General features: G+C 40.2%; 1 protein-coding gene across 1 annotated transcript; it reads right to left on the bottom strand.

Moving 5' to 3' along the window:
- Nucleotides 1-9,366: 9,366 nt before the first annotated feature.
- Eif2s3y (eukaryotic translation initiation factor 2, subunit 3, structural gene Y-linked) lies at nucleotides 9,367-29,017 on the bottom strand. The gene is made up of 12 exons (NM_001167666.1): nucleotides 28,944-29,017; nucleotides 28,294-28,357; nucleotides 27,650-27,777; nucleotides 27,441-27,562; nucleotides 26,483-26,577; nucleotides 25,567-25,725; nucleotides 24,170-24,304; nucleotides 23,936-24,030; nucleotides 23,106-23,250; nucleotides 20,460-20,629; nucleotides 12,824-12,996; nucleotides 9,367-9,738 (listed from the first exon to the last, which is right to left on the bottom strand). The coding sequence occupies exons 1-12, from the start codon at nucleotides 29,010-29,012 to the stop codon at nucleotides 9,675-9,677; spliced, it is 1,419 nt and encodes a 472-aa protein (NP_001161138.1). The 5' UTR covers nucleotides 29,013-29,017; the 3' UTR covers nucleotides 9,367-9,674.
- Nucleotides 29,018-60,948: the final 31,931 nt, after the last annotated feature.

Here is a 60,948-nt window from a genome sequence, read left to right as displayed (position 1 = left end):
GCATGAGTGTGGGAGTTTGAGAAAAGAAAAGCACAATGGAGAAAAGCAGAGTGTGCAAGAGAACGCAGAGTGTGTGCAGCCTCAAGCTACGAGAGAGAGAGGAGAGGAGAGGAGAGGAGAGAAGAGGAGAGGAGGGGAGGGGAGGGGAGAGGGGAGGGGAGGGGGGAGGGGAGGAGAGGAGAGGAGAGGAGAGGAGAGGAGAGGAGAGGAGAGGAGAGGAGGGGGGAGGGGAGGAGAGGAGAGGAGAGGAGAGGAGAGGAGAGGAGAGGAGAGAGAAACTTTAAGTCTTGAAATTTCCTGTCAGTTTGTACCCAAAGAGTAGTCTGTGTATATTTATTATGCGCCTTCCAGATATCCCTGCTTTCAGAACTCCAATCCTGTGTTGAGGCTGGACCGGGGAAAGACTTGATGCCTCATAAGGGAATATCCAGGGATCCCATCCACTCAGAGGAGAAAGGAAAAGGTTGTGGTTGAGAGTGACAGGAAGGGGCCAGTAAACAAGATGTAAAGTGACTAAGTAAAATCATACAAAAAGAAATTAGAAAAAATTAAATTTAGAAAAAAGTTTATATATAATATATACTGTATATGATACAGTGTATACATCACATATATACATAAAAATCTTACTGTTTAATTTTATTGTTATATTTATTTTTCTTTTGTTGCTTTTTACTCACAAATTCTTTGCATATGTATTTTGGCATCCAACTTAGTGTTTTTGTAAGATTCCTGCATGTATGAACATGTGGGCCTTGGTTTCCTGTGCCTTCTCTTGAGCTCTTTTCAGTCTGTTCATTTTGTCCACTCCAATATGTTAGCTTTTGTTTTATGTTGCTATATTCTCTTTTATTATTATACCTTAGAAGCCAGTTCTTTGCTAATGAGACATAGAAAGGGTTTGTGAATTTATCAGGCTCTAAGATCAACGAGAGGCAAGGGAGAAGGGAGAAACTGTGAGGAGTAGAAGGAGGGGAAAGTGTACTGAGGGTATACTACATGAGAAAAAATATTTTTGGGTTTTTTTTTAAACATTTATTTATTTATTATGTATACATCATACAGCTTTCTGCCTGCATGTATGCACCTGCAGGCCAGAAGAGGGCACCAGACCTGATTATAGATGGTTGTAAGCCACCATGTGGTTGCTGGAAATTGAACTCAGGATCTCTGGAAGAGTAGACAGTGCTCTTAACCTCTGAGCCATCTCTCCAGCCCATATTTTTGGTTTTTAAAAAAGTAAAAAGAATGAAAGAATATGAGCATGTAGCCTGCTGTTTCCTGGGTTTCTATTGTCCAGCTACCACTCTGCCCACCTTCATCATACCTGCTGATTCAGAACCATACAGGTTAGATTCCCTCCCTCTGTCCACATTCCCTAAGTCCTCTAGGGTCATACCCAACTGCCCAGAGTGGCTTAGTGTCCCCATGAGCTCCATTGTATCACAACACGTCTGACCATGTTGACCCACCAGTCCCCTACCTTCCTGCCCCCAGGGGCACACCCAACTTCTGGGAGACTTGCACAGCCCCCTAAGATCCATAGTCCAGCCAAAGGATATCTAAAAAAGGTCTGCCACACTGGAACATCAAGATTAGTTCCATTAGGGGGGAGGGGCAGAGCTGAGAATGCAGATACCTGAGGATTGGAGAGGTTTTGGATTCCCTGGAGCTGGAGCTATTTCAGGAAGTTACAGGGAGTTTGTAAAGCAGTTCACCTGGGTGTTAGGAACTTAACTGTTGTCCTCGGCCAGAGCAGTACATGTTCTGAGTCACTTCTCCTGAGTATTCCCCCTTTAAGATAGAAAGCTAAGCCAGGAAGGACAGATTACCTAACTTTGCATATTACAGTGTCAGACCTGAGACTAAAGGCTGCATCCTCTAATTACAAATCTGGAGCTTTATTCAGCTTACTACTGACCCCAACAGCAGAACTGAGCATTGTAGGAAGACTGAGAAGATTAGACTGGTCCAGCCTGGGCTTCAGAAATGAGCCTCTGTACTTCCAGTGAGAAAACAGCATTCACAGCTTACTGAAATTAATCATGCAGCCTACTATTAGCAATCAAGAGTTCTCTATATTAAAAATAAATATACTCGTATAGAGAAACACTTTCCTATTTGGGACATAGTTGTCACTTCAAGATGAACTTATCAATCAGAAGTACTGGACTGAGTTTAGGGCTATTTAGAAGTAGATAAACTTTCCAAGAGTTCATGCCGTCATTTGGTTTAGCCAGGAAATTTAAAACAGGAAAAGGCCAAGAAAAAAATATGTTAACAGTAAATGAATAAATAAAATAAAATTGAAACTTACCATAAAATCAATTTGACTATTTTAAGTAGATTGGTAATCGACAAATATCAAGATCATAGTCTAGTCTTTGTGGGCTAGTAATTGTTTAATAAATGAATTAAAATAAAACTGGAGATTCACTTGAATCCACCAATCAAGTCCCTGTAACCATGCATCTGCTTATGTCTGCTTCTGCTCCCCAGAACCCTATAAAAACCCGTCCCTGGTTCTGCTGGGCACGCCAGTCCTTCCAAGCTGACTGAGATGCCCACAGGTACCTGTGTATCCGGACAATAAACCCTCTTGCTGATTGCAATAAACAAACAAACAAACAAACAAATAAATAAAACTGGAATAGGAAGAAATTGTCCTTTTTTAAAATAGAAACTTATTTTAAATCATTAAATTTAAGTCATTATTATCTTTACTGTGTGATTCCCTGAATTACATCACAAGTCAGAACTGGACTGTGGGGGCTGGAAAGATGGCTTTAAAAAATCTTGTTTTAAACCTGGCCTGCTTTTCAGTTGTATATCCCAATCTTTTTACTCATGCTGTACCATCCCTTTTTCTAAGCAATGTAGACCCTACCCCCACCCCGCCCCGCCTCTTAGAATAAGAGGGAGACAGGGATGCATAGGTTGAGAATCCCTGAATTCACCCGGGCCACTTCAGATCAAATACTAAACTTCTCCATGGCTCAATTTCACCTAGAAAATGAAAATATCTACTAATCCCAATTCTGTCTTTTTACTAGTTTTGTGAACTTAGGAAAATTATTTCACATATCTGAGCCCAAGTTTCCCATAGAAGATATAAACTATTTAAAATAAGGTAATATGTAAAAAAGCAGCTGACAATTAGGAAGCCCTCAAGACACATAGGAATGCTTTCCTCTTTCCTCACACTCTACAGGCCCTTTAAGGATTGTTCTAGTTCTATCCCTGAACCTTCCTCTGCTAGGTCAACTCCTGCCCAGAGTTCACTTGCCCAGATATGCTGAATGGGTTCTCAAAATATTGTGGGTCAGCTTTATATTTGGGAACTTGTTACAACTGTAACCAGTTAGTCCTCTCCTTTCCCCAGGTTTTGGATGGGTTCTAAGTATCTGCATTTTTTCCTCTTCACATTTCCTAATGCTTGCTAAGAGTTCTGGTTTCCCACTTATCTGATAATAAATATATGTTCTTAATGTTAAAAACAATGCCCAAGGCCAGATCATTTTAGCACAGATTTCTTTTCTACCAGACCTTCAAAGAAGAGCTAATTCCAATAGTATTCAAAGTTTTCCACAAGATAGAAACAAAAAGAACACTGCTAAATTTGTGCTATGAGGCTATAGTCACCCTAACATCTAAGGCATACTAAAACTCAACAAAGAAAAGGAATTTCAGACCAATTTCTCTTATGGACACTGAGAAAAAAAAATCTCAATAAAATTCTGGCAAACCAAATCCAAGAGCACATCAAAACAATCATCCATCATGATCAAGTAGGATTCATCCCAGGCATGCAGGGATGGCTCAGTATATGAAAATCCATCAATGTAATCTACCATACAAACAAATTGAAAGAAAAATAACACATGATCATCTCATTAGATGCCTAGAAGGTCTTTGACAAAATCTATCACCACTCCATGGTAAAAGTTTCAAGAGATTACTGACATACATAATCAAAGCAACATGCAGCAAGCCAATAGCAAATATCAAATTAAATGGAAAGAAATTTGAAGCAATCCCACTAAAATCAGGGAGAAGACAAGGCTACCAACTTTCCCCTATATAGTACTTAAAAGTTCTCCATAGAGAAAGTAAACAACTAAAGGAAATTAAGGAAATACAAATTGGAAAGGAAGAAGTACAAGTATTGCTATTTGCAGATAATACTATTATATCGAAATTTGTGTGTGTGTCCCCAAAAATTCTAACAGGGAATCCTACAGCTGATAAACACCTTCAGTACAGTGGCTGGATATAAAATTAACCCAAAGAAATCATTAGCTCTCCTTAAAACAAATAATAAACTGGCAGAAAAGAAATTAAGAAAACAAATCCCTTCAAAATAGCCACAACAATATAAAATATCTTGGTGTAACTCTAATCAAGCAAGTGAAAGATCTGTATAAGAACTCAAAGACCCTGAAGAAATTGAAGAACATATCAGAAGATTCAAAAATCTCCCTTGGGCTGGAGAGATGGCTCAGTGGTTAAGAGCACCCGACTGCTCTTCCAGAGGTCATGAGTTCAATTCCCAGCAACCACATGGTGGCTCACAACCATCTGTAAAGAGATCCAATTCCCTCTTCTGGTGTATCTGAAGACAGCTACAGTGTACTTATATATAATAAATGAATAAATCTTTAAAAAAAAAAAATCTCCCATGCTCTTGGATCACTAGAATTAACATAATGGAAATCATCTTACCAGAAGCAATCTACAGATTCAATGCATCCCTGTCAAAATTCCTACTCAATTCTTTATAGAGATAGAAAAAGCAATTTGCGAATTCATTTGGAATAAATAACCCAGGATAGGAAACTATCTTCAACAATAAAAGAACTTCTGGGAGAATCACCACCATCCCTGACCTCAAGCAGGGCAATACAGAGCAATAGTGATAAAAGCTGTATGGTATTCGTACAGAGACAGACACAGATCTAAGTATGGAACAGTTATTGGTACAGAAACAGACAAATGGAATAGAATCACAGACCCAGAAATAAACCCACGTACCATGGACACTCGATTTTCAACAAGAAAGCCAAAACCATTCAATGGGAACAATGAAAGAAAGCATCTTCAACAAATGGTACTCATCTAACTGCATGTCAGCATGTAGAAGAATACAAATAGATTCATATCTACCACCCTGCACAAAACTCAAGTCAAAGTAGATCAAGGACCTCAAGATAAAACCTGATACACTAAATTACTTAGAAGAGAAACTGGAAAAGAGACTCGAACTCATTGGCACAGGAGAAATTTTCCTGAACAGAATAAAAATGGCTCAGGCTCTAAGATCATCAAGTGGTAAATGGGATCTATGAAACTGATAAGCTTCTGTAAGGCAAAGAACACTGTCAATAGGACAAAATGGCAGCCTGCAGATTGGGAAAAGATCTTCATTATCCCTACATCTGATGGATGAATAACATCCAAAATATACAAAGAACACAAGAAGTTAGATACCAACAACCCAAATAACACAATTAAAATGTTGGGTACAGAGCTAACGAGAATTCCTAACAGAGGAATCTTGAATGGCTGAACAGTTAAGGAAATGTTTAACATCCTTAGTCATTGTACTGGCTAGTTTTGTGTGTCAACTTGACACAAGCTGGGGTTATCACAGAAAAAGGAGCCTCATTTGTGGAGATGCCTTCATATGAAATCCAGCTATTAGGCATTTTCTCAATTAGTGATCAAGGGGGGGAGGACCCTCCCCATTGTAGGTGGTCCTGGATTCTATAAGAAAGCAAGCTGAGCCTAGGAAGCGCAAGGCCCTGGGTTCGGTCCCCAGCTTCGAAAAAAAGAACCAAAAAAAAAAAAAAAAAAGCAAGCTGAACAAGCCAGGGGAAGCAAGGCAGTAACATCCTCCATGGCCTCTGCATCAGATCCTGCTTCCTGACCTTCTTGAGTTGCAGCCCTTACCTCCTTTGGTGATGAACAGCAACATGGAATTAAGCTGAATAAACCCTTTCCTCGCCAACTTGCTGCTTGGTCATGTTTGTGCAGAAATATGAAGCCTGACTAAGACAAGTCATCAAGAATATGCAAATCAAGTGGGCACTGAGCTTCCACCTTATATCAATCAGAGTGGCTAAGATAAAAAAAACTCGAGTGGTAGCACATACTAGTAAGGATTTGGAGCTTTGGCAACATTCTTCCATTGCTGGTTAAAGTGCAAACTTGTACAACTACTTTGGAAAACAATTTTGCCATTTCTCAAAAAACTGGGAATAGTTCTACTCATGGGCAAATACCCAAAAGTTGCTCCACCAGCCCACAGGGATACTTGCTACACTATGATCATAGCAGCTTTATTCATAACCAAAAGGAAACAACCTAGCTCTTCCTCAACTGGAGAAACAGATAAATAAAATGTTTATCTACACAGTGGAATGCTATTCAGCTATTAAAAAAAAAAAACAAAAAACAAAAAAAAAAACAAGGACATAATGAACTTTGCAGGCAAATGAATGGATTTTGGGAATATCATGCAGAGTGAGGTAAATCAGAGTCAGAAAGTCTACATGGTATGTACTCACATATAAGGGGACATAAAGTACAGAATAACCATGCTACAATTCACAGGCCTAAACAAACCTAAAGAAATCCCTAGGGAGGATATAAGCATCTCAGAAGGGGAAACTAAATAGTCGGTGGAGGTGAATGGAGAGAAGGAACTTGGCAGAAGGGGTGAGGAGAAAAACAGGGATGTGGGTGTGCACAGGTGTGGAGCAGGAGATGACTAGAATTGAGAATGGATATCGGTGGGAGCCATCTCTGGTGACTAGTTAGAGACCTGGAGGTATGGTGGGTAGGAAAGATATGGGGAATCTATCGATGTGACCCTAGCTGAGATTCCTACCAGAGGTAGATATAGACTTAAGTGGCCAACTCCTGTAGCCAAGTGGGACATCAAGAGGGAGGGTAACACTAACTCACCCACAAAACCTTCAAACCAAAATTCTTCTACTTACAAGATGCACAGAGCTAAAGACAGAGCACGGACTGAGGGAATAGCCAACCAATAACTGTCTCAATGTCAGACAATTGGGACAATTATCTGACACTATTAATGATACTGTGCCATACCTGAGAAGCTTCATCCAGCAGTTAATGGAGGCAGATACAGAGACCCACAGTCAAACATCAGGCAAATCCTGGGAGAATCTTGTGGAAGAGTGGGGGATAGAAGAGAGCAAGTCAGAGGGGTCAACAATATTCTAAATTGACCTACAGTCAACTAACCCCCATTGGGTCTCACAGAGCATGGGCCACCAATCAGGGAGCATGTAGGGGCTGGAACCAGACTCCCTATACATTTATAGCAATATGCACCTTGGTTTTCATGTGATTCTTTTAACAAGTGGATTGGGGGGCGGGGTCTGTGTTCCCTGCCACTGTATTCCTTCCCTCTAACAGTACTGCCTGTTGGGACTTAGTGGGAGAGGATGTGCCTAATCCTACTGAAACTAGATGTTCCACCCTGGGGTGGTATCCCAGGGAGGGTTTCCCTTCTCTGAGGAAAGGAGATGGGGCAATGAGAGGAAGGATTTGTAAGGTTGGAACTGTGAAAGGTAGTGGCAATGTCGTGATGTGAATAAAAAAATAATAAAATTATTGGGGGGAAACATAATGTTTTGGATTTTGGGGCCTTAAAATTATGTATTGACAGGTTAAACCCCATGCTTCTAAGTAACATTTTGATATGTCTATTATGAAATAACTAAATTATATGGGAGGACTTATAGTCACATGTGCTGATACTAAAGTAACACTGCTTTAACGAACTTATCTGGCAAGAAAAGCATTTTTCTTAAATGTGATGCAAAAGCCTAAATATTAACACTATTCATGCTTGTACAAACTGTGATAACATTGCAAAATATTTTTTTTACATATTTATTTGTGACAGAGCCTATGTATCCATCCATAGATAGCCTAGAACTAGGTGAACACAACTGGCTTCAAAGTCATACAGATCAGTCTGCCTCTGCTTCCCCAATGTTAGGATTAAATGTATGTGTCAGTTTCTCAAGTCTTCTAAGATTTAATGATTTGATGATGTATGTGTTCATGCCTTAGCTGTAGAAGCCTGAAAGGGCCATGGATCTGGATCCTATGAAACTAAAGTCACAGAAGGTTAGTTGTTAGAAATCATATGAATGTTGAGAACTGAAGTTTCTCCATTAGAAGAGCATTTAGTGTTGTTATTTCTTCCGCATGACATTACCCAGAATTTAAATATAAGTTACAATGTTGTTCTTAACCAACTAGCCAACTTTGAGTTGCTGCCAGAATACATGTAAGTCAATAAATGATGAGAGCCAGTCTAATCCTAGTTCTTTGAAGAGCTCTAATAAAAGGACAATGAGAACCTAGTATGTACCCTTTCTAGGACTTCAAAGCAATTTAGGATTTGGTTCTTGGAAACTAGAGTTTTGCCCCACAAATAGTCTGGAATTATCAGTCCCAAGGCTACTATGTATGATCCTAGATGCCCTTGAGGTATTATATTCCTCTTGCACAACACTGCATTAAGCAATTAGTTTTATACTGACTCCATTCATTTCTTCCTTAAACTGTGAGACACAGAAACTTCTTAAACAAAATCAAAAAAACAAACAAAACCCAAAAAACCTAAAACTGATTCCAGCTTTTCTACCTTTATGTTCTTTCTATCCTATCCTCACCCTTAAGACCCTGTCACTAAAAGCATTAGTCCAGGTCAAATAAATACCTTACCATACTTAAGATAATGCTGACAGCAGTCTTTTTTATGGCTGCTTTTACTGTGCCTTTATTGTTTTTATTTATTTCTTGTTATAATTCACATTTGGAAAAAACCTAATTAGAGTCTTTGTTTTAAGTATATCAACAAACTAAATCTTTTATTACAGCCTTCTTTAATTTTGTGTGAGTGTACATGCACACATGTCACTGAAGAACAACTTAAGAGACTGAGCATTCTACTGCATGCAGCCTGGGAATTTAATTCAGGTTTGTAAAGCTTGGAAGCAAATTAATTTACTTGCTGAATCATCGTACCAGTCATCTTATCCATATTTTATGTTGATATAAATAGTAAAATAAGATCTGAAAGGATTTCTGAACATATTTATTTTAAAGCATTTTATAACGGCATGTTCAAGAATTGTTAGTTTTTAGAAATAACCAAAGACAAAATATAGAACTGCCTTGAGCGTCCTTAGGAACAGAGGAGGAAAAATTAAAGACATTTTCCGTGTAAATGAGCTCTCATGCTCAAAAAGACAATTTCTGAACCAATTATTTTGTGTTATCTTAAGTTGAAAGCACTGTAAAAAATAAGGCACAACTGAATCCAGCCTTCAAGTTTTTATTAGGGTAACAATCCTTCAAGCATTAAAAAAAAGTTCTTTACTGTAAGTTCAATGGTACACAGCAATAGTTGTTAACTATCAAGCTACAATGATAATACTATTTGTTGAACTGTAGATCAAGTAGATTAAGAAGTTTGTCATTTTTACATCAATTTTTTTCTACTGAAAATGAAAATAACCTGATAGATCTTACTGATAAGCTGTGAAATTAATTTCCTACTTTTGACATGAAAATATCTCTTAAGATTGTTAAGCAAAGCATTTCTGGTTTCACCTAAATGTATCATTTCATTCATCATCTATTGTTGGCTTGATAGTCACTCCTCTTCTTATCTGGCCCCAACCAATTAAACTGCAAAATTAAAATAGAAGAAACCATGTATTTAAATCCATTTTACCAACATTATCATATAATCACTTTACAACAGTTTTACTTACTAATTATAAGTACAAGCGTGCTGTCATACTAACTTTTCTATAAAGGAACACATCATTTCCTTTGATACCTTATAGTCTCAGAGTTCCAGGCAACATGACCAATTTATTTACTTTTATTTATATTGTATGCATGTTTGGCCACCAGGTTTGGGTAATGCCTTTGGAGGCCAGAAGGTGGTACTGGACACCCTGAAACTAGTTATAGACAATTATCAGTCACTAAGTAAGTTCTGGGAATGGACTAAAGCAGCCAGTGTTTTTAATCACTGAGCCAACTTTTCCCTACCCTCTTTTTTAAGTGAAAGAAGACAAACTATACTGTTGAGTAACAGAGCAGTTATATAGCCCTGGGTTCAACTCTTCAGCAACAGAAGAAAGAACAAAAAGAAAAAAAGCAATACAGTTATAGAACTTAGATGTAAATATTCTTCCAGAACAACATATGCCTACCTATCCAAAATAGTTTGTAGGGATAATCTAAATTCTCTGAGAATTAGAATTCTCTGAATATTGTTATTCTAACAAATAAAAACATGGTAGGTTTTGTTTTATATTATTTTTTAATTTGAGACAGAGACCCATTATGTATTCCTGTCTGTCTTGGAACTTACAGAGTTCCTGCCAATGCCTCCCCAGTAGATTCCTTTAGTTCAGTAGACTAAAAAAATACATAAAATAAAACCCTGATTTTTTTTCTGAAAGCAAGTGCTTCACAAATTTGTTTGCATCTCAGCAGACACATGATAATGGTTTTAAATAAAAATAAGTAAATTTCATAGCCCCTCCAAAAAAAAAAAAAAAAAAAAAAAAAAACACAACTGGCTTTTCTTTTGTGTCCCCCCCACCCCCCTGCTTTTCCTTCCTTCCTGTATATGTTTTCAGTGCTGATGATCAAACATGAAAAAGGTTTTCTTAACATGCCAGGGCATCACAGCTTTGTCTTTTAAAACTTGCTCTTTTTGATGCTGGGCTTGTCATTTAGCCAAGAGTTAAGTAGTTTTCAAATCTCCAATTGCAAGACAATTGAAGGAGAAAATCAACAATATAAAAGCTTCAGGAGGAATTAGTTGCCCTATATAAATACCAAATACCTAAAAGCATACTGACTAAACTAGTATAGTAGAAAACTAAGGGGTTGGGGATTTAGCTCAGTGGTAGAGCGCTTGCCTAGGAAGCTCAAGGCCCTGGGTTCGGTCCCCAGCTCCGAAAAAAAGAACCAAAAAAAAAAAAAAAAGAAGAAGAAGAAAAAAGAAAACTAAAGCTATAAATGATTTATTTTCAAAGTTTTATCTTATAAGTTACCTGAAGGACTAATTTCTATCTTGCCTGACCTAGGAGTTGTGTCAGAGGCTGTGTGATAAAATATAAATAAATAAATGAATGAATGAATGAATGAATGAATGAATGAATGAATGAATGAATGAATGGAATTCTATATCTGAGGCATTGATTACAGGTTTTGGCTAGGTTCAAAAAAGCAAAGTAAGGATCTTGGGAAAATAAAAATATTTTAAAAAGCTAAGTAGGGAAGACTATATCCATAGACATTATCCTTTATTCTTGTTTGAAGCCAGTCTGAAAACCAGAAGGAAGTAGGGTAAAATAATTAAAGTAAGTACTGAAAGAAAAAGAAAATCCTACCAAACTGAATTCACTATCTGATAAAACTATCTTTCAAAAGTCAAAATTTGGGGTTGGAAAGAAGGCACAACAACTGGATTCTCTTGGAGAGGACCAAAGTTCTATTTCCCACACTTGCATAATTAAACAGAACTTTCTGTAACTCCAGCCCTAGGGGATCTAATAAATTTTCCTGAGGGCACTGCATACAATACAATGCATAGACATACATTCAGATAAAACACCCATTCACAAAATAAAAATAAATTTATTCTTGCATATAAAATTAAAAAGGAGAGACTTCAAAGTTTCCCAATAAATGAAAGTAATAGAAGCCCATTATGCCTGGACCTACTTAACTAAAAATACTAAAAGAGGGGCTTGAGCAGTCTCTCAGTGATTATTTCTTGCAGTGGAGCTACATTTGGTTCCCAAAATTACCTACCACCTTTAAGTTTGGTTCTAGAAAATCAGATCCTATCTTCTGCCCTCTGCTCATGCATGTGGTGTACAACCATACAGGCAGACAACTCACACAAATAGAATAAAAATAATTAAAGCCAGCACTCCTATAGTAAGAGTCAGAAATATAGGTTAGGTGTTCACGGGTCAACTAATGTATTAAGTAAACAACACAGCAGCAAAATGAGAGAAACCCTGCCTCAACAAGGTAAAAGAATAGGCTAATTTTCAAAAGAATTGTGATAAAACTACACCCTCTGCTCCTAAAAAGCTTTCATTTTAATATAGGCTTTGCAATTTAAAGATGTTGTATACAAAAACTATAATTAGATATCTGTAAAGTAAACACAGAAATATAAGCAAATCACAACTAGCTACAGAAAAGTTAAAGCTCTTGTTACACAAACCTAATGACCTGAATTCAACCCCTGAATCCTATGCTAGGGCTGAGCACAATCCAAAGGGTTGTCTACTAAACAATCAGTAATTTTTTAAAAATTTAAAATAAGCACTCCCAAAGCAATCATAAGGGGAAAATTGTATACATACAGAATACTAGTTTAGTAACAATACCAAAGCAGTATTTACGACACCAAAAGCAATATTAACACCAGTATTTCTTCTTGTTTAATTTTTTTCCTTCCTAAGAGACTAATTTAGATCTGAAAATACAATTTTAAGTTACATACATACATAAAATTAATGTATGTGTGTATTTCTAGAGCTGCAATATTGATCTTTATCACAGATTACAAAGTTAGTGAACACCTATGTCAAAACAAAAAGTAAAAGATGGCTATATGTTGCTGAGTCATGCAGTACTTAGACAAAATGTGAGATCAGAGGTTTAGAGTCCCACATGAAAACATATATGCTGATTTTTCTTGATTGAACATTATCAAAATTGAAGAACTTACCGCCAGTGCTTTTCAACTCGTCGACTAAGAGCAATTTTTTCTCCTACTTCTGTGCACACAGGATTGGTGAGAACAATTTTACCCAAATCTGCCTTGACTGCACTAACTCTGCCTCCTGTAGATAAGGATCCTATGTTTACCATGAGTACTTCATTCTTGGATAGTTTTTGAACCTAGAAATATTATTTAAAAAATTAAAATCAACTTAAAAAAAGCTTTCCAAAATAAACTAGAAACTTACTGAACATTGGCAGAAGGACAATTTATTGACAAGACCTGTATAATGAAAAGAACTAAATTCTGAAAATTTTCATTATCGTAAGATTAGCTTTTAAGTTGTACACTATCAAAGATCTATATAATATTCCATGACTATATGAGAGACCCATCTCAGCTTGGTGTCTCAGACTGTATTTAAGCTGATACACAAAGACTGACAATATCTGAAGACCAGTTTGCACTACAGTATGTAGTCTATTCTGGCTGATATAGACCCTAGCTTTAAATCTAAGATACAAATTTAGTCTACCTCTAAAAATAGGTTACTAATTATAACACTAACCAAAAAATTGAAAATTCTAAAAAGGGTAACACATTTTTCTTAAGGGCATAAAGGCATAAAAATATCTAAGAAGATTCTAGTAGTGTAATTCCATATATATAATTTAAACTGTTTAGTCCCTATGTAATTTGTGAACAATTATGAGCTAGATGAAATATTAACTGCTATTCTCAGAGCTATGTTGACAACAGTTTAATCCATAAGTTCAGATCACGATTTTTAAGGTCTTTGTTTCATAAAATGTCAGGGGGTGGATAGATAATATGCCTAGCTCTGGATTCAATCCTGGGCAACAACGTCAACAAAGTGGCACAGTAAGAAGTCTGTATTAAAGGTACTTAGCTCAAGTCCTAGTACCCACAAAAGGTTATTCACAACCACCTATTACCCCAACTCAAAAGATCTTAACCATCTTTTGGGTTCAGCTCTCAAAATGCTAAGTCAACAGAATGTTGAAAATCTGAAACTACCTGAAAATAAGGTAGTGGGGCTCCAGTTCTGCCTGAAATCTGGAGGTAGCACTGTCTATAAATCAGTGAATAAATGGATGAATAGATGGATGAAATAATAAAAGCCTTGGGGGACAGATAAAAATGTAGCTCAATGATTATGGTAATTTGGATGAGATATATTCAATAGTATATCCATTTAAACACTTGGTTGCCAGATCATAATCTGTGTTATTTGGAAAGGGCAATATGTGGTATTGCTGAAAGGTTTCAATGTAACATGACATTCCGAGTTAGGTGTTTCATACCTGCAGCTCAAGGTCTGAACACTCAGTTTCTGTTCTTACCATCATTCCTTGACTTCACCATCATAGACTACGTCACTACAATTAAAAACAAACCTTCTACAACTTCTCTTCATCATGGTGTTCTACTACAGCAATAGAAAAGTAACTAATACAGTACTTACTTGCTTAACAAGGCTTTAATCATCATCACCCCAAAACAAATAAAAACTTAATATTAGAAATTCAGAATTTTAACTGATTTTTATCCTTTAGATTACTGAATCTTTGACAAAATAAATAAATAAATAAAAATTAAAAAAGATCTAGGGCTGAAGAGATGGCTCAGCAGTTAAAACCATCATCTGCTCTTCCAGAAAACAGATTTAATTTCCAGCACCACAAAGTAGTTAGTAACAGTGCCTCTTCTAGGCTGTTCAGGAACATGTACTATACAAACATAAATATAGGAAAAACATCCATACACATTAAATTTAAAAAGTGCTTTCTAAAAGAAGTATCTATAGTTTAAAAAGTGTTAATTCACTTTTACATATTTTGGTTTACTTTTATGTAGGTATGTGCACTACATACGTACATGAGGCCATGGAAACCAAATGAAGGTACTGGATTCCCTTGAAATAGTGACAGGTAGTTGTGAGCCACAATGTGGTTGCTGGGAACAAAACTAAGGTTCTCCCCAAGAACAGTAAGCATTCTAAACCATTCTTCTGGCTCCACTTTTGTCTTGTAAACACTTTAAATGTTAGGGTGTCACTTTTTAAAAACATTTAAATGTTTGTGTCCACACATGTGCAAGTGTATGTATGTAGGTAAAGAACCATAATTCTTCTGTGGAAAGTTAGAAAACAACTTGTAAAAGTTGGTTCTCTCTTTCCTCCTGTGTTCTAGGACTGAACTCAGGTTAAAAGCAATGGTTTTGGGGTTGGGGATTTAGCTCAGTGGTAGAGCGCTTGCCTAACAAGTGCAAGGCCTTGGGTTCAGTCCCCAGCTCCGAAAAAAAGAAAAAGAAAAAAAAAAAAAAAAAAAGCAATGGTTTTTATCCACTCAGCCATTTTGCTAGTCTACTGCAGTTTTCTTTAAACAAAGCAAAGAACTAAGCTGAATTGTCGGGGATAATATCTTTCCACCAATAAGTTTTTGGTAATTACTACCATTCCTAACTTTAAAATTCTAAGTGTTTAATTCTTCTAAAAAAGTATCTCAGGACAATCCTGAGACTGCAGGATAGGACACACTGCCACTTCTGCCGCCTTTGCCCACATCCCAAGAAGAAATTGCATAGTACCTATGAACACAGGAATATAAGAGCAGTCAGCTGCAGGAACTGGCAGTCCAGGTCTATGCCCAGAACTGAACTGAACCAGTCAAACAGCTCCCTGCACCCAAATGCCACAGGGAGGAGACCTGGACACTCGGAACTGTGGACACTCCTGATTAATCAGAGGAAACAACTCTCAGCCCACATCCCCGACCCAAGAGGAAAACACCTAGTGCCATTTGTGCCCTCTGCACACAGGGGCCTAGGACCCTTCCAGTTCCCGCCCTTGCTGAGAGTTGAAAACCAGCTACCAGGAATGACTCCACATCTGAAAACAGAACACTCTGTTATCAGAATTGGCTGAAAGAAAACAGGAAAAAAAGGTCTACCGGAGTCCTGGAACACAGGCCCACACAGGAGGGTCAAGCCACTGTCAGAAACAGCACGGTCATCTAAGACCAGAGACAACCTGATGGTGAGAGGCAAGGGCGGGAACCTAAGAAATGGAAACCAAGACCACTTGGCATCATCAGAACCCAGTTCTCTCACCAAAGAAAATACTGGATATCCAAACACATGAGAAATTACATTTAAAAACACATTTTATCATGATGATGGAGTACTTTTAAAAGGTCATAAATAACTCCCTTAAGGAAATGCAGGACAACACAAGTAAACAAGAAGAAGCCCTTAAAGAGAAAACACAAAAATCCCTGAAAGAATTACAGGTAGACACAACTAAACAGGAGAAGGAATTGAACAAAACCATCCAGGAGTTAAAAATGTAAATAGAAACAATAAAGAAAGCATAAAGGGAGACAACCTGGAGATAGGAAACCCAGATGCAAGCATCACCAACAAAATACAAGAGATAGAAGAGAGAATCTCAGGAGCAGAAGATTCCATAGAAATCATCAACACAACTGTCAAAGACAATGTAAAGCGGAAAAAGCTTCTGGTCCAAACATACAGGAAATCCAGGACTCAATGAGAAGATCAAACCTAAGGATAATAGGTGTAGAAGAGAGTGAAGACTCCCAGCTCAAAGGACCAGTAAATATCTTCAACAAAATCATAGAAGAAAACTTCCCTAACCTAAAAAAAGAGATGCCCATAAACATACAAGAAGTCTACAGAACTCCAAATAGATTGGACCAGAAAAGAAACACCTCCTGACACATAATAGTCAAAACACCAAATGCACAAAACAAAGAAAGAATATTAAAAGCAATAAGGGAAAAAGGTCAAGTGACATACAAATGCAGACCCATCAGAATTACACCAGACTTCTCACCAGAGACTATGAAAGCCAGAAGATCCTGGACAGATGTCATACAGACACAAAGAGAACACAAATGCCAGTGCTGGCTACTATATACAGCAAGACTCTCAATTAACATAGATGAAGAAACCAAGATATTCTATGACAAAACCAAATTTAGACAATATCTTTCCACAATCCAGCCCTACAAAAGATAATAGATGGAAAAACTCAACAAGGAGGGAAACTACACCCTAGAAAAAGGCAGAAAGTTATTTCCTTGCAACAAAACCAAAGAAGAGAGTCATACAAACATAATTCCACCTCTAACAATGAAAATATCAGGAAGCAACAATCACTATTCTTTAATATCTCTCAACACCAATGGACTCAATTCCCCAATAAAGACACAGACTAACAGACTGGATATATAAAGAAGACCCTGCATTTTGCTGCCTACAGGAAATACACCTCAGACACTACCTCAGAGTAAAAGGCTAGGAAACAACTTTCCAAACAAATGGTTTGAAGCAGCAAACACGAGTAGCCTTTCTTTTTTTTTTCTTCTTCTTCTTCTTTTTTCTTTTTTTCGGAGCTGGGGACTGAACCCAGGGCCTTGTGCTTGCTAGGCAAGCACTCTACCACTGACCTAAATCCCCAACCCCACCAGTAGTCATTCTAATATCGAATAAATCAACTTTCAACCAAAAGTCCTCAAAAAAGATAAGGACACTTCATATTCATCAAAGGAAAAAAATCCACCAAGATGAACTCTCAATCCTAAATATCTAAGCTCCAAATGCAAGGGCACCTACATTCAAAAAAGAAACCTTACTAAAGCTCAAAGCACACGTTGCACCTCACACAATAATAGATTTCAATACCCCACTCATCAACGGACAGATCATGGAAACATAAATTAAACAGAGACATAGAGAAACAAACAGAAGTTATGAACCAAATGGACTTAAGATATTTATAGAACATTCCATCCTAAAATTCTCAGCACCTCATGGTACCTTCTCCAAAACTGACATATATAATCAGTCACAAAACAGGCCTCAACAGAAACAGGAAGATAGAAATAATTCCATGCATCCTATCAGATCACCACAGACTAAGGCTAGTCTTCAAGAACAACAATAATGAAAGAATGCCACATACACATGGAAGTTGAACAACACTCTACTCAATAAATTGGTCAAGGAAGAAATGAAAAAATTAAACTTACAATTTAGGGGTTGGGGATTTAGCTCAGTAGTAGAGCGCTTGCCTAGGAAGCGCAAGACCCTGGGTTCGGTCCCCAGCTCCGAAAAAAAGAACCAAAAAAAAAAAAAACAAAACAAAACAAAACAAAAAAAAACAAAAACAAAAAAACTTACAATTTAATGAAAATGAAGGTACAACATACCCAAACTTATGGGACACAATGAAAGCTGTGCTAAGAGGAAAACTCATAGCTCTGAGTGCCTGCAAAAAGAAACAGGAGACAGCATACATCAGCAGCTTGACAGCACACCTAAAAGCTCTAGAACAAAAAGAAGCAAGTACACCCAAGAGGAGTAGAGGGCAGGAAATAGGTTCAGGGCTGATATCAACCAGTAGAAAGAATCAACAAAACCAGCAGCTGGTTCTTTTGAGAAAATCAACAAGATAGATAAACCCTTAGGCAGACTAACCAGAGGTCACAGAGTGAGTATCCAAATTAGCAAAATCAGAAATGAAAAGGGAGACATAACTACAGAACCTGAGGAAAACAAAACAAAACAAAACAAAAAAAACCAACCAAACAAACAAACAAAAAAAACCCCAAACCATTAGATCCTACTACAAATGCCTATATTCAACAAAACTTAAAAATCTCAAGAAGTTAGACTCCAGAGAGCCAAATAATCCTATTAAAAAAATGGGGTAGGGTTGGGGATTTAGCTCAGTGGTAGAGCGCTTGCCGGTCCCCAGCTCCGAAAAAAAGAAAAAAAACATGGGGTAAACAAAACACTCTTAGCTGAGGAATATCCAATGGCTGAGAAGTACCTAAAGAAATGAACAACATCTTTAGTCATCAGGGAAATCCAAATAAAAACAACCCTGAGTTTCTATCTCACACCAGTCAGAATGGCTACGATAAAAAACTCAGGCAACAGCAAATGCTGATGAGGATGTGGAGAAAGAGGAACACTTCTCCATTGTTGGTGGGATTGTAAGCTGCCAGAAGCTGGAAAGATCCTAGATGCCCTTCAACAGAGGAATGGATACAGAAAATGTGGTACACCTACACATTGGAATATTACTCAGCTTTCAAAAACAGTGACTTTATGAAATTCATAGGCAAATGGATGAGTAACCCAATCTCAGAAAAACACACATGGTATGCACTCACTGATAAGTGAATATTAGCCAAAATGCTCAAATTACCCAAGATACAAGCCACAGACCACATGAAACTCAAGAAGGATGACCAAAATGCAGATGGTTCACTTCTTTAAGAAGGGGAACAAGAATACCCTTGGGAGGGGATATGGAGGCAAAGTTTAGAACAGAGGCAGAAGGAACACCCATTCAGAGCCTGCCCCACATGTGGCCCATACATATACAGCCACCAGACTAGACAAGATGGATGAAGCAAAGAAATGCAGGCCAACAGAAATCGGATGCAGATCTCTCCTGAGAGACACATCCAGAGCATATCAAATACAGAGGTCAATGCTAGCAGCAAACCACTGAACTGAGAACAGGACCCCCTTGAGGGCGGGGGCGGGGGGATTAGAGGAAGGGTTGAAAGAGTTGAAGGAGCTTGCAATCCCATAAAAACAACGCCAACCAACCAGAACATCCAAGGACTAAACCACTACCAAAAGACTATACATAGACTGACCCAGGACTCAAACTGCATATGTAGCAGAGAATTGTCATGTTGGGGCACCAGTGGAAGGGGAAGCCCTTGGTCCTGCCAAGGTTGGACCCCCAGTGTAGGCAAATTGTGGGGGGTGGGAGGGGCAACACGATAAAGGGGGGTGGATAGGGAGGGGAACACCTTTATAAGAGGGGAGGGGGAGGGATTAGGAGACTCATGGACAGGAAACCAGAAAGGGAATAACTTTGAAATGTAAATAAGAAATACCGAAAAGTAACCCACAATTTGACTTTGAGTCATTTGTTTCACTCTCCCAGACACCCCCTTCTGGAAGTTAACCTATATCTCTTTGCACTTGTCAAATAAGTTTTTTAACTCAGTCAAGTAAATTCCTGGATAAGTAAAATACTCAAATACCTTTCTCTCTCTCATTTTGTTTTTTTAAAAGTGTGTGTGTATGTTATGGGTTCACACATGAATTCATATGTGACATAAGGGGGACAAAGGATGATATCGATGTCTTTTTTGTTTGGCTTTTACATAGGTCCTAGGGATCTAAAGTCTAGCTCCTAATATTGCATGAAAAGTACTTTTAGTTCTTGTACATCACTTCAGTTCTAGGACACTACCTCAGAACCTCTTCTATTTTGTAATTTGGGACAAATGAGGTGATTCAATGGGTAAGGGTTCTTTGCTGTGGCACTTTAATTTTTAGAACCTATCTAAACAGCATGACAAAGTTGATTTATGAATTTCACAAATCTACCACAACAATACATGTAAGATACATGTACACCATAATAAAATTTTTAAAAACTTAAAACTTAAAAAATTATGTAAAAAGTTACTTTTCTATTGCTATAGAACATGCCAATTTATTTACTTTTATAATCCCATTTTAACTATTTCATAGCTTTGAAACAGTTACTACAAAATGAACTTACCTTTGCAGCTTTTTTGTCTCCTTCTGTACGAACACCTAGGAGTCGTCTCAGTAAGAAGTAGGAAATTTCTAATTCTGTGAATATCTCAGGTAATGCTCCAACAGCACCAAGGACCTGCCCAACCATTCTATCTGCTCGGCATAATGTTGGGTCAATTTTTGTTCCAACTCCTAATAAAATGTAGGTGTACATAGCTTTATATTTTATTTGTTTAAAACTCATGAATAGCATAAATCACACATAGTAGTAGATAAATTTGTTATGGCACTTTTACCTAAATAAAACTAAATAAATATGTCCAAAGATCTCTAAAACTGACTCCTCTGGTACCTCCTATACTTCAAACTCACTTCCTACCAGTGGATCCACAGCTACCACATGTGGTGCTGACCCAAGTAGACTGTCTGCACTCTTCCATCCTCCCCCACTCTGATTATTGAGTTCTTCTAGTTCTGTCACCATACACCTCAGCACACTCCGTCAAACCAGCTCATTTCCTTTCCTAAGGACTCAAAGCAGTCTGCTACCCAGCTTCCTACCCGAGACCCTATAGTCAAAACATATGCACAGACAGGATAACTGCACTCTCTTACTGTTCCCACTATACTCTAGTTGCCAATGTCATTACAACCTCCAGGCCTTGTCTAGAACCCACACCTTGTACCCTCTGCATCCTATTTCATAATCTACTTGTATCTTCTTCCAGTGTTTATAATTCAAGTTGTACCCTCTCCTTAGAGTTCCAATCTGACCAATCTCCACTTCACTATTCCTATACCCTACATTCCTATGTGATGTAGGTCCCATCCTGTTTAACAGCCTAGCCTGATGACCCTGACTATCCCTTTGGCCATTATAAATCCTCTTGATCTAAACAAAAATCAAAGAAAAAATAAGCAAAGAATATGGCAAGAAAAATTAAAGCACAAGAACATCTATAAGTGTAGGACACTAGAAAAAGAACAAACCAGGGGAGAAAAATCCCAGGTCAGCAGCATTACATTTTCAAGGAGACCACAAATGAAAACTTCCTCAAACTTTAAAGCCACATCCATACAAATATAAGGAACACATAGAACACTACATAGATAAAACTTGAAAGACAATTCTGGCAAATCAGAGTTAAAACACTAAAAACTTATATCCAAGAAAAACCTATCAGAATATTAGTTATTTCTCAAAGGAAACTATGAAACCTTGGAGCAATGTTTTCCAAGTCCTAAAGGACACCTAAAAGTCACCTAAAGTAATATTTCCAGCAAAACGAGTAGAAAGGAGAAAAAAAAAACTTTCAACAACTCAAACAGATTTTAAAAACTTTTATTCAACAGACCAACCCTGAACAGAATATGAAAGCCATAGTTAGGACTGATGTGGAGTAAATATAGAAAAGACAGTGTAGAAGAAACACAAATGAGGCTATAACTGAAACATAAAACAAACCAAAAACTTGCAACCTACACATTCTTTTCAATAACAATTATAATACTGCAAACCAATAGATATAAGCTGAATAAATAGATTAAAACATAAATTGCATCTTTGTTGTCTATAAAAAATTTTGTTTTATTAACTTTAAAGGTACCACTTTAAAGTGAAAAGATAGTGATTCAAAGCCCTCTACTTATTGGCCTCTGAAGATAACAAGCAGATATGTGGTATATATAAATACATGGAGGGCTGCAGAGATGGCTCAGTGCTTAAGAGCATTGACTGCTCTTCCAGAAGTCCTGAGTTCAATTCCCAGCAACCACATGGTGGCTCACAACCATCTGTAATGGAATCTGATGCCCTCTTCTGGTGTGTCTGAAGATAGCTATAATATACTTATATAAAATAAATAAATAAATCTTAAAAAAATAAATATATGCAAAGAAATACTCATATATGTAGACATTTTAAAAAATATCCTTATGAAACCCTGATTCTATATGATGAACCAATTCAAAAAGAAATAAAAGTATAGCAATACATTTTCATTGCTAAGCCATTACATTTGTTACTGATGAAAAACGGCAGAGGAGATGCTGTGCAAACTTAAGAATGCCAAAACATGTCATATCTGTCATTACAGTACTCCTATTTCAAGATGAAAGTCAGAGATAGAATTCCCAGAAACTTTTGGACCAACTGGCCTAGAGTGTAGAGCACTAAAGAGATTTCTTGTCTCCAACAAGATGAAAATTAAAGACCAACACCCAAGACTATCTGATTTCCATATGCATGCCATAGCACACCTAACACTTTTGTTCATACCACAAACACATTATTTATACACACATATCCTAAGATTAGAAAAGCCAATCCAGGGGCTGGGGATTTAGCTCAGTGGTAGAGTGCTTACCTAGGAAGCGCAAGGCCCTGGGTTCGGTCCCCAGCTCCGAAAAAAAGAACCAAAAAAAAAAAAAAAGAAAAGCCAATCCATACATAAGCAGAATGCCTTTTGTTTTATAAATATATTCATATTCGTAAATCACACATTATAAAACCAAAAACTTAACCAACTATTTACCTGTCATACTTTTTCTTATTTAATTAGATTATCTAATTATACGGACAGACAGCCTTTTGAACACAATCCCACTCTCCATGAAAGTAATAAAAAAGCCAAGAAAAAGTATTTATCAATAAGAGTAAAATTCTTACCAATAAGACCACCTGGTGCAGCATACTGAAGATCATTGTGTTCTGCAAAAAGTGACACAATCTTGGAAAAGATTGGTTTACACATAAGCTTCCCTTCACTGTCTTTAGAAACAATACCAGGTCTCACTTCTATCTCTTGGCCCACCTAAAACAAAGAAACAAATCAATGACATTCTTGAGATGGTGATGGTCTTTTAATGTAAAATGTACCAAAAGAAAGATTACTAAACTATTATCTATTCCATTTGCATTTTGTACATTCTAAAAATAAAATAAAATAAACGTTAACAGATTTTTAAAATGACAACTCAATTTACACAATTACCTCTTACAAATCTATCAAAATATAGACTGCAATATTTAAAAGACAATACATGACACCACACAGATGTCTTAGTGGTTAAAAGTGCTCACTGCTTGCCTAGTGGTAGTATTAGTGGTACAAGCCTTTAATTCCAAAAATTGAGAGGCAGTGATAGGCAGGTCTCTGTGAGTTCCAAGACAACCAGGGCTACACAGAGTTCCTGTCTCAGAAAACAGAAGTTTTTACTGTTATTACAGATGACTAGATTTGGTTCCCACAATTTACATGCCAGCTCATAATAGACTAACTCAAATTCCAGAGGGATCCAACACTTCTCTTCTGGCATCAAGTACATGTATGGTATACATATATTCATATTCATACACTCAAATACAAAAGTATCCTTTAAAAATTATTAAAAATAAAAACCACAATACACAATAAAATTTTCCTTTAAAAAACTATAGATTTTAACCTACTTTATGGGAAATAGGAGTTACAATAAAAAGTTTAGAATACAATTTACCTTTAATACTCCTTTTAAAATACTACCACCAGCTACACCCCCTTTAAGATCATCAACTTCACAGCCAGGTTTGTTAACATCAAAAGATCGAATAACTGGCAAAGCAAGAGGAGAATTAGTCCTCAAACAACAAATACCAATGAAGAAAAATGAATGTAGTAAGAAAAACAAAACAAAACAACAACAACAAAACAATAAAAAACATAATCAAGGGCCAAAAGGTGAAGTCCTTACCAATAAGTCGGGGTTCTGAAGTAAAGTCTCTTAGAGGTACTGGTATTTTCTTTACTATATACTCACAAACAACTTCAATATTGTATTTTAACTGAGCAGAAATTGGAATAATAGGAGCTCCTTCAGCTACTGTACCTACATGGCAAAATTCACACATGTTTAGGTGCTTCATAAAACAAGTAAATAAGGTAGGAGAGATGACTGGAAGGAGAATGGCTCAGGGGTTAAGCTCACTGACTGAGCTGCCAGAGAACCTGGGTTTAATTCCCAGCATCTACATGGGGCTCATAACTGTCTTTAACTCCAATATTTGATACCTTCACACAGAAATGGATGCAGGCAAAACACCAATATACATAAAATAAAAATTTTTTTAAAAACTTAAATATACTAACCCACACACCTTAACTAACAAATAGAAATGATTACTCTTTATGATATTTTCATCTTTAATAATAAATCCTTTTAGGAGAAAATGTTATTAAGATATGTTAGTATTTACTACCAACAAAAGTGATTATATATACCCATTGCAAGCAAAGAAACACTGGTAATTGTAAAAGCTTTCAATAATCACAATTTATCTATTTAGTAAATGTCAAGATAAAAGTCACAAGCATTACTTATCAAGGACTATTAGCAGTATTTACTTCTTATTAATTAAACATTAAGTTGACTGATAAATGGCCTGCAGTAAACATATAAACAGTGAGATTTGAGAACCATAATTTATTCTTTTATTTACCAGGAATAGGATTTGCAGCCAACCTCCCACTAAGTAACAAAAAAAGAGAAAGAAATCATATTTCACGTATAAAAGTGCAACATTTTTCTCCCCGAAATGTAATCCCTGTTATAAAGACAAAAACATTGTTGGGTGCTACGTTGATAAGTATTTAAGGAATGAAAAAGAATAGAAACTTCCAAAACATAGAAGAAAAATACTGACAATATTTTTTCATTCACTGTATTCTTGGTGGTAGTTTAGACAGATATTCTGGCTTTTATGCAGTCAATAGGCTCAGTGGGTATGAGCACTAGCTGCCAAACCTGATGATTTGCATTCAATCCTTGGACAGCCCCATGGAGAGAAAAAGAATCAGTTTGTTTCACATGTATTTTGTGGTACATACCACCTCTCCACATTTAAAATCAAAACTAAAATCTTTTAAAACTGATGATTCTAGAATATAATGTTTTGACTAAATATTTGTATAATGTATCTAATTCAGAAACACTTAATACTTTATATAAGTCTACAAATAACAGTTTTAGTTAGTATGAAAAGATAGTAGACTGACAATAAATTCAGTGTTTAGATGATCTGCTACATTAAGATATTAGATTAAATGTCTATCAAAGTGACTCAAACATTCTTAAGTATTATGGGTTCTTACCCTGTACAAATGCAAGTATCTGCTCATACTGTTCTTTAGCCTGACTTTCTTTCACCAAATCAATTTTATTTTGCAGAATCAAAATATGTTTTAGCTTCATAATTTCAATGGCAGCCAGGTGTTCAGAAGTCTGAGGTTGAGGACAAGATTCATTACCAGCTAAAATGATTTAAAAGAAAAATTAAAATCAGGTATTAAGACTTAATTTCCTAATAAAAATTAACTTTAAATTGTTTTACTCATGATGTTGGATATAATGCCTCAAGACAGAAGCACTAGACACTAAATTTACTAGAAGCAGAGGTGATACCAAAAACCAAAAGGTCTTAAAAACTTACCCTGAGGCACATAAATCTTAGGATAACTGCAACTTTGGTAGCATATTTAAATTATATCTACTGTCTATCAAAGTGATTCAAACATTCTTAAGTATTAAGGGTTCTTAGCCTGTACAAAAATTTAAGTTTGTGTTCATACTGTTCTTTAGCCTGAAAAAGACAAGGCAAAGATGCCAAATTCCTGAACAAAAGAAACTTTATATTTATAGTCTCAATTAATAAATTTTGATTTGAAGTACTTTCTTAAACATAGCAACAGACAAAAAAATTAACTATTAACAAAACAAAAAAATATCACATTCAAAGATTTAAAAAAAAAAGCAAAAATGTAACAATGTACTATAAAGAAGTATTTGTTTTACACAATTAGGATCATACTCCCTAAGCTATGATATTAATTTGGCTATTCGAATAACCAAGTTCCATGCTTCTGGAAAAATGGATGAGTATTCATGATTAGTATCAGTATTTTTGGTTAAGTCGTTGGAAATTTTCCATTTATATCATCCTATAGTCTTTAAGAGCTTTAAAAGTTCTTAGACTTTACACTGACTTAACCAAATCAATTCTGACTTTACCTATCAACAGAAGAGCTGCATCCATCACTGCTGCACCATTCAGCATAGTTGCCATCAAAATATCATGACCAGGACAATCAACAAAGGAAACATGTCTATTGGAGAAATAATCATCAGTCTTCAAAGAAACCAATAAACAGATCATATACATACACACAAAGATTTAGGTCATACTGGGAGTAATTCTGCTGCAAGGTGGTAATCTAAGATGCCTACAAAGGTCTTAAACTTATGGTCCTCCTAGTAGACTCCCCCAAAATGGAAATTACAGGCTCAGGTACCAGGGCCAGCCAAATTAATATAATAATTACAGGTCTAACATATTATTTTTTTTCATATTGTATAGTCTTCGGCAGTTTTAGTTTCCTGAAGAATAGATGTATTATTTTTACTAATTGTATAATGCTGGTCAGAGAGGCCCTAATTCTCTATTTCTTTCTATTTGATAAAAGGTATGTTGATCAGGCTGGCCTGAAACTCAGAGAGGCTACCTTCCACTATCTCCCAAGTACCAGGATTAAAGCATTCAACCACACAATGGCCCCAATTTTCACTTTCATTCTTGACTTTGTGATTTGTTTTGTTGTCTACTGTTAAGTCTATCAATTTTGAGGGAAAACATAAGATATCTCAAAAAAAGAAAAGTTTACCTAATTACTTCATTCTTATATAGCAAATCTTAAGATTTGTACAAACTAGTTTTGGAATTTGAATAAACTGTTATTAAATTATATTTAGCGAAGAGTAATTTTTTTTTACTTTGAGGTGGTTTGTAGACAACACATCTCCAGCCCTTAAAAATTTATAGGCTAATAAGCAACTGTCACATCTGCTAGAGAAAAAGATAGTCAAATCTTTTTTTAACCCACAATTTACTAAAATATAAACTTGCATCAAGCTGAACTTTCATTAGTTACTTAATAATTCTAATTATTTCATTAAGCACTGAAATAATTACCTGACTAGTCTGAAGTTTCCTTTGATCCCTGGGATATCTGAAGGAAACTCATCAGGTGTACTACTCCCACAAGATCTGTAACATTCTGGTCGAGGACAACTTGAGTCATCAAGCTTATAAATCTGAAAATTTCAAAGAAAAGACTGAATTTTTCAGTTGCTATAATCACTAATTAGAATAGTTCCTACTTCCACAGTATATTACATTACCTTGGCATTAGCATATCCAAGTTTTATGGTAATATTCCTTTCCAGTTCATTTTTGAATCGGACAGTATGAACACCAGAAATGGCTTTTACAACTGTAGATTTCCCATGAGCAACATGACCAATTGTGCCTTCAAAAAACAAAAAAATTATTATGCACACAATTACACCAATTACTTTGAGACTTTATATTAAGCATTTATATAAATATAATGTACAATGTTATCAATTTCACCTTTTCACAAATTCTGTTCTGAAATGTAACTGAAAAGTACTTTTTATATTATTGGTTAAAATTAAATGCAACCATTTAATCCGAGCTTCGGAGGCACAAGCAAGCAGATCTCGATGAGCCTGAGAAACTCATCTAAACTACAAAGGAAACCCCAGGAACAAGACTACAAAGTGAGATCCTATCCTATCCTCTAAAAGTTCCCTTTAAAAACACCCACGTTTGTAGGATGTCGGTTTCCTATGGTTTTTGGAATATCTGATAGGAACTCTTTATGTAACTACTTTTACAATCGGTAGCATTCTGATTGGAGAAATTTGAGTCTGATAACTTCAAAGAAGATTCAGAATTATCTGTTGTCATAATCAAAATTAGAACAGAACAGTTCCTACTACTAATTAACAGTTGTTCTTACCTATATTAATTGTGGCTTGTCTGCTGATAATTTCATGTGATAGCGGAGTCAACTTGGTAACATCCTGCAATGAAACATTTTTAAGTCCATTGCCTTTCAAGGCAAACCAACGCTTTCCAAAGATCCATGTATTTACAATACACAACTCTGCATCATCTCCTTTCTGCTCCTATTTTAAGAAAAGGAGTTTTCCCTGTCTGTATCTTCCTTTTAAACGTATTTTTAGAATAGTACGGGGAGAAATAGATGTATATTTTCATAGCAATTTTTAAAGGCTTTTAGCGGTCAAGAAAACTAAAAATAGAACGTTATTCTCCGTACAAAAGCAATTGTTTCACTACATCAGTCCTTGCGCACTTCGGCGAAGGTAAAAACTGTTTTTTGCCTATTTATGAAAAGATTAACGTTTAACCTGTTTATCATATGATCACCTCTCAAACCGTCAGAGGTTAAAAAAAAAAAAAAATAGAGCCACATTAATAAAGCCTCAAAGCCAGGCTCTAAATTGCAGGATTTTGGCCACGGACTGTCTAAAATACTGTCGGTATCACTCGTATCCCTTCTCGAGCTCCAAAACTGCCAAGACAACCTAATCCCAACGCTTTCCCCACTATGGGCTTTACTTAAAAGTTCAGGAAGCAAAATCTCACCAAAGTGGCAAGATCCTGACGAGAAAGGTGCGGCTGCCCGAGAGTCACTCCGGCTTCTCCGCCCGCCATCTTGCTCACGAAAGAAGGAAGTGTCTGTGGCCTGCGCGGTCGCGTCACAGAACGCACAATACTATGGGCGGGGCTGTAGAATGGCGGATAGCAGGCTGACTAAGGATCTGGCCTGGAAAAACGGACAGTAAACAAAGTTGTAGCCTCAGTACGAGGATGTTACTCAGGGTGACTTTGTACATTGAGTTGTAAGAAACTTACTAATAAAACAATATACAAAGTTTCAGCAGCTATTTGCAATGGATTTCATAGCTATTAGTTCAGGCAATATCAAAGGCAGCCCCAGTATAAGCCCCACCCCATCCCAGCCTCCACCCCCCCCCACCAGGCTGTAGTAAAGGTATCCTGTTGTCTTAGAGTCCTTAGTCACTTAGGCACTTGAATTTTAACTGATATGAGAAATCAAAAAGGAAGTTTTTACCTTACTGATTTATTAGCTCAACTGATAATTTATTTTAATAAATTTTGTGGTCTTTCTGGACTCAAGAAGGCCCATGGATTTTTGGGGAAGACTTAGGTTCCTGCGGAGGAGGGAAAAAACCCAATTGGAGAACTTCCAGTTAATATGCAACACTGTAGAAGTTGTTTACAGCATTTAAGACAAACAACTATAACAAAAAGAACTAGTGAAAACAAGTCCAAAACCAGCTAGCGGTGTGTTGCATCCTTAATTCCTGCAACACTACGTAGTAAGAAACAAATTTAGTCACTGAAGATAGTTGTAGGATGGCCAGGGATACAGAGAAACCCTGTCTTGAAAAACAAAAAGAGAGGAAAAGAGAGGGGGGGGGAGGTAGGAGTCAAGGCGGGGAGTGGCACAAACTACAAATAAAGAAACCCCACTTTAATGGAAATATATATATTTGATATATCTATATTTGATACTTTAATTTTGGTGAGATAATTTAGGAGGCAATTTTCTGTTTAAAAGTAAAGATGGCTGTAATCCTAATACAGTGTCCTGGAAATCTATCTATTCATTGCATATCTGATTTACATAGCAAGTTTCAGGCCAACATGAACTTCATAGACATGCTTTCAAAAAACAAAACAACAAAAAACAAGCAAACAAAAACCAAGGCAAACATATACTTAAGATTCTTAGAACTAAAAGTGTAACTCGGTTATTAAAGTGCTTTGCTCTGTATGCAGTCAAACAGTGCTGTTACACCAAGAAACTGGAGGCAGAAGAATCAGAAGTGTAAATACATGTGGTTACATGGAGACATCCTTGACTATATGACATCATAAAAGAAAAAGAAAACGAGGGAAACCTCATCTGTTGATGGTGTTATTAATCAATCTTTTTGCATTTTACATATGTGTTTTTTAAAATAAAAAATGTAACTGACCTCTGTGTGTCTGGTATTCAATAATTTATAAATATTGGTAATATAATCACATAGATTTAAGGTACAGGTGAATTGTACTGCATTGCTTTAGATGTGTTAGCATTTTAATAAACTATGAAAACAATCTTGTGTGAATTCAAAGTCACTTGACTTATTGAAATGTACCTAAATGTACCTACTCTTATATTTAGAACTGTTAGCAATTGTCTACCAACTCGAGTCATCTTATAGCAGGTGAGCTTTATACCAGAATTTTCTATGAGATTGTTTCTCTTGGAAATGTCAGATAAGAGACCCATGTAATCTCCCCAATATAGGTACCCAAATAAGACCTGAACAAGGAGGGGTAAAGCTTATGAAGCCTAAATTTTACATTAGAACTGCAAGCAAATTTGGGATGCTGAGAGGGAAAGAAAGTCTTCCCCAGAGAAAGGTCATAACAATTGCTTATCCAATTCCAATACCAAATAGTTCCCATCTACCAAAAGGAGTCTTTTTTTTTTTTTTTTTTTTTTTGATTAACAGAAAGGACATGGCTCTCCATTGACATACTAATGATTACATCTCAAAGCTCTCAGGGTAGCCTCCTGGCCCTTCTATCTCTCCCACTCTTCCTGTATGATGCTAGAACCCAGGCTGTTCTAGATTCCGTTCTCTTTATAATGGCAAGGTTTCCCCTTGCCCTGACTATCTTCTACTTTTTTCCTGGTATTATTGCTATCATCTGTTATTCTATTTTCTCTTCTCTTATAGATGGCTCTGGTCATGTCTAGTCTGCTTCTTTTTCTCTCAGCTTTGATTTCTCCTAGAAATCTGTGGATGTTCTCCCTTTCTTATCCTAACAAAAAACTTCTCCTCTAATCACAGAGTGGCTATCTCAGAGATTTCTTTCCTGCACCATTCCCATAAAATATTTGACTCCAGAATAAACTATCTTTTATCTCCTTTAAGGTGAGAATGTGTTTCTTATATTAATCAATCACAATTGTTTTTAAGACAATTTATCACAAAGGCTAAATTTGGTCACCATCATATTACTTTAGCATCAAGTTTCCTTGTAACAATTACTAAATTTTTTCATTTAATTTCTACAATAGCTCTCACATCTTAGACACAAACATTTAAAAGTTTGAAACTGTTTGCCAGACAAGGTATTATGTGCCTCTAGTTCTAGCACTCAGAAGGTGCATATAATCTATGAATTTAAGACAAACCAGTGCTATATAAAGCGATGCTGTCTGAAAAGCAAAAACAAGAACAAAACAAAAAACAACTATAAAAAAAAACAAAAAGTTTGTATATTTTAGTTTTATTCTGATTTTCTAGAAATAATTTTGTTTAAATTTGTCCACTTTTAGTCATTGACAAATAAGCATCACCCACATTTTTATAATCATATGGATAACAGCCCTTTAAACTAATAGTTCTTAAGCTAAATAACTTAAAACCTCTTTTTACCTTCTAGAATATTGGCTCTTAATATCTAGGGGTTGTAAGCTGACTTTTTCTTCTTTTTGTTTTAGACTATAATCCCCAAATTATTGTTTAATATTGACATATATAAAAGTTCATGCCTTGGGCAGGAGAGATGGCTCAGTGGTTAAGAGCACTGACTGCTCTTCCAGAGGTCCTGAGTTCAATCCCAGCAACCACATGGTGGCTCACAACCATCTGTAATCCGATCTGATGCCCTCTTTTGGTGTGTCTGAAGACAGAGACAGTGTACTCATATACATGAAATAAATAAATAAATCTTCTTTAAAAAGTTCATGCCTTCTACTTTTTCTTATGTATATACGCTAACATTATGAACATCTTTTTATATTATTGAATTTATATTATATTATATTCTTGAATTATGAAAATCTATTTCTCCAAACAGGCCCTCAGCATATTGGTATTATAGCTCCAAATTATCTATAAGTTGTATACTATATGGTGCTGACAAATATCCTGCCTCAACCTTCTAAGTGCTGAGATTACTGAAGCTAAACAACCACAATACTTATTTTCTAACCCCTAATTTTGGATTCTATATCTAAATTCCTACTTAGCATATCCAATGAATTTACTAAAGAGAGTTAACAGTTTGAAATAGTAGGCCTGGAAAACTCTTACAAATTTGCGTCAACCCCAGGTCAAATCATAGATCCTAAGGAGAATCTAAAAAATAGATTTTAAGATGTTAGACAATGAGCAAATATAACAGTTGGACACAAAGAGAAATGAGCCTGCTTGGCCAGGAGGCTGGAGATGTAAATTCTGCAGGGTCATAATGCCTACTACTTTCTGCCAGATTTCTCCAAGTTTTCCTGAATGAGAATATTTTTATTTCTTTCATGATATTTATTTGCTTCATATTTGTTATCTGCTTTTATTTCTGCCCCACTGAGCCCCAGAGTCTTATTATTCTAATAATATGAGGAGACACCATTACATAAGAAACTATTTAATTAGAAAGGGGCCAATGAGTTTATTTTAAGAAAAAGAGACACTAGAGGAATGAATGGTGAGATCATCCCAAAGCCAGAAAAGCAATGACCCTTCTGACCATAAAAAAAAAAAAAGGATAGAAAATAAGAAAGAAGAGTGTAGGGCTTCAACATATTAGACCTCGAAAGAAACCATGATTCCTGTGTCAATAGGAGGTTATCTGGTTAGGTTGTTAGCAGAAACAAAGGCTGAACTTTATGTTTTAAAAACTACAACAGGGCCAGTTACAAAAAATGTGAGACACCACTTTGGGGAGATGTCGCGTGCCCAATGTCCCGCCAGCAAGAACGACGCGTGGCAACAGGATTCTTCTGCGAGCAAGCCTTTACTGTGTTACAGCTCTTCTTAGTGTTACAGCTCTCTTAGTGTTACAGCTCTCTTGAACAGGGACTCCGAGCAGCAAAATCGCTCGGCTTATATAGACAACAGTATGCTAATTATCTCTCAGGGATTGGTGGGGCTTGGATCACCCCACTACTTGTCCTCCAGGGATTGGCGGAGAATGAATCACCTCATTAGCATATTAACGGTCAACTAACACCTGGTGCATAAACCGCACATGTGCAGTACCGCTGTTCACCACTAGAGGGAGCCCTAGCAAGGGGACAAGCCTGCACATGCGCAGTAAGTCGTTTATATCCAGACAAGGCTGATGTCGGCACCATCTTTGTTTTGCTGCACCGCTCTCTACAGGGAGACAAGAACACACTTTAAGACCATCACCTCACATCTGAAAGTATTGTCAGGTTGGGCCATAAACAGGATACTAACAGTTTTGTAGTGATTCCACACTTCCCTTTTTGCCCTGGGCAGACATCTTGTCTGAAAATTTGTTACTACCATTACCTTTACTCCTCAAAAAATTTAAAGTTGTTTTACATCTGTATATCAATTCATTTTAACTGCCCTCTGACTGAAGAATAACATTAAGGATGCTTTCTTCTCCATTCCCCAACAAATTGCTGTGTTAGCTGCTGACAATGAAGAACATCAACATACTACTACTGAAGAAGAAAAGAAGCATTGTATGACACTCTGTATCTTGAAAAGTCTTTTTGTAACGTTTCCTCCAAAGAACTATGGGGAGATTTTGAATCCTAGACAGAACTAGTCCTGTCCAGGAGAGCTGGCTAATTTCAAAAGGCATATATATTCCATTGTAAAGCAAATGTGGGTTGACTCACAATGGATACAGGGTGTCATACAATGCTTCTTTTCTTCTTCAGTAGTAGTTTGAAAGACAAAAATATCTTGTTCCACCCATTCAGAACCTGCCCCACATGTGGCCCATACATATACAGTCACCCAATTAGATAAGATGTTTGAAGCAAAGAAGTGCAGGCTGATGGGAACAGGATGTAGATCTCTCCTGAGAGACACAGCCAGACTACAGCAAATACATAGGTAAATGCCAGAGGCAAACCACTGAACTGAGAACGGGACCCCTGTTGAAGGAATCAGAGAAAGGACTGGAACAGCAGCTTGACAGCACACCTAAAAGCTCTAGAACAAAAAGAAGCAAACACACCCAGGAGGAGTAGAAGGCAGGAAATAAACTCAGAGATTAAATCAACCAAGTAGAAACAAAAAGAACTATACAAAGAATCAACAGAACCAAAAGCTGGTTCTTTGAGAAAATCAAGATAGATAAACCCTTAGCCAGTCTAACGAGAGGACACAGAGAGTGTGTCCAAATTAACAAAATCAGAAATGAAAAGGGAGACATAACTACGGATTCAGAGGAAATTCAAAAAATCATCAGATCCTACTACAAAAGCCTATATTCAATAAAACTTGAAAATCTGCAGGAAATGGACAATTTCCTAGACAGATACCAGGTACCGCAGTTAAATCAGGAACAAAGAAACTGTTTAAACAACCCCATAACTCCTAATGAAATAGAAGCAGTCATTAAAGGTCTCCCAACCAAAAAGAGCCCAGGTCCAGAAGGGTTCAGTGCAGAATTCTACCAGACCTTCATAGAAGACCTCGTACTAATACTATCCAAACTACCCACAAAATTGAAACAGAAGGAGTGATACTTTTATGAAGCCACAATAACTCTTATACCTAAACCACACAAAGACCCAACAAAGAAAGAGAACTTCAGACCAATTTCCCTTATGAATATCGACGCAAAAATACTCAATAAAATTCTGCCAAACGGAATCCAAGAGCACATCAAAACAATCATCCACCATGATCAAGTAGGCTTCATCCCAGGCATGCAGGGATGGTTTAATATACGGAAAACCATCAACGTGATCCATTATATAAACAAACTGAAAGAACAAAACCACATGATCATTTCATTAGACGCTGAGAAAGCATTTGACAAAATTCAACACCCCTTCATGATAAAAGTCCTGGAAAGAATAGGAATTCAAGGCCCATACCTAAACATAGTAAAAGCCATATACAGCAAACCAGTTGCTAACATTAAACTAAATGGAGAGAAACTTGAAGCATTCCCACTAAAATCAGGGACTAGATAAGGCTGCCCACTCTCTCCCTACTTATTCAACATAGTTCTTGAGGTTCTAGCCAGAGCAATCAGACAACAAAAAGAGATCAAGGGGATACAGATTGGAAAGGAAGAAGTCAAAATATCACTATTTGCAGATGATATGATAGTATATTTAAGTGACCTCAAAAGTTCCACCATAAACACCTTCAGTAAAGTGGCTGGGTATAAAATTAACTCAAATAAATCAGTAGTCTTCCTCTACACAAAAGAGAAACAAGCCGAGAAAGAAATTACGGAAATGACACCCTTTATAATAGTCCCAAATAATATAAAATACCTTGGTGTGACATTAACCAAGAAAGTGAAAGATCTGTACGTTAAGAACTGCAAGTCTCTGAAGAAAGAAATTGAAGAAGACCTCAGAAGATTGAAAGATCTCCCATGCTCATGGACTGGCAGGATTAATATAGTAAAAATGGCCATTCTACCAAAAACAATCTACAGATTCAATGCAATCCCCATTAAAACACCAATCCAATTCCTCAGAGAGTTAGGCAGAACAATTTGCAAATTCATCTGGAATAAAACAAAAAACCCAGGATAGCTAAAACTACCCTCAACAATAAAAGGACTTCAGGGGGAATCACTATCCCTGAACTCAAGCAGTATTGATAAAATATTGCTCAGAGCAATAGTGATAAAAACTGTATAGTATTGGTACAGAGATAGACAAACAGACCAGTGGAATAGAATTGAAGACCCAGAACTGAACCCACACACCTATGGTCACTTGATTTTTGAAAAAGGAGTCAAAACAATCCAATGGAAAAAAAGGATAGCATTTTCAGCAAATGGTGCTGGTTCAACTGGAGGTCAACATGTAGAAGAATGCAGATCAATCCATGCTCATCACCCTGTAAAAAGTTTAAGTCCAAGTGGATCAAGGACCTCCACATCAAACTAACAGATACACTCAAACTAACAGAAAAAAAATGGGGAAGCATCTCAAACACATGGGCACTGGAAAAAATTTCCTGAACAAAACACCAATGGCTTATACTCTAAGATCAAGAAATGACAAATGGGATCTCATAAAACTGCAAAGCTTCTGTAAGGCAAAGGACACTGTGGTTAGGACAAAATGGCAACTAACAGATTGGGAAAAGATCTTTACCAATCCTACAACAGATAGAGGGCTTATATCCAAAATATACAAAGAACACAAGAAGTTAGACCACAGGGAGCCAAATAACCCTATTAAAAATGGGGTTCAGAGCTAAACAAAGAATCCACAGCTGAGGAATGCCAAATGGCTGAGAAACACCTAAAGACTAAACATCTTTAGTCATAAGGGAAATGCAAATCAAGACAACCTGAGATTTCACCTCACACCAGTGAGAATGGGTAAGATCAAAAACTCAGGTGACAGCAAATGCTGGCGAGGATGTGGAGAAAGAGGAACACTCCTCCATTGTTGGTGGGATTGCAGACTGGTATAACCATTCTGGAAGTCAGTCTGGAGGTTCCTCAGAAAATTGGACATTGAACTACCTGAGGATCCAGATATACCTCTCTTGGGCATATACCCAAAAGATGCCCCAACATATAACAAAGACACATGATCCACTATGTTCATAGCAGCCTTATTTATAATAGCCAGAAGCTGGAAAGAACCCAGATGCCCTTCAACAGAGGAATGGATACAGAAAATGTGGTACATCTACACAATGGAATATTACTTAGCTATCAAAAACAATGACTTTATGAAATTCATAGGCAAATGGTTGGAACTGGAAAATATCATCCTGAGTGAGGTGACCCAATCACAGAAAAACACACATGGTATGCACTCATTGATAAGTGGCCGTTAGCCCAAATGCTTGAATTACCCTAGATGCACAGAACACATGAAACTCAAGAAGGATATAATGGGAATAATGTGGGAATAATGGGAATGCTTCACTCCTTCTTTAAAAGGGGAACAAGGATACCCTTGGCAGGGAATAGCAAGGCAAAGTTTAGAACAGAGGCAGAAGGAACACCCATTCAGTGCCTGCCACACATGTGGCCCATACATATACAGCCACCCAATTAGACAAGATGGATGAAGCAAAGAAGGGCAGGCTGACAGGAGCCGGACGTAGATCTCTCCTGAGAGACACAGCCAGAATACAGCAAATACATAGGCGAATGCCAGCAGCAAGCCACTGAACTGAGAATAGGTCCCCCGTTGAAGGAATCAGAGAAAGGACTGGAAGAGCTTGAAGGGGCTCGAGACCCCATATGAACAACAATGCCAAGCAACCAGAGCTTCCAGGGACTAAGCCACTACCCAAAGACTATACATGGACTGACCCTGGGCCCCAACCTCATAAGGTAGCAATGTGCCTAGTAAGATCACCAGTGGAAGGGGAAGCCCTTGGTCCTGCCAAGACTGAACTCCCAGTGAATGTGATTGTTTGGGAGAGGGCGGTAATGCGGGGAGGATGGGGAGGAACACCCATAAAGAAGGGGAGGATGTAAGGGGGATGTTGGCCTGGAAACGGGGAAGGGGAATAACAATCAAAATGTAAATAAGAAATACTCAAGTTAATAAAGATAAAAAAAATGTTTCTTTGCTTATCCTTTCCTCAGTGTAGGACTAGAGTGAAAGCAACTTATCTCTCTTTTGGTCCAATATGCCCTGTGGTAAGGCTTGTGCCCATATGTCTTAGTTATGGTTTCCTGCTATGAACAGACACCATGACCAAGGCAACTCTCATAAGGAGACCATTTAATTTGGGCTGGCTTACACATTCAGAGATTTAGTCCATTATCATCAAGGTGGGAATATGGCACCATCCAGGCAGGTATTGTATAGGAGGAGCTGAGAGTTCTACTTCTTCATCTGAAGGCTGCTAGCAGGATACTGACTTCCAGGCAGCTAGGATGAGGGTGTTAAGTCCACACCCACAGTAACACACCTACTCCAAGACCACAGTATTAGTGCCAAGCATATACAAACTCTCACACCATATGGTAACCATTGGTTGGTTACAGCTGATCCAGTTATCCTGACTCCATTGGTGACTAGGCTGCTTCCATGACCAAACAGAGATGCTTTCTGTCTGAGGGAGCAGAGTGTCCTGGAGGTGTGAGAACCTGGCCTGAGAAATATTTAGCAAGTCCTCACACTCATGAAGGAAAGGATCTTAGAATTATCCTCAGATATTAAGGTTACAGGATTGAGACTGTACAGCAGTGGAAATCAGAGAGTGCTGATAAAGCAACATAATCTGACCTTGAGATATATAGACTTTTGATATATGTCTGTCATTTGTCCCTTAGGAGTGTTTTTATAGCATAGGAAGCTGTTGAAGTCAGATTTTGGTGGAGGGTGAGCTGGTTAGCTTCCCTTACTAGTATAGCATTTGCAGCTATGCCACACAATCAGGATGGCCAACTGAAGGTCACTGAACAGGTGCTATACACTATGACTGAGGCCTATATGAGGATCTGAGCCAAAACCTCCTTTGCCACCATGTGTCATAAATGAGAAATGGGAGGAGAGATGGTTTAGTAACATCTGGTAAGACCAAACTGGGGCTCCAGTTAGAGCCTGCTTTAATTACTGGATTTTCCCCCCCTCGGTTTCAGTGCACTATTCTCCCTCAGTGAAACTATTCTCCCTCAGTGGGAAAACCGGGACTGGGCTGTTTCAACAAATACAGAAATCCACACTCTGCATTCCAGATCACTGGAATTTTCATACTTGGTTCTTGATTTGGGGAGCCTGGATGCTGAGGATGGATTATGTCTAGGCAGCTCTGTTAGGCCGAGCTTTTATTGCAAAAAGGAGTCTGCTGTTTGGGAAACCTAGAAAAAAATTTTTTTGAAAAATACTACCTGAATGACTGGAGCAGCTGGAAAAAGATATTTTTTTCCATCTTTATTAACTTGAGTATTTCTTTTCTTTTCTTTTTTTTCATCTTTATTAACTTGAGTATTTGGAGAATAGCTCTTTGCGTCCCTTGGTTTGGTGTTTTATAGCTTGTTTGCTTTTTGACTTTGTGTGTTTTGCTTCTCTATGCAAGTCCATGATATACTTTGGGGACTGTTGTCACCTGCTGCCAGTGTTATAATCACAAACCTAAGTTCATTTACTCCTTGTCAGCTAGAAAGGGCAAACAGCCAGGGCAGTTGTTGGAGAAAGAAAAAGTTTTATTTAGAAGACTACTAAGAAGGCAGAGAGGCAGACAGTATCACAACAAAGACTGTGTTCTTTTAGAGTAGCAGGACTTTTTAAAAACCTTTAGTCAAGTGCTTAATTGCCTGGCTGTGCATGGTTGGGGCATATGTCTTAGGTGCCAGCATAAGCCAGCAGAGAGTGTTGGGTCCCCTGTAGCTGGAATTCCTACAGGCATTTGTATGCCAAACTCCTGTGTCAGAACACGAATCACTCTTAACCACGAAGCCATCTCTCAAGTCTCTTAACCCACTAGGTGGCTTTTGTCAGACTCACCAGTTGCAGCAAAGCCAGTGGAAAACTTCTAGACTGCACTCTGCCTTCCAAGGATCAGAGATCCATTGTGGAATGGTAGGGGTGGAAAAGACAGAATATGAGAGCCAGAGGATGTGGATGGCTACAGGTCAATGGTATTCCTTCTCATACAGCAGGGCAGCTGCACATATGAACTCACAGAGGTTCTGAAGTCATGCAGAAGACTATTGCAATAGTTACAAGTACACATGTGACATCTGAAGCCACACTAAATTCCAGTGTCTTTCTTATCCTTGTATTGTCATGAAGTACCCCATGAACAAGGTACCTCAAGAAGCTAAGATTGATTCACTGGGAGCTCACAGTACCAGAGGGCTGGCGTCCTTGACTATGATGGAGATAGGCTGGCAGGCAGGCACACAGAATTGTGCTCAGAGCATTTAGCAACCGTCCAGAGCCAAGTGCAGCTGGCCGTCTCTGACTATTGTCAGGGTCCAGCCTCAATTCTGAATGACAGTTCTCAACTGGAAGCAGGGGAAAAAGTATAAAAGACTACTTTGGAGTACAAACCGACAGGCAATTTTTCAATGCTTAAAGTTTCTTCAATTCTTCTTCTTTGTTGTCTTCATCATCTTCCTCCTCCTCCCTCCCTCCTCTTCCTCTTCTTCCTTTCATTCTTCTTCTCCTCCTCCATCTCTCTCTCTCCCTCTCTGTCTCTCTGTCTCTGTCTGTCTGTCTGTCTGTCTCTCTCATACACACACACACAAACACACACACACACACACACACACAAACACACACACCTGCAGCTTGAGGCTCCACACTCTGCACTTTCTTGTGTGCTCTTCTTTTCTCCTCTGTACTTTTCTTTTCTCAAACTCACACACACATACACAGATGTCTTAATTCCTCTTTCACTCTCACACACACTCGTCATACACACCTCACACATATCTCACACATATCACATGCACTTTCCTTTCACTCACACACACATTCTTCATACACACCTCACATTCTCTCTTCATTCACTCTTCACACTCTCTCTTCACTCACGCTTAGCTTCACATGCTCCTCTCGTTCTCTCTCGCCTCCTTCTTGCCCCACTATTTTAATGTTACTCCAAAAGCAGGTTTAAAGAAAAGACATTGCACAATCATTGCCAAATCAAATTCAAAAGAATAACCACATTGCACAAAGAATTAAGAATTACAGTTGTTACCCAAGGTTTCAAGCTTTCCCTAATTCTCAGGCCTGTGACCAAAATAATAACAATTGCAAACTTATCATTAGTTAAACTTTAACTTTCGACCTACTATACTTCAGAGCTCAGAGCTCTGAGCTCAGCCTGTTGCAATTTCCTGGGAAGCTCTAATGATAAATGACAGACAAAACTGCCAGGCAGTAGTCAGAAAGAATCAAGTTAACCCTTAACTCAATAGTTCTGCTAGCTTTCTGCTCCTTTATATTGCACACAAACACTCTCCTAAGAATTCCACTATTTTGACTTAGTTTTACTAGTATGTAATTTTACGTATTTTATACTTCCTTATCTAGGATCCACTGTTAAGTGTTATATAAAACGTTTTTCGTTACTTCAATAAATTTTTCCTTTCTTGGAGTCCCAATGTTGGTGCTAATTCATTTTCTAATAAATCCTTTAAAGTTTCTTTGCAAGTCAAGCATTAATCTGAACTATTATTGTGCAGTTACTACATTGATTCCAAGATGAGCACACACAGCATGCACCTGGGCCATTAGGACTGTGCTGTGCTGTGCCCTTATCTCTCAATTTCCAATTGTTTAAGAATCATTGCATCAGGGAACATCTAGTTACACAAAATTCACCAGAGCAGAAGGAGAAAGAAGTAGGAAGGTCAGATGTAATGGAATAATTATGCACACCAAGGCCAACTGCAAAACAGCCACGCACAAATGAAAGCTACACAGCTGTTGTGCAGGACTAAGTTTAGGAGAAATGGGAACAACTGGCTTTTTATAAAGAGCTGCTTCAGGTTACTGAGATGTCTCCATCCCAGCCTACTGCAGGCAGCCTCTTATTTCAGATGGTCAGTCCCCTGGAGTGATGTGTGTCCTGCTTCTCAGGGTCCCAGATGCCACCCTTTTTAAGTGGCGGTCATTGTCATGGTATGCTGTGAAAAAATGTCATACATAGAGAGCTGTTCAGAACAAACAAAACCTAACTGTCCAGCACCACCATATCATCTGCATGCAAACTCAGGCTGTCACCTGTCTAATCACCAGAGCATCCAAAGTCTCACTGTGGAAAGACTAGAGCTTCAGACAGTCCAAACCTCCTATCACCCATGTAAAAGTCCACACAAGTGACTGTTAAGACTTGTTACTGTCCCCCCAACCCCACACATTTAGAAGAGCAGGGGAGTAGGATTAGGGTAGGGAGTGACCTGGTGAAGGGTAGTGATGGAAAGTGAATGAGTAAAAAGTAATCAAAAAAAAAAAAAAAAAAGCTCATACCCAGGTCTAGCTCTGCAGAGGACCCATCTGTAGAGTTTCTGGTTCCCACAGCTTTAGACTTCACAGTGCCTATAATGCCCAGTCCTCACAGCTTCTGACTATGTAAGACAGTGAATGAAACTCCACAGACTTGAAAGCAAATGACTGGCCAGAGACCACAGAGTCTGTCAATTCTAAATCCACCACTATTAACTGTCTCAGTTCACAACTTCCACCTCCCTCACAAGTGCAGTCCTTCATCTTCCAGTCTCACAGCTTGTCACTGTTGAGAGACCACAGCATTTAACTGCCCAAAGCCCATAGCTTCCAAGTATACAGAACCCCTCACTCTCTTACTATGCAAGATCAACAGCTTCTACCTTTATAGACAGTCTGTGTGACTTTAGGTCCCAGAGTATCTGACTGCCCACTGTCCACAGGATCTAGCTTCCAGGAATATGCATGGTCAACGGCCCAGCATGAGCAATGATTTCTGACAGTGTATTACCCACAGCCTTGGGCCAGCTAGAGTTAATATGTGCGTACAGTCTGCTGTCCAAGTTTTCAGAACCCCAAGGGTCTGACAGCCCACAGCCCAAATCTTATGACTCTCCGTAATCTGGACCTTCTGATAGCCACCAGCACAAAGTGACTAAATGATGTCCATTCCTCACATCGTCCGTATGTCAGGCATCATGTCACGGTCAGAGCCAACCTGGTGTGACTGCCCACAAGCCTACAGATTAGGACTTTGCAGGGGGAAAAGGCAATCATTGTCCAGATCTCTCGATGACTGACAACCCCAAATTTCTAAATCTACATTGTCCAGAACCTTCAGTAACTGACGTTCCCGAGGATCCTGAACAGTTGTGGGACATTCCATCCTGCAGGGAAGCAGAGTGAGAAGACAACTCTATTCCAGCTCGCAGGGAAGCTCCATAGGCAGAGATAAAGCCACTCAAAAGAGCTCAGCAAGCATCTGAAACTGACTAGATTCAGTAGGCCCCTCCCCCCAGTGCAAAGAAGCCAAGCCTCAAAGAAAACTCTTGAGACAAGACCAGTTGCCCAGAAGAAGCAAACACAAGTTGAGTCACCTGGAAGAGGTTTAGACCAGCAATCTCTTGAAAAGGACATTCTCTACCCTGCAGTCTGTGCTCCATGTTCCCAGCTTCGTGAACGGTCACCCACACTGGGGGGTTGGTTTGAATGGAAGCTGTCTTTGAGTCACTTCTGCTCCCGTAAGTAACCCCAATTAAACTCACTGGTCCACCAAGTCGGACTGTCCTAATATGTGCACTTTGGTCTGTCATGAACTCCCAACCTGGGGTGCTCAAACCTGTGTTCCCTGACCCCACGAGAAGTCTTGTCACACAACAGGAGCACAGGCAAGAGACAGCTCTTTGAAACTAGCAGTCCTCATGGAGTATCCACTATCGAAGCTCTCAGCTTCTGGATGACTCTTGTCCTCCAGAGTCCACGGAATCTGACAAAGAAGTGTTCACAGCAGTTGATTATCCAGTTCCCACAGCATTGATCAGAATCTCATAGAAGGAGACTGTGCTGGGCACACATTGTTCAACTGTTGAGAAGTCTCTACACCCTGCATGTAGTGCCTAGAGCATTCAATTCTATATGACTCAGGGCACCGAAGTGTCCAGAAGACATGATGCATGGATTTGCATGGTGCATACATCAGCAGGCGGTGACATTCTATACTTCAGGCTCTGTAGAACACAGAGCACCTCTATATTCAGATACAACAATATTTGACATCTACAGAATGAACTGGCTGGCTGTTTAGGCCCGCTCCTTTGGGCTGTAATCAATCCTCAGCATCCAGAGGTACATAGCCCATGTTATCCAATTAACCAGAGATGAAGGACACAAACTGATTCTAGGAGGGTCACAATAGCAGCCTGCCCAGAGCTAACATAGCCTAACATTAATCTGTCATTAAAACAACATCCTCACTTTCTCATGCCTACACCTGACTTCAGAGTCCAGCTGCTGTGTGTTCAGTGCATGTTCAAGAAGAATACCTTTCTAAAGTCCATAGCCCATGACCCACTCTCCAGATTGCATCCTATACTGATATAAAGAGTTACAGTATTAAACTGTGCAGGAGGAGGAAGTAAGTGGCCAAATAAGGAAATAGTCCCTTGGTGGCTTGCTTTGGGAATGTAACCTAGTTGATTTGTAGCAAGGCAGAGGGAATGGTGAGTAGGGTAAGCCTGGCCAGATTCCCTTCAGTATCTGTCTCCAAGAACTATGGCTTTAAACTGTCCAGGGCACATAGCTTCAAACTTCCCAGGTACTTACACTCTGTCTAGGACCCTCAGCACTCAACTGTCCCAACCCCACAGCATCTCTACTCAACATAGCCTACACGTTCCCCTTTCCAGAGTATAGAGTATCTGAAGGTCCAGAGCCTAGCCTCTGACATCCTAGATCCCACTACTTCTGGTTGTCCTAGGCTGACAGCATCTGGTGGTCCAGAGGAAACAGCGGCTTTCTTTCTGGAGCCCACCACGTCTAAATCAGTAAGACGGTCAGACAAGTAACAAGTTGTAACAAGTCTGAACAGTGCATTACTCACAGTGTTTCCTTTATTCTTACTTGAATTGAGCTGGCATTCAGACTCTCTGCCTGAAAGGACTTTGCCTCAGCATTTCCCAAACACCCGACAATACCTTCCTGCCCAAGAGCTGACAAACCTTTCTGTGCCTTCTTGGGCCAAGCAGACATATGTGGTAGGTCCTTCTTGGGCCAAGCAGACATATGTGGTAGGTCCTTCTTGGGCCAAGCAGACATATGTGGTAGGTCCATCTTGGACCTCCTTCTATCCTGTACCTGCCTCACCTGTGACATCATCCCAAATGTGTGTTTTTCTATCTCCCTCTCACTCTCTGTCTCTCTCCATCTCCCTGTCTCTCTCTGTCTCTGTCTCTCTCTTCCTGTTTTTCTTTGTATGTGTTTGTGTGTGTTTGTTTCTCTCTCTCTCAACCTCTCTCTCTCCCTGCTTTTCTTTGTGTGTTCCTCTCTCTCAGTCTGTCTCTGTCTGTCTTTCTCTGTCTGTCTCTCTATATCTATATCTATCTATCTATCTATCTATCTATCTATCTATCTATCTATCTATCTATAGACCACTCTCTCTACCTCTTTTTCTTGTGTGTGTGTGTTAGCACATATGTGAATAATGTTGACGTTCTTCTATATACATATATGTCATTTGAGTGTAAAGAACAATGAGAGATATGCTCATCAACAGGTAGATATTTATTTGAGAGTGGCATCTGACACCAGCAGTGCTGTTCCTGAAGTGTTAGGAGACATTCAGAGGGTACTTCTCAGTACATTCTGAGATGAGCTATAGCTGATGTCCATACCAAGAAGGCAGTTGGGCAGGAAAAGGAGAGGTGCTTCTAATGTCAGGACAGAGAGGGTTCCAGGCCAGAATAATCAAGGGTTTGGAAGAGAGGCTAGTACATATTTTGGCTATTTGCTGTGTGTGGATTTCCGTGGAATGCTGGATCTTTTCCCTTGGCCGCCTAGCCTTAGTCACTGCAACATCAGGAATGTCAATGCAGGATAGAGTGTCTCAAACACTTGAGGTCCTTTGGTTGTTGTATTGGCTTCCCCAGCCCTTGTTTGTCCTCTTTGTTCTGAAGAATTGAAACAGTTTTGGTCCTTGAGGGACATTCTATGTCAGACCTGTCACTGACCCCAAGGACCACACAGGTCAACAAGACAGGGTCGGAGTAGGGCCATTCTACTCAGGTTTCAAGCTAGACTGTGGATGATGATAGGACCCCCAGTGCTCTTGCCCTGTGTGATGGGTTTGACACAAGCAATAGATAACTACATTTGACTTGGTAAACTTGGGGGAAATAGACAGGGCCCCTCTCCTAACCCTGACAAAGAAACATTATTGGAAAGCACCTGGAGAAGGCTGGAAGAACAAAAGTACTCAAGGACCTGGTTCTCTAAGCCATTATCATATTGTTTTGGGGTAGTCCTGTGAGGAGAATTATAAAGGCAGAGGCTATCCATGGAATAAATAGCAGGCAAAAAGAATCCATGGCCAAGTGCAGCCTGTACACATTACCTTAGGTCTCTGCTAGGAAAGTTAGAAGGCAGTCTCAGGTAGGGAGTCCTCTGATGCCCTTGATGGGAGAAAAGGGACTCTGGATGTTATGATCTGGATGGCTGGCAGCGTGTGCTTGGAGAAATGAGACAGGACTGGGACTGACATGCCATTCAGTGACACTACTCCCTCAGCAACTGGTAGTCATGAGGTGTTATCCACGTGAGGAAATAGGGGTAGAGAAGGGCTGTACTTGAGGATACAAAGTGGCAAGATGCCAAAACATGCCTTTGCCAGTGGATGGAGAGCCAAAGCCAAGGGCAGTGGCTTGGCAGAATGGACAGGGGTCCTTTCTGGAGCTGAGTGAGGAAGTCAGAGAGAAAGGTATTTCCTCCTCCTAATAGGTTACATGCACTCTCTTAGGAAGACAGCACACAGATCATCAATGCCTCCATCAAGAGCAACCAGGCAATAACAGGCTACCAGACAAGGCATTTGGGGCACTTTAACTCCTGCTTCAGAGTCCTGGAGGACACACTAATTGCTCCTGCCTCATGTGGGAAATCACAGAATGTTGGCCTTGACAGAATTCCCTGTGCCACCCTCCAGTGCAGTTCTCAATGTTGGGATGTGACCTCACTAGACACACTGACTCAGACACAGGATTCAAGAGTAAAGTCTGGGTTTCTGAGAGTAACCCAGAAAGCCCATCCCCGCAGTGTTAGGAAAGGTGCAGCTTCATTGTCAGCACGGTTATGGAACTCCCCAACTTCCATCCCATCAGTGCCCTCAAACTGACTTTCTCCACAAGTATCAGCTTTTCCTGTTATTGTGTCCACAACACAGGAAAACTGCTAGGCCTCACGTGGGTGTCTGGTGCCCCTCCACCTTGACTTATATTGACACAGCAGCTGCAGAGCAGGGATTGATGAGTCTGAGGATCATGGGGGCTTCTCCAGATCTTCCCTTGCTGATTCTCAAGAAGATGTGGCCCCTTCCTACTTCAAGGTCTACTTCTTCAAGGTCTGCCCAAGACCTATCCGGCATGAATATACACAGAATATGAAATGCCAGCACACAATTGAGGAAGGCTGGCTGGGCATTACTCACAGTGTTTCCTTTACTCTTACTTGAATTGAGCTGGCATTCAGACTCTCTGCCTGAAAGGACTTTGCCTCAGCATTTCCCGAACACCCGACAATACCTTCCTGCCCAAGAGCTGACAAACCTTTCTGTGCCTTCTTGGGCCAAGCAGACATATGTGGTAGGTCCTTCTTGGACCAAGCAGACATATGTGGTAGGTCCTTCTTGGGCCAAGCAGACATATGTGGTAGGTCCTTCTTGGGCCAAGCACACATATGTGGTAGGTCCTTCTTGGGCCAAGCACACATATGTGGTAGGTCCTTCTTGGGCAAAGCAGACATATGTGGTAGGTCCTTCTTGGGCCAAGCACACATATGTGGTAGGTCCTTCTTGGGCCAAGCACACATATGTGGTAGGTCCTTCTTGGGCAAAGCAGACATATGTGGTAGGTCCTTCTTGGGCAAAGCAGACATATGTGGTAGGTCCTTGAAGCAAACTGGGAGAGACATAGGCTTGGCTGTGGATGTTGAGAAATACCTGTCCTATTGCCTCACAGGAGGGACCTCTAGCAAATGGCTTTTCCCTGACCTGGAGGTCTGCATCTTCTGCCTCCCCACATTACTCTACTTACCGACATTGGCTCCTCTGGTAGGCCATCTACCGTCCACTGAACTAAGAGATGGTTTGTCTGGCACTCTGTGAAGTGTCTCTGCCTGTGCTAAGAGTCCCCCTACCATCCCTTGTACACACTGCTTATCTTCTGGACAATGTGGTCAAATCCAGATAGGTCAGCAGCTCTGTGAACTCTCATATACCAGGCAGCTCAGCCAGGATTGCATGTGTTCTCCCTCCAGCCTTCTCTGTCGGAGAGAGAAGTACTTCTGGAGATCCAGACAGATGTCTTCTGCAGTGACCTGAGGCAAATGTCTCTAGCTTCTGGATGGGGGTCCCTTACACTGGTAAGGAATTTCGAGGTCACAGAAACTTATTTTGGGAGTAGTGGGGCCAGCAATACTCCAGCATGACCAGCCTCTTACCTCCTGCTCAGTTGTGAGCACACATGCACTCCTGGAAAACTCAGGCTCCAAGTTTCCTACCAGTAGCTATATGAAACAGGGCCAGGGATAGTAAACAGCTACAGAGTGCTGGACCAGGACTCATCATGTCATCGGAGATGTGATAAAGAGAGTGTATGAGGTCTGGGTACAACACTCTCTCTCCTTCCTTCTGAAGAAGTACCAACATGGATGGCCTGTGTCTGTCTGTTTATGGACAGGCCTATTACCAGAGAGGCTGAGCCTGTGACTCCTTAACTATCATCACTCTCTTGTGGAAGGAAGGGTTGATGCCAAGGAGAAAGGTGAACCTGCTCAGCCTCCTGGCCCTGTTTACCTCCCCCACCTGTCAGAGCACGGCACAATTAAGAGGAAACTGTGTCTACCAGAGCCAACACAGAGGGGCCTGCTTGAAGGGAGGCAACACTACCCCGTCCCCCACAGGAGCTCAAAGAGTACTTTTCATTAACACTCCCCACTGCTGAGTTCAGACACCATTCCCTGGGAAGCAATGGTCTTTCAACATGTACCTCAGCAAGTCTTCATCTTGCTCACTGAGCATAACTAAGATATTGGCCTGGTTCCTCATCTACCTTTTGTCATGGAGTCCTGCTGACTGTAAAACGGTGACCCTGCAACCAGAAGAAAGCAGTATCAGCCCCAACGCTGTCAGAGTCCCTGGAAGTATGTATGGCACTCCCTCTTCCTCAAGAACTCTCTTCTGTTGCCTGACAGGAACTCAGGACCACTTCGTCTAGACACTTTTTTTGCTTTCTCTATTTTTCTTTCTCTCTCTCTTTCTCTCTGTCTATTTCTCTATCTCTATCTCTCTCTCTGTCTCTCCGTTTGTCTGTCTCTCTGTCTGTCTCTGTCTGTCTCTCTGCCTCTGTCTCTCTGTCTCTCTCTGTCTTTCTCTTTCTCCTCAGTCTCTCTGACTCTCTGTCTGTCTGTCTCTCTCTGTCACTCTGCCTCTGTCTTTCTGTCTTTCTCTGTTTCTCCTCTGTCTATCTCTCTGTCTCTCTTTCTCTCTCTGTCTGCCGCTCTGTCCCTCTGTCTCTCCTCTCTGACTCTCTCTATCTCTCTATTTCTCTCTCTGTCTTTCCGTTTGTCTGTCTCTCTGTCTGTCTCTGTCTGTCTCTCTGCCTCTGTCTCTGTCTGTCTCTCTGCCTCTGTCTCTTTCTGTCTCTGTCTCTCTGTCTTTCTCTTTCTCTGTCTTTCTGTCTCTCTCTGTATCTCTCTCTTTCTCTCTCTGTCTCCCTCTGTCTCTCTCTCTCTATCTTTCTTTGACTCTCTATCTCTCTGTCTCTCTGTCTGTCTCTATTATCTCTCTGTGTGTCTCTCTAGGTCTCTGTCTCTCACGGACTCTCTCTGTCTCTCTCTTGCTTTCTCTATTTCTTTTTCTTGCTCTCTCTTTCTCTCTGTCTCTATCTCTCTATCTCTATTTCTCTCTCTGTCTCTCCGTTTGTCTGTCTCTCTGTCTGTCTCTCTGTCTGTCTCTGTCTGTCTCTCTGCCTCTGTCTCTCTGTCTCTCTCTGTCTTTCTCTTTCTCCTCAGTCTCTCTGACTCTCTGTCTGTCTCTCTCTGTCACTCTGCCTCTGTCTTTCTGTCTTTCTCTGTTTCTCCTCTGTCTATCTCTCTGTCTCTCTTTCTCTCTCTGTCTGCCTCTCTGTCCCTCTGTCTCTCCTCTCTGACTCTCTCTATCTCTCTATCTCTCTATTTCTCTCTCTGTCTCTCTGTCTGTATCTGTCTGTCTCTCTGCCTCTGTGTCTGTCTGTCTCTCTGACTATGTCTCTCTCTGTCTCTGTCTCTCATGGTCTCTGTCTCCCTGTCTTTCTCTTTCTCTGTCTTTCTGTCTCTCTCTGTATCTCTCTCTTTCTCTCTCTGTCTCCCTCTGTCTCTCTCTCTCTGTCTTTCTTTGACTCTCTATTTCTCTGTCTCTCTGTCTGTCTCTATTCTCTCTCTCTGTGTCTCTCTAGGTCTCTGTCTCTCATGGATTCTCTCTGTCTCTATCTTGCTTTCTCTATTTCTCTTTCTCGCTCTCTCTTTCTCTGTCTCTATCTCTCTATCTCTCTATTTCTCTCTGTCTCTCCGTTTGTCTGTCTCTCTGTCTGTCTCTGTCTGTCTCTCTGCGTCTGTCTCTCTGTCTCTCTCTGTCTTTCTCTTTCTCTTTAATCTCTCTGACTCTCTGTCTGTCTGTCTCTCTCTGTCACTCTGCCTCTGTCTTTCTGTCTTTCTCTGTTTCTCCTCTGTCTATCTCTCTGTCTCTCTTTCTCTCTCTGTCTGCCTCTCTGTCCATCTGTCTCTCCTCTCTGACTCTCTCTATCTCTCTATCTCTCTATTTCTCTCTCTGTCTGTCCGTTTGTCTATCTCTCTGTCTGTCTGTCTCTCTGCCTCTGTCTCTGTCTGTCTCCCTGCCTCTGTCTCTCTCTGTCTCTGTCTCTCTGCCTCTGTCTCTCTGTCTCTCTCTGTCTTTCTCTTTCTCCTCAGTCTCTCTGACTCTCTGTCTGTCTCTCTCTGTCACTCTGCCTCTGTCTTTCTGTCTTTCTCTGTTTCTCCTCTGTCTATCTCTCTGTCTCTCTTTCTCTCTCTGTCTGCCTCTCTGTCCTTCTGTCTCTCCTCTCTGACTCTCTCTATCTCTCTATCTTTGTCTCTGTCTCCCTCTGACTCTCTCTCTGTCTCTCTCTCTTTCTCTGTCTCTCTCTCTCTGTGTCTCTCTCTCTCTGACTCTCAGTCTCTCTGTCTCTCTCCATGACTCTCTCTTTCTGTCTCCCTCTCTGTCTCTCTCTCCCTCTCTCTGTCTCTGTCTGTGTGTCCTGCGTGTGTATGTGTGTTTGGGACTCTGCTCCTGCTCTCTGCCCGCAGCAGGCTCAAAAGAAAAAAAAATACAGCTTTCGCCCTGTCCCCTTTCATAATCTGTTTGTCACCCACCGCAATAATAGCATACTCATTGCTGGGATGGGAAACAGGCTACTTTGAGTCCTCCTTGTCCCCCACCCCAACCAGGGCTGGGCCTGAAACAGTGGTCAGGGGCTTGCAGATGCCAGGTGGAAACTCTGCCCACATGCCAGGTGGAACTAGGAGCGTGCACCGCAGAACCAAAGAACCAACCTCTCGGCTGCCCTCTACCTCAACTATGTGCATGCGTGTATGCATGCATGCGTGTGCCCACTCCTGTCCCTACCTAGCTCCACAGACTAGCCATTACCAAGACTGGCCTGTGTTCAGTTCCATCACTCTCTCCCTCACAGCACAACTTTCTTATTCCTTTTCTCTACCTACAAAACCTGTCAAAGTTCCGTATTATGACTTTCTTATCCTGTCTGATAGGATTTTTGCTACTGCCGTTAAATTATGGTATGCTGTATTCAGATATTACTAGGCAATATAGCCCCCGATCTTGTTAGAAATCTGCTAATTATTAATATATTTAAGTTTATGAGACAGAATCTTCTGAAATCTCTAACAGTTTGCCCCACAAGGTTTCAGAAGATATGAACACAGCTTCAAGAGTCTGCTTGGATTGTGATATGATAGCCACTGAGAAACACAGTGTACAAAACTGGATACCCTTAGAGTCAAATGATTTATCTAAATTAAGGTAAGTCAAAAATCTCATGTCACACCTATCCATTACACAGAGAAAAAGCTCTGTGTCTTCTGGGCTCCAAAGCCAGACTGAGTCTGCCCAAGTTGCCATGGAGACCTTAGGGAACTGTTGGGTAGTACACTCTGTCATGTTTTAAATAACATATGACTGCTAGATTATAAGCTATTCCCAGATTTCTGACTACATTGACAGCTAAGGTAGCTGTAGCTTAACAACTAGGACACAGACTCTAAACTCAGTTTCTAGCGACTAGTTCAGCCGTAAGCCTTCACAGATGGAATTGGTTGTTTCCTTATCTAAACCTGGATCCCGTTGATTAAATGTTTCATATCCCCCCCCTTTTTTTTGTTTTCAGTTTAAACATTTTTAAACCAGGGTTGATCACAACAGTCAACAGCACAACAGAGGGGGAGCATAGCTATTGCCAACCCGGTCAGCTGAGGCTCTAGGAAGAGCTTTAGCTTTGTGATACAAGGGACCCCTAGACCCCCAAGGCTGCAGGCTGTCTTCCCTCTCCCCCTGGCCTCCCCCCACCAGCGAGGTGGCATCTATGAGGCCCTGCAGATGGCACTCTCCCTCTTCCAGTCTCTGTGGCTCACAACCAGGCTAAGGGGCAGAGGTAGCTGGGGAGACAAGGGGGTACACGAGGGTTAAAGGGAACAGTATGGTGAAAACTCCAATTCTGGTTCCCACAGCCAACGTGGATAGCAGGTATGTCTTTGCCACAGCCCAACTCTAAGTGATTGTACAAAAAGAGGACTGCTCACTTCAGAGGGAAAAGAAATAAAAGGCAGGCAGGAAATCTTGGATTTCTGGGATGCCCTGATGAAGCTGGCAACTGTGAGTTTTATTCATTGCCCAGGACATGAGAAGGGAGCAGTGGCTATGCAAGAGCATATCCTGGTTATGGGCTGGCAAGAACCACCCACTGCAAAATGGAATTGGACTAATAGATGACCTCACTTACAATATACACCTAAAGAAAAGGCCCAAACGGAATTGGACTAATAGATGACCTCACTTACAATATACACCTAAAGAAAAGGCCCAAACAGCTAGCCACCCACCAGCTACTACTTAGAGGACAAAGAACAATGGTGCACTCAAGAGGGTAAAAACTATACTGCCCAGAAAACAAGCTGAGGACTTACCTGACCAAATGCACAGATGGACTCCTTTAGGGGATAAGAAGCTCATCCAAGCAGTCAAGGTATACGTAATGGACCTTAAGGTTTTAGCCAGAGAAACAGTAGAACAGTGTAAGTTAAGTCAGCAAGTAAATGCTTATGTAACCAAAGAACAAACAGGGCAAGAGACATAGGGGAGAGCAGCCTAGGGGTACATTGGGAAGTCAGTTTCACAGAAGTTAAGTGAGGTTACAAATACCTCCTAGTGTTTATAGATACTTTCTCTCGATGGGTTGAGGCTTTCCCCCACCAAGCGGTAAACAGCTACTGTGGTAGAATATATTAGAAGAAATCTTCAGAGTGCCCAAGGTAGTTGGATCAGACAAAGGTCTTGTTTTTGTTCCTAAGGTAAGTTATGGATTGGCAAAGACATTGGGGACTAATTAGAAGCTCCATTGTGCATACGGTCCCCAGAGCTCAGGGCAGGTAGAGAAAATGAACATAACCCTAAAAATAGACCTTAACTAAATTGTCCTTGGAGACTAGTGCTGAGTGGGTGGTGCTCCTTCCCCTGGCGGTCTTCCGATCCCGGAACAGCCCCTACCATTTTAACCTGATCCGTTTTGAGGCCCTGTTTGGTTCTGCCAACTCCCATGGTGTACAGTGGACCCTCCTTGGAGGTATTCCAACTCACTGATAGAAACCTTTTCTTGAGACTCCAAGCCTTTCATTCAATACAACATAAGATTTGGCCCAAACTGCCTTTATAGGCTTGAGGAATGCCAGAGACCCCTCTCTGTTTGCAGACTGGTGACTCGGTCTGAGTCCAGAGGCATCAGGCCCAGTTGCTGGAACCACGGCAGAAGGGACCCTTCCTGGTGCTGTCAATCACTTCCAGAGTCCTCGAGGTGGACGGTATTGAGGCCTGGTTGCAGGTGTCCCATGTGAAACCTGTAGACACCCTGCTCCCCGGAAGTCTCCACTGTCCCCATGTGCCACTTTTTCAAACCTGGACTGTGGTTTTCACTGGAACTGGAGATGAGGTCACCTCTTTGACCCCCAACACCTGGTGGCCCAACCTCACTTCAGACCTGTGCCAGCTGACAGCAGGACTTTATATGTGAGACATCCCCATCTGTGACGGGAGTGCTAGCAGAAGCAACTGCCCTTATGGGAGGAAGAGGGCTCTGGTCTGGGATGTGGGGGATGATAGGATGTGCATTCCCTGCATAGAGGTATCACCTCTGGGAGACCCCCATTTACTTTTTTTTTCTTTTCTTTTTTTCGGAGCTGGGGACCAAACCCAGGGCCTTGGTTTGCTAGGCAAACACTCTACCACTGAGCTAAATCCCCAACCCCCGCCCCCCATTTACTTTTACACTGGAGCTGGAAGAAGCTGGGCAGAAGTCCACTGATGCAGGGGTCCAGACCAGTTTTATTGTGCTGCCTCGAGATTCAAGACTACAGAGACACCTATAGGAACCCCTTCTCCTCTTGGAACTTGATCACAGTTAAAAGAAAAAATTACATGACGAGGAGCCCTACCCGGGGCAAGGGAGTTGGGGCCGGCACTGAAGGGTATTGGGATTCCACAGCTACAAATGCCACCTGTAACCCAATAACAATCAGATTCACTCAGAAAAGCAAAGAAGCGATAGCAAGGCTAAAGGGAAAAACTTGGGGACTAGGGCTGTACAAATTGGATTATGATTATGGTCAAGGTGAGAGTAGGAATAGCCAAAGAGAAGAGAGCGAGAGAGAACAGAGTCAGGGCTACTCTAACTGCTCCTCTTGGCCAACCACCCTCAAGTACCTTGTTAGGACCCCTAATTGTTCTGCTATTGTTGATCTTTGGACCCTGCTTACTGAACAGGTTTAGACCCTTCATAAAAGATAGTATAGGTGCTGCTGATGACCCTGTGCAAACAGTATGAGATCCTGAGGACCTCAAGGATATGAATTAGTCTCCAGAGGCCCCTGAGGGAACCTCCAAGATTGGAGCTTGCACAAGAAAAAGGGGGAAAACGAAGGACCCTAGAGACTTTTGCCAGCTTTAAACCCATTCACCTCAGGGCATTGGTAGGCCAGGGACACCCACAGGGACATTGTTGTGTAGAAAATTCTCAAAGTGTACTGACTGATGCTTACTAGCCAATAGATTGTAGGTTAATTTGCTCAGCCAGTAAATTTGAGTTGTAACCTCGCTGAGGTAACCTGTACATCTAAGAAGTATAAAAACTGCTTGTAATAGCCAATCATTGTCGCCTTGAGGGTTTAGTGGAAGGTCGATCCTGACTGCCGCAAAAGTAAACCTCTTGCTTTTGCATTGATCTGCATCTCGGTGTCTCACTGAGGGAGGGTGTCTTGTGGTAAGTACCACTGACCAAGGGTACACTTGGCCAACCTTTGACTAGACTTTCAGCTTTCTTGGGTCCTCATGATGCCCTAGTTTCAGTTGAGATAGTTCTACAGTGAAAGACCCCCGGAGAGGATCGTTCCCTCAGGAGGAGTCCCAAGCACCCAATGACCAAGCCGAGTCCACTCGGATGCAATCATCAAGAGGGTTTATTGGAAAACACAGGTACCTGCAGGCACACGGTGTTCGGAGGTTCGGTGATCGGAGGACTTGCGAGCCCAGCAGCTCCAGCATGGGACTTTTATAGGGATTGGGGAAGCAGAAGCGGGCGTACAGAAGCAGATGCATAGTTACAGGGATTGGTGGATTCAAACGAGGCACATAGACATGTTCACATATGATTGGCTATCACATGATGAGGTAATAAGGTATAGCTACACACATTGGCAGGTTTGGGGCATCCTGGATGTCGGGAGCTGGGGGCTTAACTCTTCCTGCCAGGTGGCCTGTGAGTCAGATCCGGTACTCCTGGTCTGTTCTGCATTCCTTTCCTTTTATGGTCTGTTAGTTCTAGCGGCAGGGCGGGGGCTGCCTGGACTTGCTTTTCACAGTGTTTAGTCCTGAGGTTGTGAATTTTGAAACATACTCTTTTAACTTCATATTTTTAAACCTTAAATCTGTATAATTTTCCTTTCAACAGGAGAACAAGTCCTTCCTTGTCCCCACACAGGCTGAGATGCTAAGTCAAAAAACTCCCTGGCATAAGAGGCAGAATGGCTACCTACAACACCAATTGGCATACCATGAAAGTGTGCTCAGACTTATCAACAGGTGAGATTCAGTAGCTAAAATATTTCTTCAACATGGTAAGACACCTGGCTTGCTTTACACAGAACAAAGGGATATTATATGGCTTTATTATTTCTGTACAGACCATTCAGGATGGTAAGCTGGCGGTACTCAAAGAAATATTACAAAAGGGGACCTGGGATAAAATAAGTGACTGGTGCCCCTTCCATTTCCAGGACTCCTAGATAGTAACTGATAATTTCGAGATCCCAAAATTAACAAATGCCTAACATAGGGTCAAAGATTTGACCTGATATGCAACTCCAGCAGGGAAATGTAATGCCCAAATTAACCTGTAAGCCCTATCTGCCAAAGGACCAAGTAACTTCCTGGAATGCTGAAAATTGTAGTTCCTGGGGAAATAACTGTGAAAGTACAGCCTCCTATAGGCTTGTAAGCCCTTGCAATGCATAGCTCCAAGCTATCCTTACTGAGAAATTCCAGAGAATGGTCCTGACTAAGGTCTACTTCTTGATCTCTAATATTAAATAAAGTTTGCTTTAAATTTGGCTCAAAAACGGTAGAGGTGATTTTTCTGCTGAATCTCAGGATTAACAGTTTTCCCTTTCTATGTAAGGACCTGAAGTGAAAGTGTTGTGTTGTTGCTGCTGTGGTTGTAGTTGTTGAGCTGTTGTGTCATGTCCCAGGTTGCTTTCTAGAGGGTGAGTTGGGGGTCACAGATTGTCAGGTCTGGCTAGCCTTCTCAAGACAAGGTTAAAGGAGCTAAAATAAAGCAGAAGCAGACAAGGGAGATTTACTCCTACTGGGAAATAGGATAATGAAATCCAGAAAACACCTCCAGCTGAAAGGGTCCATGATTTGCTGATGAACCATACCGCAAACTCAAGTAGTATATAAAGGCAAAGAATGGTTTATTATACAGAAGTCCAGCATGCTGGCGTCTCCAGTTACCAAACTAGAGAGACAACCCCCACCTCACCCCAAAGTGAGCTCAGAGGATTGATTTATAGCACTTTAGGGGAATCCCCTAGTAGGTGGGCTTTGTCTTCCTCTAAGGTCATTCCATTCTGGGGTGTGGGAGATAGCTGGAAACTGTTGCTGACCCATTGTCCTTGCTTCAGGCCAGGGAATGGGGCAGTTTCTGACTAGCTGCCTGAAGCCTGGATTTTTAGGCTTAATTTCCTGAACTGCCAATTTGAAGGCTGTCATGGAGTCAGCCTGTCTCATCAAAGTTTATCTTACAAGTTTTGACCTAAGATAAAAGTTCATATAGAGGACCAAGGTGATGCACATTTGAAGCAGTCCTGATCAAGTTTCACCCCTCACATCTTGTAAGGTGGTTAGACAAGATGCTAGATTCATTTTAAATCTCTGTCGGAAAGACTTGGTCCCTCTGTAGTTGGTACTATTTCCTTCTCCCAGCATGAGATTCTGCCATCATTAGGGCCCATTCTTTTAAGTCTGATAACCAGATTGAGAGATATGAGTGTATCTTTAGAATCTTTGTTTCTGCCACACCCATTACAGAGGAGGGGTGATGTTCTCCAAAAAAGCCATATGTTTTACACATGACCCAGGAGCAGAGTATGGACAGGTATAAGATCTAGGTTTTGGAGTTAGTAGCACTGAAACATTTAGTGGATTTCTAGTTAGAAAGACAGACTCAAAAGAACACAGAGCCCATGTTTAAAAGGATCGATCAGTCAAATAACAGCCTAAGATGCTTGAATGATGGGTCTCAGCATGAATCACAGAATGTAGAGGTGGGGACAGATTTGGCTTCATTTGGTGATCTTTAACAGCCTCAGTTGTTCCCCTAAGCTGCCTGCAGGAATGTGAAACTGCTTTGAGATCCAAAAGCAAACCAACAACCCACTAAACTGTTTTCAAAGCACACAAGATCCCTTTAAACCAAATAGTTTGAAAACAGACCCACAATCTTGCTACCTGTCTAACTGCTACAACCGATATAAACCCTTTAACTTCTTTTATCCATACAAAACCCAAACATTTTAACTCTTCTTACAACCTTTCTAATTTTACCTCCCCTTCCCCATTTTAGCCTTTCTTTAAAAATTAAAAACCTTTTCAGTTTTTGAAGCCTTGATGTCTTTATTGTTTTCCTTTCTCTTAACGCTATGAAACACAGCACTTTAATACTACTTGAAAGAACAAGCCTCTGTTTTTCTCTTTTTATCATTAGAGGATGATGGAAGAATGAACAGCAATTTGTAGTCAGGAATAACAAAAGCATGGTAGTTGTTTTTGCTTTTTCACTGAAACCTATTTGTGAGTTCACCCCTCACAGTGGGAAACCTGTTGGTCTGGGGAAAGGCAAAGACTGACTTTTACATGTCCAATTATCTTGAGGCATGGACAATTTCCCATCTCCATGATGCAGTGGGGGAAATAAGGTGAGAGCAATCTCTTTACTGTCTTTTTACAACTTGATGTAGAAGATTGACAAAGTCTATAAAAGCCTTCCTACAGTTTTGTCTTTAAGAAAAGGAATTGCATTTACCTGTTTACTTACTTATGTAAATATCCTCCTTTAAGGAGGATATAAATAACTGAATGAAAGAAGTACAGGAAAACACAGGCAAACAGGTGAGGGATTGCATAAAGCAGTCCAAGACCTAAAAGAGGAAATAGGAACAACAAAGAAAACACAAATGGAGGCCAACCAGGTAATGGAAAACCTAGGAAAGAGGTCAGGAATTACAGATGTAAGCATCACCAATATCTCAGGCTCTAAGATCAAGACTTGATAACTGCGACTACATGAAAATGGGAAGCTTCTGTAAGGCAAAGAACATACTCAATAAGACAAATCGACATCCTACATGGGGAAAAAAATCTTCATTAAAACCACATCTCACAGAGGGCTGATAACCAAAATATATAAAGAACTCAAGAAGCTAACCCACAAAAAACCAAACAACCCAATCAAACACTGGGGTATAGAACTAAACAGAGAACTCACAACAGAGGAATCTCTGAGGCTGAGAAGCACCTAAAGAAATGTTCAAACTCCTTAGTGATCAGAGAAATGCAAACCCTGAGACCCTGAGATTCCACCTTACATCAGTCAGATGGCTAAGATGAAACTCAGGGGACAGCAGATGCTGGTGAGGATGTGGAGAAAGAGGAACACTCCTCCACTGCTGGTGAGACTGCAAACTGGTACAACCATTCTGGAAATCAGTTTGGAGGTTCCTCCGAAAATTGGACATTGAACTACCTGAGTACCCAGAAATACCACTGTTGAAAATATACTCAAAAGGTGCCCCACCATGACACAAGGACAGATGATCCACTATGTTCATAGTGGCCTTATTTGTGATAGGCAGAATCTCCAAACAACCCAGATGTCTCGTGATAGAGAAACAGACAGAGAAAAATGTGGTTCATTTACACAATGGAATGCTACTGAGCTATTATGGACGAGGGTATCATGAGTTTGCAGGCAATTGATTGGAACTAGAAAATGTCATCCTGAGTGCATTAACTTAGACCCAAAAGGGCATGCACTGTATGTTTTCACTAATAAGTGGACACTAGTCAAAAAAAAAAAAAAAGCACTGAGTTCCCAAGATACATTCCACAAAACTGAAAACTTGCAACAGGCTGAAGGGCCCAACTGAGGAGATCTCAGTCCAACTTGGTGGGGAGAAGAAAGCAACCACAAAGGGGGAGGGACAAGGGACAGGGAAGGGAAAGGGGATGAGGGTAGGGGGAACAGGATCTGGCATTGTGTGGGGGATAAGAACTGAAGCCCTGAGGGCCAGCAGAATGAATGACTCACAAGATTAAAAGGGGGCAAGGAGAGGGGAGGGGTAGATGAAAGGCCATACAGTGGGGAGAGGGAACTTTTAGAACCTACCTCCATCAGAAAGACGGGTCAGCAAGTGAGGGTTGGGGTTGCCATCCCACAGCCAAAGTTCTGACCCATAATACTTCCTGTCTGAAAGAAATGCAGGGATAGAAATGGAGAAGATCCAGGGAAAGGCCCAAAGAGGGATCCAGATCAGGAGGAGGCCCAGAGACCTGACACCATTACTCAGGCTATGGCGTTCACAAAAAGAGACCTATCATGTCTGCCCTCCAAAAGACCCAACAAGCAGCTGAAAGAGTCAGATACAGATATGTGCACCCAACCAATGAACAGAAGCTGCTGACCCCTCTGGCTGAATTAGGGAAAAGCTGGAGGAAGCTGAGGAGGAGGGCCACCATGTAGGAGGACCAGCAGTTTCAATTAACCTGGACCCCTGTGATGTCTTAGACACTGGATCACCAACCAGGCAGCATACACCAGCTTTCATGAGGTCTCCAACACGTATACAGCAGAGGACTTGTGGGCCTGGGTTCAGACGGAGAAGAGGCACCTAACCCTCAAGAGATCCCAGGGAGTATAGAGGTCTGGTGGGCTGAGTGGAGATCAGGCAGGAGGGGTATGCAATGTGGAACTGTCAAGGGAGAGGATGTTGTGCTCCACTATGTTCATAGCAGTCTTATTCATAATAGCCAGAATCTGCAAACAACCCAGA

Source organism: Rattus norvegicus, chromosome Y, assembly GCF_036323735.1.
Source record: "Rattus norvegicus strain BN/NHsdMcwi chromosome Y, GRCr8, whole genome shotgun sequence".
In the NCBI taxonomy this organism is placed as follows: Eukaryota; Metazoa; Chordata; class Mammalia; order Rodentia; family Muridae; genus Rattus; species Rattus norvegicus.
The sequence above is the reverse complement of the archived record's forward strand: the minus strand, read 5'-3'. Positions and strand labels throughout refer to the sequence as shown.

Bases quoted from the DNA above. Each gene is read 5' to 3' on its own strand.
- Eif2s3y (NM_001167666.1), bottom strand. From the start codon at position 29,012: ATGGCGGGCGGAGAAGCCGGAGTGACTCTCGGGCAGCCGCACCTTTCT. The intron at 27,563-27,649 runs GTAATGTAATAT...TGAAATTTTCAG, and splicing joins TTGGATATGCTAATGCCAAG to ATTTATAAGCTTGATGACTC. The intron at 12,997-20,459 runs GTAAGTTCATTT...TAATATTTCTAG, and splicing joins GAGACAAAAAAGCTGCAAAG to GTTCAAAAACTATCCAAGAA.